Below are 72089 nucleotides of genomic sequence, written 5' to 3'. Positions count from 1 at the left end.
TGCATTGGCATTACGACTGAATCTGACACAGAGTCTTTTGAATCTATCTAAGTCTAGCTTTGAGTCAGAGATTGTGCCTCTTGGCCCTCCACATCGTATCATTCGTTTCAAGTTTTAAGTCTGTTGTACTTGGCAACCCCTGGGCTTTCTTTATGATATGCATTATCTTGCTTCTTCGCTGGCTTTTGAATAAACTGTGTCGACCCTGACGACGAAGGGATAGATTTCGATGGGGTCATCACCAAGAAAATGTGTTCCCTCGCCGAAAGGGAAGATGAAAGGCATGCTCAGCCTATTAATTGAAATAATAGTTTTCAAATGAACTTGAAAGATGAAGTAGACCTCCAAATGGTTCAAATTGGTTCAACACAGTCCCCAGAGGAGCATTGCGCCCGGTCAGACAGGCTCGAAGAGTTCATTAACATCCTGGCGTGGTCTCACAGAAGACACGTCTGGTGTTGATCCTGAGATAAAAGAAGTATCAAATTCCCCTGCTACCAGATGCTAAGCCAAAAAGCAAAAGCTCAGAAGGTCCAGCGCCACATACCATGTTCAAGTTTGCAGGAACACCCTTTCGCCAAGCACAAGTTAGAAAGTTCAAAATTGGCCTGGAGCGAGGCATGTCAACTGAAACACTCTGGACTCTGTGCTATCAAAAGCCATCTTATCTGGGGCTACAGCCAAACGTCATTGACCTCGGCAACAAATCAATACCTTGGTCAACATGGATCAATTCAGAGGCCTTTTCCCTGAGAGAAGCTCGTTGGGCTGAAAACCCCAAGGGTGGGCAGTTTCAAGCAAAAGTTAGAGCAGCCTGCTAGACTGAGAATCTATGAAGGTGGTTTAGGCAAAAGTAAAGGCAATATTTGAAAGCTCGCTAGACCGAAAACCCGAATGGGCGGTTCTAGGCAAAAGTTAGAGCGTAAAAGGTGAGGTAAAACACACGAGTGAACCTTGGCCTGAACTACGTTTTGACCTGATTCCCTAGCTTGGGATACGTATGCAGTTTCTCATTAAGACTCAGTCACAATCTATCAATTGGATCCATGGTTGACATTTGGTGCACATCAAAGGTCGAGGAGGATCGAAGATCAAGCTGCATGGGAGGAGTTTAAAGGGGGAAACCTTTCATTTTTCAGTTTTATTTCAAACTACTACTTCAATTTCAAAGCTAAGCAAAAGCCTTAAAAGAATTTAAGCATAAAAAACAGAACGAAATGCTGGCGACGCCTAATGGCTCACAGTTTATTCTAAGTTCAGCGAAGTCTGGTGTGAACAGTTGCAATAGCTTTGCAGTCATGTGCGCTAGTTTGAGGTTCACGCGCACTTGTTCATAGTTATGTGTTTTGGTCTCAACCCTGCGCACTTTTTCAATTCGCGCAACAATCGACAGCAGTCAGCTACTGCCTTTGAGTCCTATTCAAGGGGCTTTTGCCAAGTTTGGTAATACCGTGTAGACCTAATGTGACTGCACGGGGGTGTCGATTTCAGTCCGGGCCTATATGTGTTGTCATTTACGTCTTATGTCCGTCTTTGTGACATTTTTCTAAGTTTTTAATTCATACTCGTTTCGGGAAGCTTTTCTCGGTTCTATTTGTTCATGCAGATCTTTGTATCTATTTTGGCCTCGCAAGCGTCAGTTTCACCTGTCTAAGGGACTATTGTGAGTTTTGGCACTACTCTTAATGCCCAAAATTTCATTATTTTCTGTGTGTCTAAGAATCCGCATTGTATCCTTGAGATTTTTCTCTCTTTTCAGTCGAGCTAGGCGAGTTTGTGCATGTGTTCATGTCTGTGTGTCGACTCAGCTCGCTTGTCAATGCAAAACAGATATTAGCGGTCAGTTTTAGTCCATAAACTGGAAAAATGCAACTTTTATATTGCTACCCTAGCATCTGTTACCCACAAGCAATGGAATGTTGTGAAATAGTGAGGGCACGTCAGCCCAAGGCCAAGCAAAGCACATCTCTAGGGCTCATCTGCCCAAGCATCAAAGGAAGGGGCATGCAGGTCCACTGCCATTACTACATGTAAACTCGGCACGCCAGCCCACTCAACGTTTATCTGTCTGGGTGCGCATCTCAGAAGCAAAGCAAAAGACAGTAAAGTGCTGGAGCTCAGTGGTAGTCCTTAGGCATTGTTGTCCTCCTAAGAGTTGCCCTTAGCTTGTGTTTGAATTTTCAATTTGTGCATTCATATTGTATACATATCATCGCATATTGTGTGTATCAAAAGTTTAAAGCAGGAAAATTCTATGCTGGAATCGCTTCTGTGGGATAGTGCAAGTATGGGGGAATGCCACACGCCACTTTCCTTATCTCATTTGCCATGGCAACCGTCAAGCACACAACCTCGCTATCCTACTCTGCTAGCACTGCGAATGCACTTTGGGGGATCAAAAATCAACCCAATCCACAACGGCATGATCATTCTGCACACCGATCTGCCCATTCAAATCAACGACAGCCGGTCCAGTCCAAAACTCAACGGCTTGATCATTTCGCACACTGATCTGCCCTTTCAAATCGACGATAGCCGGTCCTGTCCAAAACTCAACGGCTCGATCATTATGCACACTGATCCGCTCGATCCAAATCAACGACAGCCGGTCCTGTCCATTTCTCAACGGCTCGATCATTCTGCACACTGATTTGCCTGTCTCAAATCAACGACAGCCGGTCCTGTCCAAATCTCAACAGCTTGATCATACTGCACACTGATCTGCCCTTTCAATCAACGATAGCCAGTCCTGTCCAAAACTCAATGGCTTAATCATTATGCACACCGATCTGCCATTTCAAATCAATGACAACCGGTCTTGTCCAAAACTCAACGGCTCGATCATTCTGCACACTGATCCGCCCAATCCAAATCAACGACAGCCGGTCCTGTCCATTTCTCAACGGCTCGATCATTCTGCACACTGATCTGCCTGTCTCAAATCAACGACAGCCCGTCCTGTCCAAATCTCAACGGCTTGATCATATTGTACACTGATCTGCCCTTTCAAATCAACAACAGCCGGTCCTGTCCAAAACTCATCGGCTTAATCATTCTGCACACCGATTTGCCCTTTCAAATCAACGACAGCCGGTCCTGTCCAAAACTCAATGGCTCGATCATTATGCACACTAATCCGCCCGATCCAAATCAACGACAGCCGGTCCTGTCAATTTCTCAACGGCTCGATCATTCTGCACACCGATCTGCCTGTCTCAAATCAACGACAGCCGGTCCTGTCCAAATCTCAACGGCTTGATCATACTGCACACGGATCTGCCCTTTCAAATCAACGACAGCCGGTCCTGTCCAAAACTCAACGGCTCGATCATTCTACACACTGATCCGCCCGATCCAAATCAACGACAGCCGGTCCTGTCCATTTCTCAACGGCTCGATCATTCTGCACACTGATCTGCCTGTCTCAAATCAACGACAGCCCGTCCTGTCCAAATCTCAACGGCTTGATCATACTGCACACTAATCTGCCCTTTCAAATCAACAACAGCCGATCCTGTCCAAAACTCATCGGTTTAATCATTCTGCACACCGATCTGCCCTTTCAAATCAACGACAGCCGGTCCTGTCCAAATCTCAATGGCTCGATCATTCTGCACACTAATCCGCCCGATCCAAATCAACGACAGCTAGTCCTGTCCATTTCTCAACGGCTCAATCATTCTGCACACTGATCTGCCTATCTCAAATCAACGACAGCCGGTTTTGTCCAAATCTCAACGGCTTGATCATACTGCACACTGATCTGCCCTTTCAAATCAACGACAGCCGGTCCTGTCCAAAACTCAATGGCTTAGTCATTATGCACACCGATCTGCCCTTTCAAATCAACGACAGCCGGTCCTGTCAAAAACTCAACGGCTCGATCATTCTGCCCACTGATCCGCCCGATCCAAATCAACGACAGCCAGTCCTGTCCATTTCTCAATGGCTCGATCATTCTGCACACTGATTTGCCTGTCTCAAATCAACGACAGCCGGTCCTGTCCAAATCTCAACGGCTCGATCATTCTGCACACTGATCTGCCCTTTCAAATCAATGACAGCCTGTCCTGTCCAAAACTCAACGGCTTAATCATTCTGCACACCGATCTGCCCTTTCAAATCACCGACAGCCGGTCTTGTCCAAAACTCAATGGCTCGATCATTCTGCACACTGATCCGCCTGATCCAAATCAACGACAGCCGGTCCTGTCCATTTCTCAATGGCTCGATAATTCTGTATACTGATCTGCCTGTCTCAAATCAACGACAGCCGGTCCTGTCCAAATCTCAACGGCTTGATCATTCTGCACACTGATCTGCCTATCTCAAATCAACGACAGCCGGTCCTGTCCAAATCTCAACGGCTTGATCATTCTGCACACTGATCTGCCCTTTCAAATCAACGACAGCCGGTCCTGTCAAAAACTCAACGGCTCGATCATTCTGCACACTGATCCGCCCGATCCAAATCAACAACAGCCGGTCCTGTCCATTTCTCAACGGCTCGATCATTCTGCACACTGATCTGCCTGTCTCAAATCAACGACAGCCGGTCCTGTCCAAAACTTAACGACTTGATCATTCTGCACACCGATCTGCCCTTTCAAATCAACGACAGCCGGTCCTGTCCAAAACTCAACGACTTGATCATTCTGCACACCAATCTGCCCTTTCAATTCAACAACAGCCGGTCTTGTCCAAATCTCAATGGCTTGATCATTCAGCACACTGATCTTCCCCTTTCAAATCAACGACAGCCGGTCTCGTCCAATTTCCAATGGCTTGATCATTCTACACAATGATCTTCTCGCCCATCCAAATCTACGATGGTCAGCCATATCGTCCATCTCAATCATTCTACGATGGTCAGCCATATCATGAGCGACGGTCAGCCATATCAATCATTCATTGATGGTCACCCATATCATTAACGACGGTCAGCCATATCGTCCATCTCAATCATTCAACGATGGTCAGCCATATCGTCCTACTCAACCTGATGGTCAGCCATATCATCAACGACGGTCAGCCATATCGTCCGACCCAATCAAACTGATGGTCAGCCATATCATCAACGACGGTCAGCCATATCATCAACGACGGTCAGCCATATCATCCGACTCAATCAACCTGATAGTCGGCCATATCATCAACGACGGTCAGCCATATCGTCTGACTCAGTCATTCCCGATGGTCAGCCATATCATCAACGACAATCAGCCATCGCCTGTCTCTGTCCATTCAGCGATGACAACCAGCCACGTCGCCTGTTTCTGCCCATTCAGCGACGACAACCATATCGCCTGTCTCTGTCCATTCAGCGATGACAACCTACCACGTCGCCTGTCTCTGCCCATGCAGCGACGACAATCACATCGCCTGTCTTTGTCCATTTAGCGATGACAACCTACCACGTCGCCTGTCTCTGCCCACTCAGCGACGACAACCATATCGCCTGTCTCTGTCCATTCAGCGATGATAACCTACCACGTCGCCTGTCTTTGCCCATTCAGCGACGATAATCACATCGCCTGTCTCTGTCCATTCAGCGATGACAACCAACCACGTCGCCTGTCTCTGCCCATTCAGCGATGACAATTAACCACATCGCTTGTCTCTGTGCATTCAGCGATGACAACCAGCCACGTCGCCTGTCTTTGCCCATTCAGTGACGACAATCAGCCATCGCCTGTCTCTGTCCATTCAGCGACGACAACCAGCCACGTCGCCTATCTCTGCCCATTCAGCGATGACAACCTACCACGTCGCCTGTCTCTGCCCATTCAGCGATGACAACCACATCGCCTGTCTCTGTCCATTCAGCGATGAAAACCAACCACATCGCCTGTCTCTGTCCATTCAGCGATGACAACCAGCCATATCGTCTGTGTTCGCCCCGATCAAAAATGATCAGGATGTCGTACGATGGTCTGCCCATTCGCAACTAGTTATTCCCCAAGAGAGTCTGCCTCGGCCTGCCCCAAACGACTACCTCTACTTCAGTCTAGCTTCACGTGCATCTTCCAGCATGCTTATTGCTCTGTCTCGGATGGTCTTTGATAAGGAGATTGGCTCTAATTCCCAACAGATGGAATTCAACTTGCCTGACACAACCTACCCGTGTTTGTTGGAATACTTTGTGCCGAGGATAGCTTGATCCCCAGCAACGACGGCCTGTCCCGTCCAAATCTGCAACGACAGCCTGTCCTGTCCAAATTCGATCAACAAGCGGCGATTCACTCGTCCACTTCTACTTCCATCCCCGGCAATGGACAGCCAGTCCATTCCACCGGTCAGGTTACTTAAGTTTACTTGTCTACTTTGCTAGTATGCTTTGCTCTGGATTGCCTTGAGGGGTGTCTAGAATTCTTTGACGTTACTTGTTCCAAGTCGATGGTGCTTCAAGTGCCGTCAAAGAGGGGCTACTATAGACACCCCAATCTGGGCTTTCAGATTAGTTTACTTACGGTTTTTGATTCCCCAATGATGAAATGGATCAAGAACACCCTGGGAATGATAGTGTATTTGAGCTTTGAGAGTTTGCAAAACCTTTGAACCTAACCTAGCCTAAGCCACTTCAAAAACCAAAAACCCTACTGGTCCGCGCCAGGGCGCACCCTCGCGCGATAGACTCACTCCATCGTGCGCCAAATTGGAGACAGAGCGCCAGGGCACACCATCGCACGACAGACTGACTCTGTCGCGCGACAGACTGACTCTGTCGCGCGACGATCCAACCTACCACCAACCTTTCTGAAGGAGGACAGTTGGCCACCAATGCAACTTCAGCCAGCCTCGTGGACTGGTTGAACTCCTCTCTTGGCACCAACCAGATTCACCATTCCTCCCAATAAATACCCCATTTGTTCATCCATTTTAAGGGTTCAAAAAAATTGAAGAAGGGTTACACACACCATCCTTTATTCTCACACCTCATCCAAGAACATAGCTTGTTCTTCCCCATTTTCTCACACTCAACAATCCTCAAACACCCCAATCAACTTCAAACATCAAAAGCTCAAATACTCTTTCAAACTCAAAACCGAAGGTATAGCTTACCTTTGTTCTACTTTCTATTCTGATCCCTGAAGGGGGCTGGCAGGGCCAAGGCTGGTAATCAATACCAATCTTGGTCCTAAAGCTGGCAAGGTTTCAAAAACTGTCATGGTAGGAACCAGCGTGCGATGGTCCCACTCTCTCGCGCGACACTCCGGTGCTGCACGCGATGGACCACATAGGGATTTATGTCCTACTGTTTTGTGCTTTATTTTGTGTATAGATCACTCTGTTGAGCATGTTAATAATCAGTTTATTGCTTTCTTTGGTTAGAAATTGTTAGCGGTAGTTCAGTATGCTTATCTGTTGTTTTGGAGTACCCCTGAGGTCTTTCTGGATATGTACTAGAACCCAGAAATGTGTAAACCAAGCACTGGTCTGGTTGCGCCAGGGCGCACCATCGCGCGCCAGACTGCCTCCATCGCGCGACAGAGCGCCAGGGCGCATCCTCGCGCGCCAGATTGGCTCCGTCGCGCGATAGTATGCCTCTGACCAGTGAGTGGCCTTGCACGGGTAGCTTAGTTTTAGGCCATTATTTTGTCCCCACACTGTTTATGGGGTGTTTTATTAATTTGTAGGGCTTTAAAACCTTTAAATTGTATATTTTGCTACCTATAAACTGCGTGATTTGTTCTGGGTGTGCACTGGTCCTTCCAGAGCCTAGATGGTTTGAGAATAAGAGCTGTGGGTTTGAGCTCACCGGCGCGCTCGTGTCTTGGAGTTGTGCGCGCAGGAATAAGCAGCATGCAGTGACTTGTTCAGTGCATACTGGTTTCTTCCTACGCACGTCACTCCTCCCAGTTTGTTTAAACTCCCACAGCAGTCTGTTCTCATCCTATACTAACTGTTCATCCATGCTATCATTCACATCTTACAAACATGTTACAGTTTTAAATCCTCGATTAACTGTTCCCCTTCCCTAATTGGCTAAAAATTGATTAATCAAACAGAATCGCAAACAAACATCTTTCGCAAATGCCTAAGTAGAGACCGATCTCCGGATTGGGCGAGAGGGGCGCCATAAAACCCTTCCACTCTCGTAACCTGGCTCCCGAACGCAGATATGGTTATGGCAGACTGGTTCATTAACTTTTTCAAAATCAAAACAGCATAACAAGTGCTTCGAAATATGGTTCCTTGGGTGTCGGACCTTCAAACCCGAGTGGCGACTCTGTATTTTCGCGAGCACTTATTGTCCAACTTAAAGCGCTCCCGCGAACCGACATTTTTCTCTCCTTGGGAAGGGAACGGAATCCCTTCCTAGGAAAGAAAAAGGGGCACGCATGCCCACAGTAACGAAATCGGTAACCAGAGGCGTGAATTTTTAAAAATTTCGCACAACGTAGGGAAAATTACCATCTACGGTTTTTTTCCCCCCCTCAAAATCACATTTATTGGGATTTATAATGGTGTTTGGCTATTTTTTTTTATATTTTTTGTATCTCCATCCCATATATTTCGTATTTTTGTGTTAACTTTGAGCAGTTTTGAAATTAATTTTGCATGAAGTAATTATGACGTACTACAAATCATGCAAATCTTTTAGTCCAAAGTGTCTCACGTGATAACAGATTATTTATCTACTAAATTATTACTCGAAAAACACATGACCTAAAATTCACCACCAGAATTTCTGAAACCATCAAAGCACTGAACAAATTTAGAATCTCTGAAACAATCAAATCGGTCAATAAATTTGATATTTTATATTGATTCTAAGGTCCAAAAAATGATATCTTTTACTCCTTTCCCTTCAATTATGCAAAGAAAACACATGCACTGCACATCAAAGATTTTGGCCAATTATCGACCACAACAGCGGTTATGTATCGGCCGATACCGTTTCATATCTCCGATGCGTGATTTTCATTCACAACCCAATATCGCCCACATCATATATTAGTACCCACCGAACCGATACATTTTGGCAGATATCGATGCATATCACTGATATTTCACACCATGATCCCAACATATTCTGGTTCAACGTAGAGACCCGTATTTTTATTTATTTATTATCATTTGAAATGTTTATTAATTGGCTAATTAGGAGAATACGGTTTATTTGGTGGTTATTTGAATTAGGGTTTGAAATGAGGAAATTGAGACTTTAGGGAGTGAGTGTGTGATTTAAAGATATGGGAGTATATATAGGGAGTGTATGTATTGTAGGAGATTAATTTTCATCTTTTCATCTCTCTCTCTACCGTCCCTCTCTCTCTCTCTCATCCGAAACTTCTCCCTCTCCTCTCCTCTCACTCAAAACTCCTCCAGGACCTCAAGGATCAACCACCCCTCGGCCCTCCAATCGCGTTCTCGAGCTCAAAATTTCGTGGGTCAAGCTTGGAGGGGAGTTCTTGGTCAATTTATGAGCTTTGGAAGTCTAGAAATCGCTTGGACTTCGATCAATCGCTTGGGTCTCGTTCAAATCACTTGAGGTAGGGATTTCTTACTCTCTCTATGTGTTTATGGGCTGATTATGTGCCTTGATCGTGCTTGGTTCATTATTTGTTGTTGGAGTTTCGTTGTTGAAAAGCTGAAAATCTGCAGAAAAACTCCGTGGTATTGATACCCTCAAAAGGGATATCGATACCCCACTCTCCTTTAGACCAGACCTGGCCAGGTATTGATATCTCGATCAGGGGTATCAATACCTCTCTTCTGTTCCGGACAGATTTGGTTCATTTGTTTCTTCTCGTGCCCGTTTGAACCCCGAACACTTCAAACACCTTTTGAATAGCTTCAAATCACTTCCAAACTTGATTGTTCGTACCTCAAAAGGTTCATTGACCAATCGATCATTTTGGGCCTTCGTCATAGCTTAGAAAGGTATAGAATTAAATAGTTAGGATACTCGTACATTATTTTATGCTTTTGGTTGATTAAAGTAGATGTTGTGGTACATTTTAATGATCGATATAGACTTGTTAAGCATTGTTAAATGACGTGATGATTGGTGAATTGAGAAATGTACTATGGATGTGTTATTGAGTACCGTAGGCTATAAAGTATATCGTAGGGTACATCGTTGGTCGATGGGGGTTTTCCTAGCGGTCCAGATGAGAATAGAGTAACTCGTATCCTCGTGCTTCATTTTATTGACCTTCCTAGGTTCTTTTGGCACCTAATCTATAAGATTCTCGTTTAGAACCTAGCGGATGATGTGTTGTAGAGTCATTTTTAGGTTCGGTATGTGACATAAGGCGTCGTGATAGACTTTGAGGGATAACGTGAACCTAAGGTATTTAATGATGTACAAAAGGACATGTTTTTGAGTTTATAATACATTGAATGATGATGAATGAAAGCATGTGACCTTGGAAAGTGTTGTCTCCTTGTAGTCGGATTGTTAATGCTTATGTGTTTATGTGAGTTGTGAATTTTGAATTGATCAAGGGTCCTGCAATGCAAGGTGTGGTAATGCAGAGACTCTAGAGGGCCTGTTACGCAAGGTGTGGTAAGGCGGAAACCCGGGTAGAAAGAGAGTTCACTGTCACGCATGGGGTGGTAACACAGTTGAATTTCTCATAAAATGAAGAATGTTGAAGTTGATGTCAGAAGTATACGTTGTTACTTGAACTGTTTGCTGCTTGAGATGATGACCGTTAAAGAAAGAGATAAACAACTAACTCTACTAAGGATTTGAAAAGAAAGGAACTTGTCTTTTTTTGAAAAAAGATTTTTATTAAAATCCTCCGGCTATTTTTGAGCGAATCAACGGTTTCCGGTATTCGTGTGCAGAATCAACGGACTCCGGCTATTCAAACTCGAATCAACGGGGCTTGACCCGTAGAGGTCGAGAGTATTTCTCAAAATTATTTTGAAAATCAAAAAGGAATGTTTTCTTTTATGAAAAGAGGCTTGATGGTAAATGGTAAAGGATGGGAAAGTCAAGTGTGGCATTCATTTGAGGAGACTTGAATTGGTTTGAGAAATTGTCGTTGTCATTTTGATTGATGTGTGTTTAACGCTACCTCTAGATTGATGTTTAAATGGCTAGGCATATCTATAAGACGTATTGAATTCCGTAGTCGTTGTTCGTCGGTTTATTGTGCCTTTTGTACTTTCGATCGTTCATTGAAAATCATTCACTCTTATTGCATGTTTCATCGCATTTACATATAGCTTGAGTATAGAAATTTCTATCGGGCTAGTGTAGCTCAACCTATCATTTTCAGGTATATCTCAAAGACCTTGACGCGAAGTGCATGGTGTGCATGCTTGATCTCATCTCTTTTGAAAGCCGCCGATAAGTGATTTCATCGTCTTTTGTATGATCTCTTGGAGAGATGAAATTGTAAATTTATTTGAAGTCTTTTAATTTCAGATATTATGTAACCTCAAAATTTTACTCTTTTAACTAGCTATGGAATTTGGGCCGTGGTGCCAATGTTGTAAATGTTTAAACTTGGGGAACTTGGTTTGTAAATAATCTTTTGAAAATTATCTTTTGGGTATTATATATATATTGTGCGATGATCATTTATTGAAATGGATTATTTATTTATGTTGAAAATTAAGGGCGTGACAAATTGGTATCAGAACAATTGATTAAGAATACTTTGAGACCGTGGGGAGACTTTTAGTCTCATGGGTTCAAAAAAAAATCGTTGCATGTATTTTCAAAACCATATGTGTGCTTGCATGAATGGGTCAGTACGTTGATGTGACATTGCATTTACATTGCGGTAGAATAGAGTAGAGTTGTTAACCCATGTTGGGAAGGTCGAAAACTTGCATCATATAGCGATACGATTAATGCTGATAACTTTCTTTCCTATGCCCTTATAGTAAGATGTCTTCGAGTCGTGAAGTTAGGAGGGGTGAGACCGGGAATCATGATCACCAAGGTCGTAGTGCATACGATGAGAATGAGGTGAATCAGCGTGTTAGAGATGAGGCAATGTTCCCTGAGATCGTTGAGTGTGTAAAGGGTGTTGAAATTCTGGAGAGCGCACAGAGGGGTGCGAATGTGGGGGAAACTAGATATCGAGTCGTTAGCGCGAGCTCATCTTCTGGGAGTGTTCAGAGTTCATGAGGAAAGAAACCGAGGGGACCAAGTCACTCTATTCAGGGCCTTAAGCCACCTTCTCACACCAGGACATTGGGAACTCTCCTCAAGCGTCAGATTGTGTGTCACCGTTGTGGTCAGACTGGTCACCGTTGTGGTCAGACTGGTCACATTCGAGCTCAATGTCCGTGGTGCCCAAGATCTTGTTTTACTTGCGGGAAGCTAGACCATTTCACGAGAAACTGTCCACAGATTGTTAACCGGCTACAACTTCCGAATACACAAAAGCAACCGACCGTTAGAGTGGGTACGTCGCTAGGGAATTTTCAAAAGCAAGAGAGGAAAAGGCAGAGGAAACCAAATCAGCTATCGCAAAACAAGGTTAATCTTGGACCGCCTACTTTATCCGGGAATTAGGGAGTTTCACAGCTTGATAGGCTTTGTTATGTCTGTCGCAAGCCTGGCCACTTTGCGAGGAATTGTTCCCCGGGATCCGGAGTACATGGAGAGTCAAGCTCAGTACAGCTGCATGAACGTACACCCAAACGACAACAGATGCAGTTTTGCCGCTAAGTTACCACCTACTACTACTCTTTAGTTCTCAGAAACATTTTGTTTGAGGTATCTTCTTTCCTTTATTGCTCGACTCATTCGTTAGTCATTCCAAATTGATGTGTTGTCTTGGGCCTCTTTAGTTTACATATATCGATGATTTATCTGATTTGGGAAGAGGTTGGTTGAGTCCATGCTAGTTGGTGATATTCGAACGTGATTCCGTGAGAGTCGTTTCCTTATTTATTTATTTTTCCGTTGGCCTAGCTAAAATCTAGTTGGAATTGTATCGTAATCTATTTTCCCATGAGTTTGTCGTACTGTTGACCTGTTACAGCTCTTGACATTTGAGTTATTTATCACCAGATCGTTCTTAGCATTTCTTGGGAACAATTGAATTCTTATGGCAAAGTGTCCTATGCCTCATTTGCTATCAATGACAATGAATGCTCCTCGTTTTCCATTCAAAGTCTTATTGTTAGTATTACCTTGTTTGAGATAAAGTTTTCGTGGTCAACTTAGATCCTCTTGTTGTGACTACTAGTTTCGTCGTTGGCTTGTAGTTGTTATCCTATGTAAGTTTCTTTTCCTGTTGCAACTTTAATCTAATAAGCCCAATCTGTGGTCTCATACTTTATGACATACAAATTCTTTGGTGTCGTTAAATTCAGACTTGTTGCTGCTATGGCCTGTACCCACCTTGTATCTGTTTGTTAGCCTAGACCTATTTAGTTGGTTTGAGTTTCCCTATTACAGCCACCAGTATATTCGTTGGGATGTATCATCCTGTACCAACGCTCGTGTCAGAATTTAAACCAAACCTTGCGGTGGCATATTTCTCAATATCTATTTGTTGGTTCCATTCATTTCAAAATCACTTGTGATAGTTGCCTTCAGTGCCATTCAACTCTATTGTGGTTCCTCAACTCGGAAGGCATATAATGGTTCATTCTGTAACGCTCAGTCTCAATTTGTTAGAAGTTTTGCTCATCTCTGGACAAATTTTTGATTTAGATCAATTAGTTTACGAGGGATTTGTCTCATTGCTTTGTGCTTGTCCTCTGTATCGAAATCTTTCATTTGACATAACGTTATTCGTTGACTCCGTTGATTTGTAAAGCGATAGGAAGGTTATGAGTGATCATTTCAATATTTCTCGAATTATCATAGAATGGTACCTTGAGTTCATTGCCTAATCATTTTAAAAAAAAATTCCTTCTGTTCTTTGAATTCCGGATACCTCGTTGTTGTTCCTTGAATTCTTGATTGACGTGGTTTGAGTTTTGAAGCTTGGTCATTTTATATGAGATAACAATCGAATTCTTCTTATGACTTAGAATGACCCAACTCGGAGCGAGAATTCGGTGAGACTTTTAGAAGAATTGGCACGTGTTCTAGGCTTGCTAGATTTAATATTAAGAGGTACGATGAAATATATTCACCAATGATATTTGAAAGCTCGAGAGAGAATGACCAAGCAAATCAAGGAAATTCGTCAGAGATTGCTAACCGCATGAGGTCAACCAAAGGATTACGTCAACTGTCATCGTCATCCATAGTCATTCGAGGGGAAATCGGGTGTTTCATAAAGTGTTACCGCGTTGGAGTTAGTCTCGTTTTGGGCGGAAATGGAAGCGTTCACCGCTAGAAAGATAGGGCGAGTGTCGAGTACCGTGTGTGTCTTTCGGATGCCCAGGCGACAACCGATGAAATCCAGTTAGAAGAGGCGCTTGATCACCGCCCCTTCTAGATGGAGGTCTCGGGAAGTCAATTGGACTATCGGGTACATTTAGGGGTAAGATCATTATGCGTGGATAGATAGTCGTATATAGAAATTTCGCAATAAAGGGAAGCTTAAAAATAGCGTACCGTTTAGAAGTGCCGCCAAAAACTTTTGAGTATTTGTGATACGTTGTAAATACGGATATTAAGTACGTACTAGCCGAATCATTGCACGAGTTAGAGAGGTCCAAACTTGAGTTAAAAGCCGACGTGTCCCATGGTGAGAATCCAATGCGTAGCCTAAATTTGCGTAGTCAAGTGTTGAGAAGCGAGCCAATGCCGTTAACATGAGAAAGGGGAGGCAAAGTTAGAAAGAAATAAATATTCGAGTTTGTTGTGGTTGATTGATATGAATATTTGACATAGATTTTGATAGTTATTGAATTATTATATGATGGATGGTGTTACGATTAGAGTATGTTGATGTGTTGCGTGTTTGGTTGAACTTGGTGTAGTAAATTTCGAGGATGAAATTTCTTTAAGGAGGGTAGGGTGTAGAGACCCGTATTTTTATTTATTTATTATCATTTGAAATGTTTATTAATTGGCTAATTAGGAGAATACGGTTTATTTGGTGGTTATTTGAATTAGGGTTTGAAATGAGGAAATTGAGACTTGAGGGAGTGAGTGTATGATTTAAAGATATGGGAGTATACATAGGGGGTGTATGTATTGTAGGAGATTAATTTTCATCTCTTCATCTCTCTCTCTACCGTCCCCCTCTCTCTCTCATCCGAAACTTCTCCCTCTCATCTCCTCTCACTCAAAACTCCTCCAAGACCTCAAGAACCTCAAGGATCAACCACCCCTCGGCCCTCCAATCGTGTTCTCGAGCTCAAAATTTTGTGGGTCAAGCTTGGAAGGGAGTTCTTGGTCAATTTCTGAGCTTTGGAAGTCTAGAAATCGCTTGGACTTCGATCAATTGCTTGGGTCTCGTTCAAATCACTTGAGGTAGGGATTTCTTACTCTCTCTATGTGTTTATGGGCTGATTATGTGCCTTGATCGTGCTTGGTTCATTGTTTGTTATTGGAGTTTCGTTGTTGAAAAGCTGAAAATCTGCAGAAAAACTGCGTGGTATTGATACCCTCAAAAGGGATATCAATACCCCACTATCCTTTGGACCAGACCCTGGCCAGGTATTGATATCTCGATCAGGGGTATCAATACCTCTCTTCTATTCCGGACAGATTTGGTTCATTTGTTTCTTCTCGTGCCCGTTTGAACCCCGAACACTTCAAACACCTTTTGAATAGCTTCAAATCACTTCCAAACTTGATTGTTCGTACCTCGAAAGGTTCATTGACCAATCGATCATTTTGGGCCCTCGTCGTAGCTTAGAAAGGTATAGAATTAAATAGTTAGGATACTCGTACATTATTTTATGCTTTTGGTTGATTAAAGTAGAAGTTGTGGTACGTCTTAATGATCGATATAGACTTGTTAAGCATTGTTAAATGACGTGATGATTGGTGAATTGAGAAATGTACTATGGATGCATTATTGAGTACCGTAGGTTATAAAGTATATCGTAGGGTACATCGTTGGTCGATGGGGGTTTTCCTAGCGGTCCAAATGAGAATAGAGTAACTCGTATCCTCGTGCTTCGTTTTATTGACCTTCCTAGGTTCTTTTGGCACCTAATCTATAAGATTCTCGTTTAGAACCTAGCGGATGATGTGTTGTAGAGTCATTTTTAGGTTCGGTACGTGACATAAGGCGTCGTGATAGACTTTGAGGGATAACGTGAACCTAAGGCATTTAATGATGTACAAAAGGACATGTTTTTAAGTTTATAATACATTGAATGATGATGAATGAAAGCATGTGACCTTGGAAAGTGTTGTCTCCTTGTAGTCGGATTGTTAATGCTTATGTGTTTATGTGAGTTGTGAATTTTGAATTGAGGGTCCTGCAATGCAAGGTGTGGTAATGCAGAGACTCTAGAGGGCCCGTTACGCAAGGTGTGGTAAGGCAGAAACCCGGGTAGAAAGAGAGTTCACTATCACGCATGGGGTGGTAACACAGTTGAATTTCTCATAAAATGAAGAATGTTGAAGTTGATGTCAGAAGTATACGTTGTTACTTGAACTGTTTGCTGCTTGAGATGATGACCGTTAAAGAAAGAGATAAACAACTGACTCTACTAAGGATTTGAAAAGAAAGGAACTTGTCTTTTTTTGAAAAAGGATTTTTCTTAAAATCCTCCGGCTATTCTTGAGCGAATCAACGGTTTTCGGTATTCGTGTGCAGAATCAACGGACTCCGGCTATTCAAACTCGAATCAACGGGGCTTGACCCGTAGAGGTCGAGAGTATTTCTCAAAATTATTTTGAAAATCAAAAAGGAATGTTTTCTTTTATGAAAAGAGGCTTGATGGTAAATGGTAAAGGATGGGAAAGTCAAGTGTGGCATTCATTTGAGGAGACTTGAATTGGTTTGAGAAATTGTCGTTGTCATTTTGATTGATGTATGTTTAACGCTACCTCTAGATTGATGTATAAATGGCTAGGCATATCTATAAGACGTATTGAATTCCGTAGTCGTTGTTCGTCGGTTTATTGTGCCTTTTGTACTTTCGATCGTTCATTGAAAATCATTCACTCTTATTGCATGTTTCATCGCATTTACATATAGCTTGATTACAGAAATTTCTACCGGGCTAGTGTAGCTCAACCTATCATTTTCAGGTATATCTCAAAGACCTTGACGCGAAGTGCATGGTGTGCATGCTTGATCTCATCTCTTTTGAAAGCCGCCGAGAACTGATTTTATCGTCGTTTGTATGATCTCTTGGAGAGATGAAATTGTAAATTTATTTGAAGTCTTTTAATTTCAGATATTATGTAACCTCAAAATTTTACTCTTTTAACTAGCTATGGAATTCGGGCCGTGGTGCCAATGTTGTAAATGTTTAAACTTGGGGAACTTAGTTTGTAAATAATCTTTTGAAAATTCTCTTTTGGGTATAATATATATATTGTGCGATGATCATTTATTGAAATGGATTATTTATTTATGTTGAAAATTAAGGGCGTGACATTCAAGATGCTAGGATGCTACTAGTGCCATGCATAGTTGTCAAATCGAGAATCGAAATGGTCATTTTTCGAATCGTGAATCACTTGGATTCGGCCATGACTTCTATAATGCATAGAAACCTATGCTTATCGATTAGGGAAACAACAATATATACTACAAATGAAAGATTTAGAACTAAATCAATAAAAACTTTCTTCTAAATGATGATTTGATAATAACGTGGAGTATTAGGTAAGCTGCTTCTATTGCAACTACCAAGAGATAATGATTCGTAAAGCCTACTTATGGTTCTTTTTGTACGAAAGAGTTATAAGTACAAAACAAACCCTTAGAAGGTCTATAGGGTTGTTATATTCCATTTATCTTCCTCATTTTCGATTCACTCTCGTAATAAATCTCATTTTCTTATTATCTATCCATATAACATAGACAAAAGATGACATATAACAATACTAAAGACTTTAAAAAAATATTTGAACCTTTTTCAAACGACAAAAGATGCAAAACAAGAGTAAAAAATAAATTTTAAAAGTTTTAAGTGAATCGAACGATTCACTGATTCTGATCACCGATTTGCTTACAATTCACAGCTATTTCCGATTCGGCAGCTTATTCGTATCGATTACCCACCGAATCGTATCGAATCGTAAAATACGAATTGTGAATCGTACGATTCTGACAACTATGGTGCCATGCTCAATCACATCTACCATTAAGCTAACCAAACCGCTGATAACTTAGCTTGACTGGGAGCTAAACAACTTGAAGATCAAGTTGTCATGGATCAAATTGTTGGAAAAATATGCTTATTATTTGTGATAAAACCAATAATATGAGTGCAGTAAAATCTGAATTCAAAACCTGGAAATTGATGGAAATAAATTGGTGATCAAGGCAAGTGTTTATGTGTGACACTATGTACTTAAGACAGATTTCGCCCCCGCTACGGTGCTCACAGTTTGCATTGGACGACTATCTCACAGCACTACTTGATCGGAATCCTCCCAAAGCAGCACTTCAATTGGAGGGGCTGACGAACCATCTTGTGTTTGTAACTCTCTCATATTAATGGACTTGAATGAAGGAAAAATCAACCTTTAAAAATGAATGAGGGAAATAATATTTATAGCCCAACTCGTAACTCATCGAAAAGCCAGCAAGGAAAGAGACACATCTGTCCGTGAAGGAAGCGTCCGTCACGGCAAACAAGTGCCAATTAAAAGATGCAACTCTAAAATAAATCAATTTTCATTCACACTTAAAATAAAATATTATATCCTATAAAAATTTTCAACAATTCCCCACATGAATGAAATTGACTCGATAACCAATGCAAACGATAGAGAGAGTACAAGTGGAAATTTCCTGCATAGGATAGGTAGCTTTTGGCTTTGAACCTTCCCTTGTGAAAAACTATCGGATTTACTTGTTAACCAGTGGACGCGATGCCTTGAACTGTTCAGCGTTTTGTGTAAACCAAGACAATAGAATTCACGCAGAATCTTTCCGAACATAATTGGTTCTTACGGTTGTGCCCATTTTGGCCCTGGAACACCGACTGGTTTCAGAGAGTACTTTAGAGAATTCAGCCTTAGAAAATTCTCACAAAGCGGCCCCTTCACACTCACATAGGTGATCTCTTATTAAGGGTATCCTGCTATACCCCACTTGGATTTACTAAGGTATAAGAATCATTAAAAGTTAAACTTAACCTAAAACGCTGCAGGTATCACTGTTTCACCACAGGAATGAGTTGGAGAGATTCTCCTCAGTAATACTCTTAAGTCTCATACAACTCGGTTGTCCTGTTGAACCTAGATCTTGGGATCTTTAGTCAGCTAGGTTAGGTTGCCGTTATAGAGACTTTTAAATAATAGGCTTTAATCTCATTCCCCTCGATGATCATTTGTTCTCTAGTCAAAACTCCAAATTCAACGGATCTGTAACAAATTTTTTGACGTTTCATACTCAAGTGAGAACAAATGTTTAACGGTTTGATGTCTTTAATATTGAGACTTACCGTTTCACATGGTCTTCTATGCCTTGCTAACAACTGATGGCCATCACATTATAACTCTGGCATAGAATTGGACCCCTGTTGGAATATCCTCTAAGAGATGGCACAACCATCTGCTTATTAGCTTCTTTATCTAATACAATGAGTTGATCAGACTCCATCGTAGACCTTACTATACACGCATAAGGATTTCCAAATCATTATTGCACTCCAATTGTATAATTAAATCCACCTTTAGATTCTAAAACTTTAAATTGCACTCCAATCGTGTCCCTCACCAAAGACCACTTGTCAAATGTGGACACACTATTCCACTTAGAACTTACCAGACATGTAAGTTCAAACTCCAAAATTAATTCCAAACTAGAATTTCAATTGCTTCTGAACCGTCACTGTTTCCCACTGTTACGGTTGAGAGTTTCCTTGACTCTCACATAGCAAGGGTGGTGACTAATTGAGATTATGCCAACGGTTAAAACAAACCATTACCTGTCGGAACAAAAGGACCAATTTCGAATTCTCGTCACAATTCGAGATCCTGGCCAAGTGAATTTGGCCATACACAACCATTCGAAGCTTTAGCCACTTGTCACGTTCATAGATAATCAGTTAATCACTATCAGTGATAGATTATGAATTGAGTGGAGACGACAATGCAAATGACAAAGTCACAGTATATAATATCAATATATTGGGTGCAATTGATGCACGAAACTGAAAGCAAACACTCGTAATCTTACCCACTGACCCTATTCATTTAATTTGGGTCTATGTGCATGAAATACTCCAGAACTTAAATTGTTACCATTGCCCACCGGTAATTTTACAACCGACAAGTGTAACCATTTCTTACACGTCTGAAAGGTCACATCCCTTAGTTCGAACCTAAGAGTCACATCTTCTGCCAGTGCAACTGTTCATTAGGTTTAGACACCAAGTCGTCACACTTAAAAACATGGAACCATAATTGTATATCACAATCCATACCGATCACAACTATCGATCGGTATATTTATGAAACATTATGTCCTTAAATAGGCTGAAACCTTAGCACTGCTCCAACGACAAAAAACTACCCCACTCGATCCAAAGCAACGTTTTGTACATAACGCTCATACAAAAAGAGTGCTGAGTGAAAACTCCAAATACTTCCAACACACACCGCTAATGCTGTCTTTCCAAATACTGACAACAAAAACTTACTATCAGACATAAGACTGGAGCATGGATGAACATGTCATGGAAGGAATACAAAGATATCAAAGTTTGGAACTTTGTAACCGGTTTCAAATGTCAAAGTACACATGAAGAGTCATTAACCAACCATTACGATTCTTACAACAAGTGGAACCTATTCCCATTTCTTACACTTTTTGTGTATGTATGTGTATGCATTCTGATCGGGAAATTTTGCATAATCAATGTTGGAATTGATCTATTGGCTAATGGATTGCCAACTGAGAAATTGGATAACTAGCACTAAGGCCGTCTATTTCTCTGTATGATGCCAATCGGTATCAAGTATTTTATTTGTTATTGTTGTGATTGTCTTCTTCGATCAGCATGTTCATAAGTGTTTTAAAAATTGGACATCTGGATTTATATGACAAAAGAATGGGTTAAGAATACTTTATGCCTAAGCTTACAATTTTGAGATTTGATTGAGCGGTTGAAGCACCGTTTCAGCGTGCTGCTCTGCACCGTTTGGGTTAAGTAGGCTTTGATTCTTGGAAATTGATTAGGTTCATTCCTTTATTCAATAGTGAAATAAGGAAAACAGGTTTTAGACGGGAAAATCTAATTCACCTATTGCATTCAATTTGCGTCAGGAATTTTGGAATGGGGTGTTTCGGCACTGGTTTGGTGAATAGTTGTGTTTTCTATTGCAATAGGTGTCATGACTTGTTGCAAGAGACACAATGCTTGATTAATAATTTTTATGTGTTCATAGAAGTAAAAGTAGTACTCCCTCCATCCCTTTTTAAATGTCCTACTTCGTAACTCCAACTTATTGAAAAAATATCATCATTATACCTTTCACATCAATTTTTTCCTCCACTTTCCCTCATTACACTTTTTACTCACTAACTTTTCAAAATGGAATCTACTTTTAGGGACAAAATAGTCAATGTACCAACTTTTATCCACTAACTTTACCAAATGGACACTTATTAAGAGACAGCCCAAAATGGAATATTGGACTATAATAAAGAGACGGAGAGAGTACTGTTTTACCGATGCCGTTTCTATAGCTCGTCTCGATATAGCCGTGACTTTGCATGAGTTTGCGGAATTTGGATTTATATATTCTATTAACATTTCTATGAATGGCTGGCTGGCCCGACGCAATAATAAAGTTGCTCCATTGTGATTTGGAGGTTTTGGATTCTAGTCGCAGAAGCAGCATCTCTGCTTGCAAGCCGGAGTAAGGCTGCATACATCAACTCTTTCCCAGACCCCACAATGACGGGAGCCTCGTTCACTGGATTTGTCCTTTATTCTTTAACATTTCAATCAGTTTTACCATTGAGTTTGAGGAACTAATGTGCTTCATCTTTTTGGAATCCTTGTTTCTATATGATTCCAGCGGTATATTAAGTGTCTCCTTTGGATTTATGGTTGGAGATGAAGTAGAAGTCCAATATCTCGATTATCTTTTGGCCGGTGCTCTTCGAATACATGTGGGCAAGTATGTTTTGGCAAAGATGGTGTTTTTACATTAACAAAATTGCATTTGCAGTTCCTATTATTGGTTCTTCAGAAATGTTGTAAAGGAAAAGACCGAAGTCGGTTTTGTCCTCTCCTCTTAGTGCCATGTGACATGGAGAGAGAAATTGCATGTGTTGCAACTGGATGCGGAGATTTATGGCTGCCTAATCACGACGGAATCATATTTTGAGCATTTGCTGAGCATTCTAGTATCCGGTAACTTTAATGGTTGGGTGCTACGCGACGCGTCGGTTGGCAACCAAAGGATTTGTTGCCTGCTCTACATTGTTTTACAATAAGTTTAAACTACGAGGTGTGACTCTTGGGGTTAAACCAAAAGGTGTGACCATAAAGTTAACATCAAAAGATTCTTTTAGTTCAAACTAAGGGATGTGGCTATTGTGATTGAACCAACACGTGTGACTGTTGAGTTTATACCAAGAGACGTGACCTTGGTGAATAAGTCATGCGACTATTGGTGAATAAGTCACATATTTTTTTGACTTTCAAAGTAGTCACTTGGGCCAAATCTATTGGAAACGCCAAACGTGTAAACTCATATTTTGGATTTTGTGAAATTCAGTTTCAATAGACCTAATGGATTGGGTCACTACGTTTGATTTGGCATGGAAAGATTTGGAATATTAAAGTTTCACAATCTTGAGAGTTTGATAGTTCTCAAACAAGTACACCCCACACGATACTTTTTAAATAAAGTGAAATCGGTTTATATGCTACTAAGAGTATCCGGTGAATCTAAAAGGATACAAATGGTGCATGGTGCACTTCACACAAAATCGTATATTTTGAGTAAAGAGTTACTCAATTTTGAGTGAGTTACTCAATATGAGGGTTGTTTGATTTTTCCTTCATTCAAGTCCATTAATATGAGAGTTACAAACACAAGATGGTTCGCCAGGCCCTCCAATTGAAGTACTGCTTTGGGGGGATTCCGATCAAGTAGTGCTGGAAGACAGTTGTCTAATGCAAACCGTGAGCACCGTAGCGGGGGCGAAATCTGTCTTAAGTATAGAGTTTCACACACAAACACTCGCCTTGATCACCAATTTATTTCCATCAATTTCCAGGTTTTGAATTCCGATTTTATTGCACTCATATTATTGGTTTTATCACAAATAGTAAGCATATTTTTCCAACACAAATTCCCCCTCAGCCAAAGAGTTAGTGATTGCTAACTGTTTGAGAGTCCAGCAGATTAGAACCTAGGACCTTTTGTTAGGTGTTTCTAGTTTATGCTACTGAAGTGGTGTTATGAGTCTGTTCCTCTAGTTTACTTTATGGATTTCCGAATTACCCAATAAAAAAAAGAAAAAGAATCTTTCGAGTTCATACAGTTTCTACTTTTCACATATAAAGGGTGATAAACCAGATACAGTCCTAGGGATAGAAACAAGAGGATCAAGCGATTCAGACAACTCAAAATTTGTATCTTCATTAGAAGCTTATTGATGAATAAAGTAGACGGCTACCAAATTTCAAGTAATTGCCAATTTAGCTCGAAAATAAGCTAAAGGAACAGAAGATCATACCTTGAGAAAGGTTAAGTGAGCTCAAAAGAAGAGTAAAAGAAAGCATGGAGAGGGCTACGGGCTACCAATTTCCTCATTATCCTTCCCCTAAATTTGTTGCCTAGCTTTCAGTCTCCTATGAAGGTAATGGTATACTTTTATATAGGCCATAGAGTCTATGTATAGGGTGCTTACATAATGATAGATAGCAATCTATACACATGCGCAGAAAATAATTTCACATTCCTTTCAAAAAAATAATAATTTCACATTGGATATTGATGAATGCAGTGACTCTTCTCAGACAACCACACGTGGGTAGGATGTAAGAGCATCCAGTTAAAAGTCTTTTTGAGCTCATGAACATCAACGACTAAGCTTATATAGAATGCACACAGAAAATATAGTTCAAATCAAATTATACCGGTTACTATTACCAATAGAGAAACCACCATCGCTCTGGTATGTAGAAGTAGTCAACTCTCAGAATTATTATCAGACTGGAGTTCTGCTCGCGTTTGCTGCATGAGTATTTTTTCAACAGCATCCACAAAGCTTGAAATATTTTTTCGGATTTGTGCATCCAGTGAGTTTGCCACTTCCTGGTAATGATAGGAAAATGGGAAAACAGGAAAAACAAACATCTAACACACCACTAATGAGAAATAAAGTCGTCAACGCCTTTGAGGTTATATATTCTAGATTGAATGAAACAACTGATACAACAAGAAATGAACTACTGTTCAGATTAATGATGAAATACTGACAAAGAAAAACATGAATAACATTTTTTTTGTTTTTTTGATCAGCCATGAATAACATTCAACTGGTATATGTTTTTTTTTTTTTTCCCTTTTTTTGTCCGGTAAGAACATTCAACTGATATATGTTGCTGAACTTTATATGAGGAGCAAATCTACAAACACACCTTTAAAACACAACTCTGGACACAACCGTGTCTAGAACCGTATGATGCACATGGATTCACATACATCTAATGGTTCCAGACACAATTGTGTCCGGACTTGTGTTTCAAAGGTGCATGTATCCATCGAGTAATTGTTATGAGAATAAGGTGTACTTCTGTTCAGCAATTTAAGGATGATCCAAAATAAGGGGTGGAAACTACAAGAACACTTTTATCCATTCAAAGAAACTAAATGGATGATACTACCCACTTCAACTTTGCAGAGAAAACTCAATGAAATTTCCTTTGAATACTGACTTGAGCTCTTGAGTGATATCAGCTTGAGAGCGTTATTTGATACTGGCCAACCTTGAGACATCTTAATGAAAGCATCAACTCCTCCCACCATATGAGCAACTATTATCTAATCACTGTCTATATACTCAAAGGAGTGCCTGCACAACTATCACGTGCTCATGAGTCATGAATGATATTCTCGAAAATCAATGATATTATTCTACGGTATAGAACAGGCAATTATATCAGCTATTCCAAGTGAACTTGCTTGAAATTCGAACTTTCGTGGGCTTTAAAACATCAAAATTCTGGTATGAGAAAAACAACACCAGAAAAAACTCAATCACGCATATCGAGTTCTGCAAATTTTGTGTCAATTCTACTTGTCATCATTTTAACCAACAAACCTAGTGGTCCGTTCCTAAGGTACAAATGAGGTTGAAAATGCTCCCAAGGATGTGATCAAGTTGTGCTCATTTCCTCGAACCTTCACTTGCATCCCATGCAAATTCATTACTGCTTCTCTTTTTTGTCATGAGGAGCATTCAAGGAAGGAGCGTGGGTTTTATAGCTGCTCAATAAATTTTGATAATTTTCCTACTACCACGGTATCTAATAAGTGAAATCAAACTACCTGTAGAAATGTTTCAGAATCCATCCAAGCACATACAGTTCTCTTTGTTGTTTAAACCCTTGCTCGTGAACTTTGAAAAACAACAAATAAATGCCGAGTCGAGAACTCTCCTTACCGAAGCATTAGCAAACAATTAACAAAACTGTAAATAAATTATGTTACTATGTTCAATCAATTCTCGGTAAACTGCTTTATCCCATCATCATGCTAACAATAGCAATAAACTAGTACTATTACTACTAGTTAATTAACAAGGGAGTAAAAATATGCTCCATGCACCAAAATCCATCACGGCAGATGATATGCGAAGACCAAAGCACGGGAATAGATCTCGCTCTCTTTTCTGTTACTTCACGGAATTAATATATAGCACATAAATAGAAGTCTTCCGCAAGTTACAACACATATTTACTGGTTCACCGTTCATGCTAATCAATTTCAATCATATCTTTAATCGACCCATGCATATATGACAGAATGTTTGAGATAATTTTATTCCAAGATGTATAGATTCAGAAAACCTAATGCTCTGATACCAACTGTAAATCTATATCTGTATTGAAACTATTATGCGAAAAACAGATATAACAAGAATCTTGAATTCAACACATCTCAAGAACAATAAATAACATATCTTTGTTGGCCATCGAGATTAGAAGGAACAAACCCCTTAATTAGAAATATCTTAATTCTTAGCTCACCTTCTTCTTCTCTCTGTCTCTACTTTTCTAGAATAACCCAGTACTGTAATTGATGGAAAAACTGTCAGAATAAGGGATAGGTATTCTACCTTTTATAGAGGAGAGAAGAGGGCTTTAAAGATAATTATTAAAAGACACCTAATCCATCAAGGTCTTTTTTATTATCAAGATTTTTCCTTCGTCTAAAATTCTAATTAGTTATCGTAATGAACCATATCACTTCATTGGCTTATCTGATAGTGGAGTCTCACATGCACAAAACATGGAGGCTAGTGGGCCACACTAATAGGAAAAAACTAACAATTTATGTTGTAATTCACTGGGATTGATTTCTTGTCAATCCTTGGGCAGGAATAGCATATGATTGTCGTGGGGTAGGGTGCCAAACTAGTTGGAATATTACGCACATGTTGTGATGCTATATTTTCTTGCCCTAAATCTTGATGTACTCCATCATTGTGATCAATAAAATTCCTTTTTTCGCCATTCAAAAAAAAGAGAATTTTGCGTAATTCTCCACGACCACGCGTAATTCTATGCGGCCAAGAGTAATTTTTTGCCGCCAAGAGTAATTCTACCCGGCCAAGAATAATTTTTCGCCGCCAAGAGTAATTCTATGCGATCAAGAGCAATTCTTTGCAGCCACGTGTAATTCTTTGCGGCTAAGAGTAATTCTTCATTTACCATATACGTAAGTGAAGTAAAAACCAGGATGTATTGTCACTGCACTCTTCCAACAGCAAAGAAAGATGAATTGAAACTTTTCTACAAAAGCAAAATATGCACCAACCACCTATTTTCTACAAAATATTCAAACTTTTCAGCACTAACAAAATACCACTAGCATCATTGATAATTAACACAAAAATCGATCAATACGTGCTCCTACGCGTAGGATTATCTTCAAACTGGAAAAAAGGGTTTCAATAAAGGGAACGACATAACTATTCAAACCATATGCATTTGATTCAAGCGGCAATAGATTACGAAGCACGTCCCACGTCTCTTTCTTCAGGTTATAGGAAAAAGGTCTACCAGGAATAACTAACAAGAGTACAAAACCTCTTTCACTCTCTCCCTTCAGTTCACACAACACACTTTAAATCCATGGGTGTAGTAGTTTCTCCTTCTTTCCATCTCAGGGAATGCAGCTATTAAAGGCCTAAGATTGACCCGACACTTGACAACCCAACCCGCTGTAATCCCTTTCTAGCTCAAGGATTCTTAATCCGCTAGGGCATTACGAACGAGACTGAATAAGTATAAATCTGCAACCACATTCTCCAAAGTACAAAATTTTGTATCGAGAAAGAATTTTAGGCGATTGAGGGTTTGGCATTGCTATTACCTCCTCGATATCAACGTCAAATCTCATCAGAAAATCGTCATCAGTTAACCAATGGATAGCTCCATTCCAAAAGACACTATGACCGCTATATTCTTGGTCTGGGAAACCTTTTTTTCTCAAACCTAATGTTAGAATTTCACTCCTTAATAACAGATTTCAGAGCTTTTGGTACTCAACTTTCTCTATCTCATCCAATCTCCTTCCTTTATTTTCATGTCCTTCTTAGCTCGTATGATGTTTACTAATGAACAAACCATCTATTAAGCTGAAGAATAAAACAAGTAGAGCTAAATAATGAATAGTAGAATTCTAAGCACAACTATAATCATAGATAAAGTGACAATGATATCTGCTCAATAAGAGCTAACGAAAGAGTTGAGTGCACCATCATTCACAGTCGGACAATTATACTCACTCCGTTCCCAAATGAGAGTCCCTCTTTGGAATTCCAACTTTTTTAGGGAACATGTAATCGTTACACCTACTTTCCACCATTACCCCTATATTCTACCTATTTTGCACCATTTGTATTCAAATAAGGACACTTTTGGAATTTTATCAAATTGCCACTTCTATTTTTGGTAAGGCACAATCATTTTGGAACATCCCAAAATGGAATAAGGGACTCTCAATTTGGAACGGTGGGAGTATTTGAGTTAAGAGTGACATGGCCTGATAAAAGGCTCAGCTCTGAAGAAGTAAAATTATAGTAACCACCTCACGCATATATGCAGGGTCGGCCCAGGGGTAAGTCCAGCAAGCCCTCGGGCTTGGGCAACCAAAATAAAAAAGTATTTAAGTTTAGTACAAACCAATTGCTTGGTTGAGCGGCCACTGCTTGCTGCAAGGGTCTAGGCCCAGGCACTCCATCCAAGCTTTTTTTTTTTTTTCTCTATTTTCTACCTCTTTTTGTTTTCCGACCGCAGACCCCCGCAATATTCGGAAAATAATAATACTAAATTACTTTGTTGAAATTTTTTTATTTAACTGAATACTTAGCACAAGAATAGATAATGTAGACAATGAGATATCATTATGATACCAAAAGATCAATGTTCAAGAAAAACCCTACTGCTACAAAATATTCAACTTTTCAACACCAAGAAATAGCATAATTGAAAGGAGGAAGCTATGGTACACAGGGTATACCATATGTTTAAATTATGACAATTTGTGATTTTCATTATGCCGATTTTTGGTTTTGTAATGCATATTTATGATTCTAGTTACGACTTGTACATTAAAATTTACCTGTTGAACAAGTTATCAGCAGGTTACCCATAATTAAAAAATATTGTTGTTATGTAACCATAATTATTCGTACCGAAATCCATAATACTTGTACCCTAACCAAATATATGCGTACAATATCAAAAATTAAATAATATTATCCACAAATGTTATAACAACATCATAAATTGGCATTATCTTACCACAATGAATCGTACCAAATTTTTTTTTACTCGTGTAATATTCCATAACAAAATCAAAATATGTCGTACCAGAATCAACAATTGTTATAATCAAGCCAAAAATATTTATAAAATGCCACAAATTTTATAAAATAACCACAATTATTATGACAACACCTAAAATTGTCATTTTTTTAACACAAGGTGTCATATCAAAAGAAAACATATTTAAATACCACAAATTATATAACAAACCATAATTATTATGACAATACCATAAATTGACGTTTTCTTACCACAATGTGTCGTACCAAAGGAAATTAATTAAAATATTCCGTAATAACACATGTCTAAAATACCAGAAATTCAGTAATATAACCAAATTTGTTATGACAACACCATAAATTGACGTTTTCATACCCACAACACGTCGTTTAAAAAAATTCAATCAGAATATTCAATTAACGATAGTTATAATCAACAAAATATCATACCACAAATTCAGTAATATAACCAAATTTGTTATAACAACACCATAAATTGGCGTTTTCATACCCACAACGTGTCATATAAAAAAAATTCAATTGAATGCTCAGTTAACGATAGTTATTATTAGCAAAATACCATACTGTAAATTCAATAATATAATCAAATTTATTATGACAACACCATAAATTGGCGTTTTCATACCCACAACATGTCGTATAAAAAAAATTCAATCGGAATATTCAGTAAACGATAGTTATAATTGGCAAAATACAATACCACTAATTATTTTCAATTCCCACCACATTATTTTTTTAAATTTTTAAATTTTCACCATATTATCTTAATTTTCGATTCCCTCCATACTATTTTTTCAAATTCTTATTTGTCCCTACACAATACCTCAATAATTTAAACTAAAAATGAAGTTCTCGCACAAAATTTTCATCCAAGAAATTCACCAAAAAGTAAGTACTGTACCCAAATTTTTGAATACAACCACAATTTCCTCTCAAAATATTGTCTAAATCAAATTCTTTCTCTACAAAATTTAATTCAAAAAATAAAAATTCCTTTGTGGAAAAATGAGAGGTCACTAAAACAATAATTATCATACTGTCTCAAATGCATACACTTTCGACACTAAAATGGAGTACAAAAAAATAAGTGTGAATATTAAAAAATAGAGTGTGAAAATTACTCCCCTTTTTGTAATTGGTAAAATTAATTATATTAATACCCAATCTTATTAATATTCAGGGCAGTGCACTTAACAATTGGCACTATATATTTGACACATGGATCGGTGTCAAACCTTCACCCTATGTATACCAATCAAAATTTAATGGTGGTCCTTGGAACTAGGTCGTGGAAGTAAAATCTAAATAATTTTATAAATTTATTGTCATTGTACTTTCTTTCAAAAAAAATTATTGTAGTCGACATATTGATTTACACCAATGACATAGGCTTAATATGATCTACAAGTGTAGGCCCAGCACTAGGACAGAGGCATTTGAGGTCTCTATCTTCTCAAATTTTTAGCCTGAAAATAAAGCCCCTACATACAAGAAAATATTATATAATTAATTAATAGCCTTTAGAATTACAAATGCTTAATTGTGTACCATAGTGCTAAAGTTTGGAGTTTGGACATTTATCTAAAAGATCTGGGGTTCATGTCTTACACCCTTCGTTCCTATTTTTTTTTAAAAGAATGTTGTTATTTTTTAGGATAAATTACATAGTTAGTCCTTAAAGTCTCATACTTCAACAAATCTCGTCGTTCAATTTCAATATAACACTAAAATATAATAATGCACCATCTGAGCCCTACGTAATGTGTTTTTTTTTTTTTTTAATTTTATCAAAATCGTCTATCTTTTACATAATATTAATTAGGTCATTCGTACCAAGAATGAAGTTGATGGCTTATAGCTAGACACTTAATTGGATGGAAAATATCATTCTATTATTCAATTTGCGTGCCGATGATAGAGCTTTCTAAACCTGATTGAGACAAAAATTTATGTAGGTGACTTAATCAATAAACATAAAAAAATCAAAGGATTTGATCGTCATTATTGTGTCACAGTCGCATGACTACGTTACATTCAACTACAACAGAGGACTAGGTTTCATACCAAATACTATAAATTGACTGTACAGTCTAAATGTCGTTAGTGAGTGTATTTTTAAAATGATCGATCAGGGCTGTTAGGATGTTAAGTTATACAATATTTAATTTGTGATATTTTAGACATGTATCTTGCTCGGGTATAATAATTATTGATTGTGCTACGATATATTTTGGTCTTGTATCTAGTATCTTTTGATCGATTTCTTTTGGTACGACACATTGTGGTAAGAAAGTGTTAATTTTTTTCTTGTCCTTATACACCACCACAGAATGGTGTTTCTGAACGCAAACATCGGCACATCACTGAGACTGCCATTGCCTTGCTTCATCACTCCCATGTTCCTCTTAAATACTGGTTCGATCCTCTCAGTTTTCCATTCACCAGTTAAATTTTGCCTGCATTGTCGCAAAATGTTGTTATTAGAGTTCTAAGAACAACAAAAGATTTGTACATGCACGCGATAAATCTAATTAAAGAGATGGTAGAAACACGATAAAAAATTTGAACGTTAAATTAGAAGGGGAAAAATCTCTGTTTGACTATAGCAATAATCGATAGATGTAGATACGAAAAGAAATTCAAAATTAAGACTTACATTTTGGGAGAGGTGTGAAAACGAACTTATTAGTAGGAGATAAGACTTACATTTTAGGGAAATTAACAATCCCAAACAAAATCCTCTGTTGGCCAATAATCAAGTAATATAGATTATGCTAATCTGTTTTGAAAACCAACTTAACGATTTAATCTTATATCCAATCAGGTAAAGCCACTTGGTGCTCTTACAGCTTCCGTCACAAGTACACCCTTTTACTACTTAATATGAAGTATAGATTCGCAAAGTTTATATTGCTTGAAAAAAAGTAACTATTGTTTATGAAAGAGTAATACACATGCATCCATAGAGCCAATGCCAGTTAGGAAAGCACAGTAGAAAAATGTAGAACCAAAAACCCAAACACTAAAGGGACAACAAGAATACTTAGGCATTTGGAAATTGAAATCAAGTAGTTGTCCTAATGTGATCATGAGGAATGGGTTCTGCAAGTGTGACTTGTGTTTTGATAGAGCCACAGAAACTTGTTGCATAGTGGGTCGGCACTGCGGGTTGGGGTGCAAGCATGCAAGTGCTATCTTTACAGCAAGAACCACTACTTCCTCCTCCTGATTCCTTGGTAGTGGGAGCCGTTTGTCCAATACATCCTTCAACAGAATACCATAAGAAGATGGTGGTGACGAATCCAAAGATGATGAAGAAAGAGAAGACATGAGATCCCCTGGATGCCTCCCCATTACAACTTCCAGTGTTAAAACTCTAAAGCTGTAGATGTCTAACTTTTCATTCACCTCCGTTCTGCCCAAAGAAAGGAAGGGTACAACAAACAGGGAAAAAAAATACAGAAAAATTGTAGAGGCGGCTTAAGAATTAGCATATTCAACATAAAAACACGACACTATATTGGTAGCTAAGATGACTTGTGCAAGTACCTGGAGCAGCATATCCCAAGGTGCCTACAAAGGAAGTCCAATTTGATGAGTGCAGGTTTAGAAGTCTCGCAGTTCCGAAATCAGATAGATAAGCAACATCTTCTAAGTTTAAAAGAACATTCTTGCTCAATATATCACGATGAATGACCCGGGGTGAACATCCATGGTGTGAACAGTAACCCAAAAGCCTTATGATATGCCGATGTCGTATCTCTGTCAATGCATGAATCTCACTCATAAAACTTACCAGATTAGCCAACTCGGCATCTTGGGAAGGAGGGTACTTTTTTACAACGACAACTTGACCACTTGGCAGCTCAGCTCTATAAACAGTGCCATATCCACCTGCTGCAATGCAATGCTTGTCATTGAAATCCTCCATCGCTTGGATTATGTTTTCATACACCAATTTTCCATCGAAGCTCCAAATCTCAAACAAATCTTTATTACTTGCTCTGTTTGGCTCAATTTCGTTGTCTCTCATTTTGTTGCGGTGGATCAGGAAAGTCATAGCAACAATAAGAAATAAAACACCCAACAAAGGAACTACAACTTGAAGCACAATTTTTTTATGATTTCTCCCTTTATCTCCATTGTTCTGCTTTAGTGAGCATGGCATCAAACTAGTTTTATTGCCACATAGTCTATCATTGTTTCAATATGCTTGAAATGAAGCATCTTCAAATGCTTTTGTGTTGGGCAGAGGACCCTCCAAGTGATTGTAAGATATGTCAACCGACGTTAAACTTGACATCCCGTTGAAAGAGGAAGGGATTGAACCAGACAAGAAGTTGTGGGAGAGATTTAGTATCTCTAACCTTTTCAAGCTTCCAATCCCTGATGGTATCTCACCTGTCAATAAATTATTTCCAACATCGAGATTTTCAAGATACTGCAATTTTCCTAATTCAAAAGGAATACCCTCCCTGAGAAGATTTCTGCTCAATTTCAAGTTCAAAAGATTCACACAGTCACCCAACTTCTTTTGAATAGGTCCAGTAAGATTGTTTCCAGACAAGTCTAGATGCTGAAGACTAGACAGTCTTCCAATTTCTGGTGGAATATCGCGTGAAAGTTTGTTATTGCTAAGAGTAAGATTGAACAAAAAAACCAACTTTCCCAAATTCTTTGGTACTGCACCAACTAGATGATTTGAAGAGAGGTCGAGCAACCGTAACTGAGTTGCTCTTCCAATGGCAGGTGGAATGTTTCCGGAAAGGTCATTGTTGGAGATCTTTAGGCTAGTCAGATTGGGAAACTGATCCCATTTGTGCCAAAGATCGCCATAGAAATTATTGTGACTGAGATCTAGATAATCAAGGTTTGGGAATGCCTCAAAAACTTCTGATAAATGCCCCGTCAATTGGTTTTGATCAAACATAGCACGACGTAACTCACTGCAATTTCTCAAGCTATTCGGGATACGACCAGTTAAATAGTTATTTGTTACGGCAAGTCGTATGAGGGATCCATGAACGAACATATACGGCGATAGATGACCGGTGAGCTTGTTGGAGCTTATAGTAAGAGTCTGTAGATATCTAAGATTGTCTAGTTCTTGAGGGATAGATCCAGGGAGAGAGTCCTTGAAAAGGTACAATGCTGTGAGGTTTGTCAAGTTCCCTATTGAAGCGGGGATTGATCCCGTGAGATTATTCATTGACAATTCAAGATCAATGAGAGATCTTAGCAATCCTACTTCTTGAGGGATAGATCCAGAGAGAGAGTTCTCGTGAAGGTACAACATTGTCAGGTTTGTCAAGTTCCCTCACTACAAGAAAAATTACATTGGGTGACGAATGAATATCGTCACAAATTGTTTGTTTTTCGTCACAAATAATATAGGTGACGAAAAAAAATTTGTCGACTAAAGGTTGTCGAGGATTCCTACCTGGTGACGAAATCTATTTTTCGTCACCTATAGTGTCTTTTGATGACAAAATACTTCGTCATCAAAAAGTGAATAATTGGTGACGAAATTTTTTTTCTCGCTTATTGTGCTTTTTGATGACGAAATTTTTTGTCATAAATTATTCCTTTTGGCAACGAAAAAATTCGTCACTGATGAGTCTCATCGGTGACGAAAATTTTCGTTGCAAAAGACGTTTTCATATGGGAAAAAAATCCTTCTTTCTTGCTCCTGCTAGGTTTCGAACCCGAGTATCTTGAGTTTTTCGCGCAAGCTCTAACCAACTGCACCACACACACTTTTCAATAAATATTTGAAATATCTAATATATAACATATATGTTTAACATTAAAATATATTTTGAATGCAATTTTGAACCTTTAAACATTAAAATTAGTAATTTTGATAAACATGAAAGTTGTAGGCAATTGAGTTATTGTTCAAACATAATTTGAATTATCTCAATCGGAGTTTTTAGTAAAGAGTTATGTCCGAAATACATTTAGTGACAAAGCGCAATTCATAAATTTCGTCACGAAAGGTACCCATTTGATGACGAAATATATTTTTCGTCCCTGAAAGCGTTAAAATGGTGCCGAAATTATTTTTCGTCACCAAAGTTAAGCATTTGGTGACGAAAAAAATATTTCGTTACTAAATTGGTCTCATTTAGCGACGAAATATATTTTTTGTCACCAAATAATTATCTTTGGCGACAAAAAATAATTTCGTCACCTTTTTTAAGCTTTTGGTGACGAAAAATGTATTTTGTCGCCAAATGGGTACTTTTTGTGACGAAAATATTTTTTTCGTCGCTAAACAGGTATAATTGGTGACAAAATTATTTCGTCACGGAAGATGTCAAAACGGTGACGAATTTATTTTTTCGTCGCCAAATATACTCATTTAGTGACAAAATTAAATTTCGTCGCCACTTTTTCATCACCAATTTTGATTTTTCTTGTAGTGCCTATTGAAGTGGGGATTGATCCCTTGAGGTTATTCGTGTACAATGTAAGGGCAATGAGAGATCTTAGCAATCCTACTTCTTGAGGGATAGATCCATTGAGAGAGTTCTCGTTAAGGATCAATGTTGTGAGGTTTGTCAAGTTCCCTATTAAAGTGGGGATTGATTCCGTGAGATTGTTCCTTGACAATACAAGGTCAGTGAGAGATCTTATCAATCCTACTTCTTGAGCGATAGATCCAGAGAGAGAGTTCTCGTGAAGGTACAACGTTGTCAGGTTCGTCAAATTCCCTATTGAAGCGGGGATTAATCCCTTGAGGTTATTCGTGTACAATGTAAGGGCAATGAGAGATCTTAGCAATCCTACTTCTTGAGGGATAGATTCATTGAGAGAGTTCTCGTTAAGGATCAATGTTGTAAGGTTTGTCAAGTTCCCTATTAAAGCGGGGATTGATCCCGTGAGATTGTTCCTTGACAATACAAGGTCAGTGAGAGATCTTAGCGAGCCTACTTCTTGAGGGATAGATCCAGAGAGAGAGTTCTCGTAAAGGATCAATCTTGTGAGGTTTCTCAAGTTCCCTATTGAAGCGGGGATTGATCCCGTGAGGTTATTCGTGTACAATGCAAGGGCAGTGAGAGATCTTAGCATCCCAATATTTTTCGGAATTGTTCCCGAAAGATGATTGATGGATGCATTAAGAGATGCGAGTCTAGAAAGGCTGCCAATCTGGGAGGGAATGGTCCCATATATTAAGTTGTTGGACAGATCAAGTTTCACTAGATGTGGTAACGAAGAGAAGTTAAGACCGGAAAGCGTACCTCTCAAACCAATACTGTCAAGGGTTAAATTGGTTACTTTACTGGCATCGTTGCAACCAATTCCGACCCAAGTGCAATGACTAGTTTCATTCCACGATGAAAGGAGAGATTGGCTTTGATTGTCAAGGCTAGCTTTCCACTTCAAGAGAGCGACTACTTCGCTTTGTCTTGCAACTGTATTAGTTGCGGGAGAAGCACGAGCAACGGCGGAATCAGATGAAGAGACAAATGGAATTAGGATGATAACAAAGACAAAGATGATTATGGAGTGAACTGCTTGGAAATTGGGTGCTCTTTTAGGTTGGGATGCCATGGTTGGTTTCTTGCGACAATTACTTAAGCTAGGAGTGGTAGTTGTTGTACTAATTAATATCTACGACTTATGTACGCTTCCATTTTGTGGGAAAATGTGGCTCCATAGCAACCCCCGTACGTAACGACCGAAATTTCTTCTTCATGACTCATTAGTCAAGTCGTCTAGCTCTCTTTTTTCCTTTTCTTTTCTTCTAATTAATTTCCTGCTCATCCATTCACCCCACACAAAAATCACAAGTCAAGTTCGCCGGTCCCATAAACACGTTAGATAAAGTTTCAAAAATCATGCAAGATACTATATATGCCAATAAACATGGAATCAACTTACCATGCGTGGAGGGGTAGATTAGACGTTGGGCGCCCGGGTCACTTTTGTTTTTCCTAACTCAAGGAAGTACTGATAGTCTTAATATCTACAACACATGTTTTCGATTTGTGGAAATTCTGCAGTTGTCTGGGCCAGAAGGAGGATGTGACTGATGAGAATAATTAGTAGAAGTGGTCGAAATTGATTGATATCAAGGGGCATGTGCAGCCAATTAACGTACGTGGAATATTATATCAAGTTACTACACGGCATTTGAGAAGAACTGGGAGCTTTCAGCCAATTATGATCACCATAAATGTTCTAAGCCCCCGTAGACTTGACTATATGTGGTATCTATTTTGGTCACCCCTCCTCTTCCCTTGGAGGCCTCTGGGAGGCAAGAAGAGAGGCCCAAGATTATTCAAATGCTTTTAACGGCTATTAGGTAGCCTGTTGCAATTCACAACAACGTGTAGCGCAACCCATAATCTATAAAAAAATTAAGGTATTATTAACTTTTGTCGATACAAACCAATAATCTATAAAATAAAAATTAATTTTTTAATTTTAATTTCTTTAATTTGTCGATACGAACCAATAATCTATATTAACTTTTTAAATTTCTTTTGTCGATATGAACCAATAATCTATAAAAAAACAAATTGAGGAAATATTAACTTTTGCAAAAAAATCATGCAGATAAAAAAAGGTGATGTTATATTATTAAGATAAAACGAAAGTGATCCTGCGACATTGCTCCCTCCATCCCATATTGCTTGCCCATTTTAGGAACCGTCCATTTTGCACGCAAAAATAACATATTTATGAGTTTTTTTTTTTAAAAAAATTTCTTGTCAATGAGATCTTTAAATTGCTGCAAAAATTTTGAAAGAAAATTCGTGCTAATACATTACTTTTTCTGAAGTACACGGTTTCAAAAAATGTGAGCAATTTGGGACAAATGGATTATTAGCTTTTACATGTCTGACTTGCTTCTCAAATATTTAACTTTCTCCTTGTATTGGAAACAACGCCACCTCATTGAGGGCAAATGGTCTAGCCAAAACCCAAAGCATCTGTCCAATAAATTTTCCCCATCTATATATCTCTCTTCACTCATTAGTCTAAAAAATCTTACTCAAACCCAAACCAAACCATGTTTTGGGGATTTTAGAACTATAATTATTTTATGTCCCCACCACTGTTCGGTAATTTCCCGCGGTTGCTTCAGATCAATCATGGACAAAAATGCCCTTTTGAGATGCCCCAAATTGCACGCAAATTGGACTTAATTGTGTCATGTTATATATATGTAATTGGCTGTCTATTATATGGACTTTTATTGCATGGAAAATGAAAGGTCTTCAAGTCTTCCGCTGTTACTGTGAAAGAAGAGTGATCATCTCCAAAAAGTGTAACGGTTTAAGGTGTTATGCATTCCAGTGTAAGCTGGATCAGCACTAGAGTGAGGAGCTGGCTCCCCACCTAGCTGGACAGTCTGATCTTATTTTTTGATGCTTATCAATACAGTTAAATTTCTTCCCCGGCCTGTTGTTTTCTTCAAACTTTGGGCCCTTTTGCCATTCCATGACACTCTCCACTAGCTAATTAATTGTCATGAGATGACTTGAATTAGTCTTTTAAAGGCTACCCTCTCCTGTACGTACCAATCGAAAACGACATAGACAATTCGATTGGCAAAGAAACAAAAAAGATTATTCTTGTTGAATTTACAACTAATTAAGATCAACAACAATAACTGTTATAGTTGTTTCGATCTCAAGTGCATTAAAAATTTAGGCAATGCAGATTTTGGATAATTAACTTTTTTTTTAACAAATTCTCATACTGTACCAAATTCCCACAAATAAACTCTCTCTGTTCGACATCTCCTTTTGTTTTTTGGGGAACCATATAATATCATTGGAATGCTGTTAACCCATTCTTGAAAATAGACTTGAATAATATCATAAAGCAGATCAAGGCTTTAACCACAGCTTTTAAACAAGTCAACATTTTTATTCTTTTAAATTGATTGATAAAGGAAACAAAACTCACACAGAATGATACGTTGCTGAAAATTTTCATGGCATGGAGCAGTAATATTTATAGGAACACGATTCATCACATATGCAAATCGCGAGCTTGAGATAAATATAATGCGTACAATGAAATTTCCATCACACATTAGGTCTTCCAAACTTTCTAATCTGTTCTCAATAACAACTTATCATGCATGGACGGGTAGACTTGACGTTGGGCTTTGCCCGGGTCACTTTGTTTTCTCCCCACTCAAGGAAGTACTGTAGTTGTCTGGACCATCAGAAGATGACTGATGAGAATAATTTGCAGAACTCGCCAAAATTTATCGATATCTACAGGCATGTGCAGCCAATTAAGATGGAATATATCATCAAATTACTACACGGCCATTGGGAAGAACTGGGAGCTTTCTGTCAATTATCACCATCAATTTTCTGGGCGCCAATGGATTTGACTACGGTGGCTATTTTTTTTTATTTTTTATAACCAGATGTCTGGGATATCTTGCTCGCACCTCGACTAATTCTGAGGCCCTGAAGGTAACGACCAGGCATAACCCCCAATGGCCCAAGGACTATGGTGGCTATTGGTTGCCTTCTCTTCCCTTGGAGGACTCTGGGAGGCAAGAAGAGATGGCAAAAATTATTCAAATGGTTTTAACAGCTATTATTACTAATAAAGCTACATCTAGATAGTAAATTTTCTCTCCAATTATTACTCTTATTTCTCTATCTATTTCTCCATTCCTATTATCTCAAAAACCTCCCTCAAACCGAATCAGGTTCTACTCGTTTACAAACTAGCCGAATTCGAACTCGAGTTTTAGACTCGTTTGGTACGTAAACGAGTCGAGTTCGAACGTCACAAATCCCGGATCGGCTCGAACATTAAATTTTCATCGTATGGAGGAGTGAGTATTTATAGGAACATGGTTAAATATCCATCACATATGTAATTAAATCCAGAGCTTAATGTTGAGATAAACTGAATACATGCGTACAATGAAATGAAATTTCCATCACACATTAAGGCTTCCCAAAAAGTTCTAATCAGTTCTCAATATCTACTTGTCGTGCGTGGTGCATGGGGTAGACTTGTCACTTTTCTAGTAGGATGGTAGGTGCAGCAGACAATGACCACAAGGGAGGAACAAGTGTTACCATTGGGCTACAAGCCCGTTGGAAAACAGACCGAAACCACTCCACAAATTCCATAACTTCAATTCTCTGTTCTTATCGTTGTGTTTCTGCTAGTTTTTTTCTTATGAAAGAGTACGAACATGGTTGTGTTTGCTGGGCAGTTCCACCGAGTGGTGTGCGCGGACAAAGGTTTTAAATAACGGTTTTGGGGCACGTAATAGTAACGTTTGAGGTGTAACGGTATCAGGAGTATCAAAAGATACGTATTGGGAATCGGTTGTCGTGATCGTGAATTTTTAAAAATCATTTTTGAGGGAAAAAAAAAAATTTAAGTGCCAAAATCACCCCTAACAGTTGAGGATCGGCCATAATAGTGAATCGGAAACGGACTGTTACATAATGGGAACCGGCTGATAAGCATGCGATTTTCTCTCCCATCGGTATATCGGGGTGTGAAGGCATCAAGAAGCCCAAAACCATTATGCAATTTTAAATCCTTAGTGTAGAACTGTGTAAACCATTGTATCCTGAGAGATTATTGTTTATCTTTTTCTATTTAATTAGATCTTTCATGTGGTTTCACGATTATAAGCCGTCTAGTAACTCAGATATTCAACATTGATGTTGCAAGTTTTGAAGTTTCGTAGATGTATAGAACTTAGAGATGTATTGATCGATACTGATTTTCCTAAAACTTAATCTTAAAAGACCGGACTAAATCCAAATGCTTGGAGGGAACAATTAGCTAAAGAATGCACGAGGAGTCTTGTGTCTACCATCGAACAAGGATTATTGTATAGCGGAGTATATGAAATCCAGCCTTATTAGTCTATGTGCGACTTGAGGACTCGGTCACTGCATGCCAACAAACAATATGTGCACCATACACCCAAAAAAAAAAAAAAAAATTACGGAACATTACAAAAATAGGAAACTTGTTCCGAAAATCAACCACAACACAGTAAATAGAATCCAATGAAATCCAGAAAAAGCATGGAGAGGTATGGCAGCTTCATAGATCACCACAAGCCTCAGCCTTTACTAAGTGCTGTTACAAAGCATGATGAATCACCTCTGAGTATCTATCCCCACCAATAACGACTTCAGCGTATGGATCTCCACTTCCATTGGGTAAGCTCTTCAGACCAGTACTGCTAATTTTGCTCCCTTAGCCCTCTAAAAGTTTAATTTGATAGGAGTTGAAAAGAGATGGTACAAGGATTTGCCTCCAAAAGATTAATTATGATCACTTAGCCCTCCAAAAGATTAATTTGACTGGAGTTGGTAAGCGATGAGATAAGGAGACACAAACTTTCAGATGCAAGGAATTGCCAACCTTCAGCCTTCGATCACTAATTAAGTGCAGCTTCAACCATATCCGTAAATTAGCTCCATCAATATCAGCTTCAATAGAGAGCCCAACCACAACCAACCAATCCCAGATATGAAGCAACAGCTGGCAACCACACAACCCACCCATTGCCACCTAAAGCAAAAGAACAATATCTGTTACCCAGCTTGAACAATATCATTTACTCTAAACATGATATCTTCCATTAAAAAGTTTCAACCACCCTTACTTCTTGTCAAGCAAAAAGCAACCCTTACTTCTTGTCATGCAAAAAGCAACCCTAGATTGGAGAGAAGAGGGGAAAGAGAAACCCAAACAAACCTGAGAAATTTTTCGGTGCCCCTGAAATTTTTTACAACAAACGTAGACACATCTGATTACCGAGGGGGCAACAAATTTGATGACGTTTGTGTGATATATTTGAAAGAGTGTAGGTATATCCTTAAAAGTTGGTAAACACACATGAGCTATTGGAATTCAATCTCAACCATTACAACAACTTATCTTTTGTTAAAGCAGGAAAAATGTAGAAGTATCAAAGGAAATTAACCTATATTCGACATCCTCAAACACACATTTTACAACTTTATAGCTTAGTCTCTCCGATTCTTTCATGAAGAAAATGTGAACTCAACAACTCTAGTGCCAAAGCACATCTCAACTTAAAAAGAAAAGGAAAAAAGGAAAAAAAAGATATTAGATCGAAAAAGATCACTATGAATATATGGTCTGCTAAGTTAACAGAGGAAGGAAAAGATACTTATAGAATCATTGTTGCAAGTGATGACGGTGGTTTCAATGGGCACACTTTCTTGGTTTTGCATTTTGGGGATCGCATCGGCAAGGGGTTGATACTTTGATGTTCTCTACAATCCAATTCTTCGATCCTCTCAGTTTTCCATTCACCTGTTAAATTTTGCCTGCATTGTCGCAAAATGTTGTTAGAGTTCTAAGGACAACAAAAGATTTGTACATGCACGCGATAAAATCTAATTAAAGAGATGGTAGAAACACTATAAAATTTGAACGTTAAATTAGAAGAGGAAAAATCTCTGCTTGACTATAGCAATAATCGATAGATGTAGATACGAAAAGAATTTCAAAATTAAGACTTACATTTTAGGAGAGGTGTGAAAACGAACTTATTAGTAGGAGATAAGACTTACATTTTAGGGAAATTAACAATCCCAAACAAAATTCTCTGTTGGCCAATAATAAAGTAATATAGAATATGCTAATCTGTTTTGAAATCCAACTTAACGATTTAATCTTATATCCAATCAGGTAAAGCCACTTGGTGCTCTTACAGCTTTCCTCACAAGTACACCCTTTTAGTACTTAATATGAAGTATAGATTCGCAAAGTTTATATTGCTTGAAAAAAAGTAACTATTGTTTATGAAAGAGTAACACACATGCAACCATAGAGCCAATGCCAGTTAGAAAAGCACAGTAGAAAAATGTAGAACCAAAAACCCAAACAGTAAAGGGATAACAAGAATACTTAGGCAATTGGAAAATTGACATCAAGTAGTTGTCCTAATGTGATCATGAGGAATGGGTTCTGCAAGTGCGACTTGTGTTTTGATAGAGCCACAGAAACTTGTTGCATAGTGGGTCGGCACTGCAGGTTGGGGTGCAAGCATGCAAGTGCTATCTTTACAGCAAGAACCACTGCTTCCTCCTCCTGATTCCTTGGTAGTGGGAGCCGTTTGTCCAATACATCCTTCAACAGAATACCATAGGAAGATGGTGGTGACGAATCCAAAGATGATGAAGAAAGAGAAGACATGAGATCCCCTGGATGCCTCCCCATTACAACTTCCAGTGTTAAAACTCCAAAGCTGTAGACGTCTAACTTTTCATTCACCTCCATTGTGTAAGCAAGTTCTGCCCAAAGAAAGGAAGGGTACAACAAACAGGGAAAAAAACTACTAAAAAATTGTAGAGGAGGCTTAGGAATTAGCAAATTCAACATAAAAACACGACACTATATTGGTAGCTAAGATTAATTGTGTAAGTACCTGGAGCAGCATATCCCAAGGTGCCTGCAAAGGAAGTCCAATTTGATGACTGCAGGTTTAGAAGTCTTGCAGTTCCGAAATCAGATAGGTAAGCGACATCTTCTAAGTTTAGCAGAACATTCTTGCTTGATATATCACGATGAATGACCGGGGGTGAACATCCATGGTGCATATATGACAAAGCATCTGCCAAACCTTTAACAACATTTATCCTCTTATCCCAATCCAAACTTAGTGCTTCTTCCTCACAGCTTAGCTTCTTGTCCAAGGACCCCCCTTCCAAGAACTCATAAACCAAAAATGAGTGTCGTGGATGTGAACAGTAACCCAAAAGCCTTATGATATGCCGATGTCGTATCTCTGTCAATGCATGAATCTCACTCATAAAACTTACCAGATTAGCCAACTCGCCATCTTGGGAAGGAGGGTACTTTTTTACAGCGACAACTTGACCACTTGGCAGCTCAGCTCTATAAACAGTGCCATATCCACCTGCTGCAATGCAATGCTTATCATTGAAATCCTCCGTCGCTTGGATTATGTTTTCATACACCAATTTTCCATCGAAGCTCCAAATCTCAAACAAATCTTTATTACTTGCTCTGTTTGGCTCAATTTCGTTGTCTCTCATTTTGTTGCGATGGATCAAGAAAGTCATAGCAACAATAAGAAATAAAATACCCAACAAAGGAACTACAACTGGAAGCACAATTTTTTTATGATTTCTCCCTTTATCTCCATTGTTCTGCTTCAGTGAGCATGGTATCAAACTAGTTTTATTGCCACATAGTCTATCATTGTTTCGATATGCTTTAAATGAAGCATCTTCAAATGCTTTTGTGTTGGGCAGAGGACCCTCCAAGTGATTGTAAGATATGTCAACCGACGTTAAACTTGACATCCTGTTGAAAGAGGAAGGGATTGAACCAGACAAGAAGTTGTGGGAGAGATTTAGTATCTCTAACCTTTTCAAGCTCCCAATCCCTGATGGTATCTCACCTGTTAATAAATTATTTCCAAGATCGAGATTTTCAAGAGACTGCAATTTTCCTAATTCAAAAGGAATACTCTCCTTGAGAAGATTTCTGCTCAATTTCAAGTTCAGAAGATTCACACAGTCACCCAACTTCTTTTGAATAGGTCCACTAAGATTGTTTCCAGACAAGTCTAGATGCTGTAGACTAGACAGGCTTCCAATTTCTGGTGGAATATCGCGTGAAAGTTTGTTATTGCTAAGAGTAAGATTGAACAATAAAACCAACTTTCCCAAATTCTTTGGTACCGCACCAACTAGATGATTTGAAGAGAGGTCGAGTAACCGTAACTGAGTTGCTCTTCCAATTCCAGGTGGAATGTTTCCTGAAAGGTCATTGTTGGAGATCTTTAGGCTAGTCAGATTGGGAAACTGATCCCATTTGTGCCAAAGATCGCCATAGAAATTATTGTGACTGAGATCTAGATAATCCAGGTTTGGGAATGCCTCAAAAACTTCTGATAAATGCCCCATCAATTGGTTTTGAGCAAACCTAACACGACGTAACTCACTGCAATTTCTCAAGCTATTCGGGATACGACCAGTTAAATAGTTATTTCCTATTAAAAGTATTATGAGGGATCCATGAGCGAACATATACGGCGATAGATGACCGGTGAACTTGTTGTAGCCTATAGCAAGAGTCAGTAAATATCTAAGATTGTCTAGTTCTTGAGGGATAGATCCAGAGAGAGAGTTCTCGAAAAGGGTCAACTTTGTCAGGTTTGTCAAGTTCCCTATTGAAGCAGGGATTGATCCCGTTAGATTATTCATTGACAATGCAAGATCAGTGAGAGATCTTAGCAATCCTACTTCTTGAGGGATAGATCCAGAGAGAGAGTTCTCGTGAAGGTACAACGTTGTCAGGTTTGTCAAGTTCCCAATTGAAGCAGGGATTGCTCCCGTTAGATTATTCGTTGATAATGCAAGATCAGTGAGAGATCTTAGCAATCCTACTTCTTGAGGGATAGATCCACAGAGAGAGTTCTCGTAAAGGTACAACAATGTCACGTTTGTCAAGTTCCCTATTGAAGTGGGGATTCATCCCGTGAGGTTATTCTTGTACAATGAAACGCCAGTGAGAGATCTTAGCAATCCTACTTCTTGAGGGATAGATCCACAGAGAGAGTTCTCGTAAAGGTACAACGTTGTCAGGTTTGTCAAGTTCCCTATTGAAGTGGGGATTGATCCCGTGAGGTTATTCTTGTACAATGAAACGCCAGTGAGAGATCTTAGCAATCCTACTTCTTGAGGGATAGATCCAGAGAGAGAGTTCTCGTGAAGGTACAACGTTGTCAGGTTTGTCAAGTTCCCTATTGAAGCAGGGATTGATCCCGTTAGATTATTCGTTGACAATGCAAGATCAATGAGAGATCTTAGCAATCCTACTTCTTGAGGGATAGATCCACAGAGAGAGTTCTCGTAAAGGTACAACGTTGTCAGGTTTGTCAAGTTCCCTATTGAAGTGGGGATTGATCCCGTGAGGTTATTCTTGTACAATGAAACGCCAGTGAGAGATCTTAGCAATCCTACTTCTTGAGGGATAGATCCACAGAGAGAGTTCTCGTAAAGGTACAACGTTGTCAGGTTTGTCAAGTTCCCTATTGAAGTGGGGATTGATCCTGTGAGATTATTCGTTGACAATTCAAGATCAATGAGAGATCTTAGCTTTCCTACTTCTTGAGGGATAGATCCAGAGAAAGAGTTGTCGTAAAGGATCAATGTTGTGAGGTTTGTCAAGTTCCCTATTGAAGCGGGGATTGATCCCGTGAGGTTATTCGTGTATAATGCAAGTTCAACGAGCGATCTTAGCATCCCAATATCTGTCGGAATTGTTCCCGAAAGATGATTGATGGACACATTAAGAGATGCGAGCCTGGAAAGGCTGCCAATCTGAGAGGGAATGGTCCCATATATTAAGTTGTTGGACAGATCAAGTTTCACTAGATGTGGTAACGAAGAGAAGTTAAGAACGGAAAGCGTACCTCTCAAACCAATACTGTCAATGGTTAAATTGGTTACTTTATTGGCGTTGTTGCAACCAATTCCGGCCCAAGTGCAATGACTAGTTTCATTCCATGATGAAAGGAGAGACTGGCTTTGATTGTCAAGGCTAGCTTTCCACTTCAAGAGAGCGACTGCTTCGCTCTGTTTTGCAACTGTTTTAGTTGCGGGTGGAGCACGAGCAACGGCGGAATCGGATGAAGAGACAAATGGAATTAGGATGATAACAAAGACAAAGATGATTATGGAGTGAACTGCTTGGAAATTGGGTGCTCTTTTAGGTTTGGATGCCATGGTTGGTTTCTTACGACAATTAATTAAGCTAGGAGTGGCAGTTGTTGCATAGAAGGATCGATGAAAGCTTTAATTAAATGGGAGCCTTGTTGATAAGGACACACTACAGGGCTCAACGTGTAATTAGTCCACCTAAACTTTTCATAGTGGTTCCAGTCCTTATATGGACACACGTTCCAAAAATACCCAGTATACACGTGTTTCTGTCACCGTCGCTGTCGTCATCATTGTAATGGAGTCTCTGCATGTGTTTACATTGTGATATTACTATCTCTTACTTTATCATTTGTTGTAAAATACAACCAGAAAATATTTTCGATAAGATAACATTATCTCTTTATTCAGTTTGTGAGATACCAACACTATTTATCTAAGATACTGATAAATCTTGCTTTATTTTTGCCGATACACTATATTTTTGGCAAATAGAGTTGTCCTTTACTTTATTTGTGAATTGAATTGGCTGAGATACTATTATCTCATTTGTTTTAACAGAAAAAATGACAGATAACATGTTAAATATTGTGTAATGAAGTATTTGCATATGTTTACATTGTGATATTACTATCTCTTACTTTATCCCTTGTTGTAAAATACAATCAGAAAATATTTTCGATGAGATAACATTATCTCTTTATTAAGTTTGTGAGATACCAACACTATTTATCTGAGATACTGTTATCTCTTGCTTCATTTTAGCTTATACACTATATTTCTGGCAGATAGAGTTATCTCTTAGCCTATTTGTGAATTGAATTGGCTGAGATACTATTATCTCATCTGTTTTAACAAGAAAAATGACAAAAAACATGTTAAATATTGTGAAATGGAGTTTTCACATGTGTTTACATCGTTATCTTAACAAAAACAGTCTCAGTATCTACCAAAACAAAGAAATAGATATAATGCTATCTCAGCAAATAAACAAAAATAGAAAGAAATAATAGTATCTCAGTAAATACAGTTCACTGTGATACACATTTCTCAGCAACAATAATTTTTGTATTTACCAGAATAAAGCAATAGATAATGTTATCTCAACAAAAAACAATTTCAGTATCTACCAGAATAAAGCAGCAATAGATAACGCTATCTCAGCAAATAAACTCTATAAATACAAAAATAGAAGAACACAGCAAAAATCGAAGTGGGCCCTCATGTACGCCAGCTCGCCGTCCGGCCCTTCCACGTCGGATTTCCCGGGCAAAACCCCGGCCCCCATCGAAACTGCCCTCAGCAATTCCATTATCTGCAAGTCCTCCTCCGTGGCCTCCCTCTTCACCCCGTACCCGGACTTCTTCCCTTTGCAGTACATGTTCCACAGGGGCTCCTGCAGCAACTCTGTCCTGTCCCGTTCCGGCCGCTTCTCGCACTCGAGCGCGATCCTACCATCCCCACGCTCATTTCCCGTTGCAGAGCGTTGGTCTGCATCGCCAGCTCTACCACCAGCGTCGGCAGCGTCCGCGGGTTTTCCTGGACGAACAGGTTGACCCTTCTCTTTCGGTAACATTGAAAAACTAAAAAATAAAACATTATATAGTACACCTAGTCAGGGCATTTTCGTCTAAAAATGGATTGTAGACCTAATAAATGTACAGTAATGGACCTTCACCACTATTACACATTAGGTTGGACTAAACACCCAAAAACACCTTCAAAACGGATCCTAGCCCAATTTACCGTAATTAAATGTACCTCCTTTGTATGGGGGGGGGGACTATTTATAGGAACATGTACTAATTAATATCTACGACTTGTCGTACGCTTCCATTTTGTGGAAAAATTTGGCTCCATAGCAACCCCCATACGTAACGATCGAAATTTCTTCTTCATGACTCATTAGTCAAGTCGTCTAGCTCTCTTTTTTCCTTTTCTTTTCTTCTAATTAATTTCCTGCTCATCCATTCGCCCCACACAAAAATCACAAGTCAAGTTCGCCGGTCCCATAAACACGTCAGATAAAGTTTCAAAAATCATGCAAGATACTATATATGCCAATAAACATGGAATCAACTTACCATGCGTGGAGGGGTAGATTAGACGTTGGGCGCCCGGGTCACTTTTGTTTTTCCTAACTCAAGGAAGTACTGATAGTCTTAATATCTACAACACGTGTTTTCGATTTGTGGAAATTCTGCAGTTGTCTGGGCCCGAACGAGGATGACTGATGAGAATAATTAGTAGAAGTGGTCGAAATTGATCGATATCAAGGGGCATGTGCAGCCAATTAACATGGAATATTATATCAAATTACTACACGGCATTCGAGAAGAACTGGGAGCTTTCAACCAATTATGATCACCATAAATGTTCTAAGCCCCCATATGGTATCTATTTTGGTCTCCCCTCCTCATCCCTTGGAGGCCTCTGGGAGGCAAGAAGAGAGGCCCAAGATTATTCAAATGCTTTTAACAGCTATTAGGTTGCCTATTGCAATTCACAACAACGTGTAGCGCAACACATAATCTATAAAAAATTGAGGTATTATTAACTTTTGTCGGTACGAACTAATAATCTATAAAATAAAATTTAATTTTTTAATTTTAATTTCTTTAATCTGTCGATACGAACCAATAATCTATATTAACTTTTTAAATTTCTTTTGTCGATATGAACCAATAATCTATAAAATAAAAAAAAATTGAGGCATTATTAACTTTTGCAAAAAAATCATGCAGATATGGGAAGATCAATTGGCAGGGGTATTGCTTGATTCCAAGATCTCCGAGGGCGAAGAAGGCGGCAAAGATTTGGTCTTGTTCAACGAAATTTGCTCCGGTGAACACAGAGAGAGAGAGAGAGAGGAGTAGCCCTGCCATAAGAAAAGAGAGAGGTTTGTTGTCATGTCTATGCCGTCGAAAGTAAAATTAGGAAAGTTCTGTCGTTTTGATTTTGATAACTGATGTAGTGATGTAGGATGAAGAGAATTCTTTTAGAAAAAGTGGGAGGAGAGAGACGATGTCAGCTCAAAAGGCAAGGGTATAAGGGTAAGACACTAATAAAATTCGTGGCATTAACAAAGCCACTCGTGGCATTATCAGTGCCTAGATAAAAAAAAGGTGATGTTATATTATTAAGATAAAAAGAAAGTGATCCTACGACATTGCTCCCTTCATCCCATATTGCTCGCCTTTTTTAGGAACCGTCTATTTTGCACACAAAAATAACATATTTATGAGTTTTTTTAAAAAAAAAAATTGCATCAATTTTTTCTTGAGATCTTTAAATTGCTGCAAAAATTTTGAAAGAAAATTCGTGCTAATACATTATTTTTTCTAAAATACATGGTTTCAAAAAAATGTGAACAATTTAGGACAAATGGAGTATTAGCTTTTACATGTCTGACTTGCTTCTCAAATATTTACTCCACTTTCTCCTTGCATTGGAAACAACGCCACTTCATTGAGGGCAAATGGTCTAGCGAAAACCCAAAACTTCTGTCCAATAAATTTTCTCCATTTATATATCTCTCTCCACTCATTAGTCTAAAAAATCTCACTCAAAACCCAAACCAAACCATGTTTTGGGGATTTTAGAACTATAATTATTTTATGTTTCCACCATTGTCCGGTAATTTCCCGCGGTTGTTTCAGATCAATCATGGACAAAAATGCCCTTTTGAGATGCCCCAAATTGCACACAAATTGGACATAATTGTGTCATGGTATATGTAATTGGCTGTCTATTATATGGACTTTTATTGCATGGAAAATGAAAAGTCTTCAAGTCTTCGGCTGTTACTGTGAAAGAGGAGTGATCATCTCCAAAAAGGAAATTCATTAAGGTGTTATGCATTCCAGTGTGAGCTAGATCAGCTGCAGCACTAGAGTGAATAGCTGGCTCCCCACCCATTTGGACAGTCTAATCTTAATCGAGTATGCATAGTCGTAGCGTCCATGCTTCCCGAGACTCCAATTTATATTGTCTAATAACAAGGGTTAAGAATATGCTTATTTTTTTATGCTTATCAATACAGTTAAATTTGTTCCCCGGCCTGTTGTTTTCTTGAAACTTTGGGCCCTTTTGCCAGACTCTCCACAGGCTAATTAATTGTCATGGGACGACTTGACTTAAGGCTACCCCCTCCTGTACGTACCTATCGAAAACGACATATGGAGGAAACAAAAAAGATTATTCTTGTTGAATTTACAAGAATAATATTTATAGGAAACAAAACTAACACAGAATGATACGTTGCTGAAAATTTTCATGGTATGGAGCAGTAATATTTATAGGAACACGATTCATCACATATGCAAATCGCAAGCTTGAGATAAATATAATGCGTACAATCAAATTTCCATCACACATTAGGTCTTCCAAGCTTTTTAATCTGTTCTCAATAACAACTTATCGTGCATGGACGGGTAGACTTGACGTTGCGCTCTGCCTGGGTCACTTTGTTTTCTCCCCACTCAAGGAAGTACTGCAATTGTCTGACCATCAGACGATGACTGATGAGAATAATTTGCAGAACTAGCCAAAATTGATCGATATCAATGGGCATGTGCAGCCAATTAAGATGAAATATATCATCAAATTACTACACAGCAATTGGGAAGAATTGGGAGCTTTCTGTCAATTACCACCATCAATTTTCTGGGCCCCAATGGATTTGACTATGGTGGCTATTTTTTTTTTTTATAACCGGATGTCTGGGATATCTTGCTCGTACCTCGACTAATTCCGAGCCCCTAAAGATAACGACCATGCATAACCCCCAATGGCCCAAGGACTATGGTGGCTATTGGTTGCCTTCTCTTCCCTTGGAGGACTCTGGGAGGCAAGAAGAGATGACAAAACTTATTCAAATGCTTTTAACGGCTATTATTACTAATAAAGCTACATCTACATAGTAAATTTTCTCTCCAATTATTACTCTTATTTCTCTATCTATTTCTCCATTCTTATTATCTCAAAAACCTCCCACCAAATCAAGTTCTACTCGTTTACAAACTAGCCGAATTCGAACTCGAGTTTTAGACTCGTTTGGTACGTAAACAAGTCGAGTTCGAACGTCACAAATCCCGGATCGGCTCGAATGGTATGTAAACAAGTTGAGTTCGAACGTCACAAATCCCGGATCGGCTCGAACATAAAATTTTCATCGTATGGAGGAGTGAGTATTTATAGGAACATGGTTAAATATTCATCACATATGTAATTAATTAAATCCAGAGCTTAATTTTGAGATAAATTGAATACATGCGTACAATGAAATGAAATTTCCATCACACATTAAGGCTTCCAAAAAAGTTCTAATCAGTTCTCAGTATCTACTTGTCGTGCGTGGTGCATGGGGTAGACTTGTCACTTTTCTAGTAGGATGGTAGGTGCAGCAGACAATGACCACAAGGGAAACAGACCGAAACCACTCCACAAATTAAGGCAACAAGCCCGTTGGAAAACAGACCGAAACCACTCCACAAATTCCATAACTTCAATTCTCTGTTCTTGTCGTTGTGTTTCTGCTAGTTTTTTTCTTATGAAAGAGTACGAACATGGTTGTGTTTGCTGGGCAGTTCCACCGAGTGGTGTGCGCGGACAAAGGTTTTAAATAACGGTTTTGGGGCACGTAATAGTAACGTTTGAGGTGTAACGGTATCAGGAGTATCAAAAGATACGTATTGGGAATTGGTTGTCGTGATCGTGAATTTTTAAAAATCATTTTTGAGGGAAAAAAAAATTTAAGTGCCAAAATCACCCCTAATAGTTGAGTATCGGCCATAATAGTGAATCGGAAACGGACAGTTACATAATGGGAACCGGCCGATAAGCATGCGATTTTCTCTCCCATCGGTATATCGGGGTGTGAAGGCATCAAGAAGCCCAAAACCACTATGCAATTTTAAATCCTTAGTGTAGAATTGTGTAAACCATTGTATCCTGAGAGATTATTGTTTATCATTTTCTATTTAATTGGATCTTTCATGTGGCTTCAGGATTATAAGCCGTCTAGTAACTCAGATATTCGACAATGATGTTGCAAGTTTTGAAGTTTCGTAGATGTATAGAACTTAGAGATGTATTGATCGATACTGATTTTCCTAAAACTTAATCTTAAAAGACCGGACTAAATCCAAATGCTTGGAGGGAACAATTAGCTAAAGAATGCACGAGGAGTCTTGTGTCTACCATCGAACAAGGATTATTGTATAGCGGAGTATATGAAATCCAGCCTTATTAGTCTATGTGCGACTTGAGGACTCGGTCACTGCATGCCAACAAACAATAAATAACAGCTTCATAGATCAACCACAACAATAGGAACATTACAACAATAGGAACATTACAAAAATAGGAAACTTGTTCCGAAAATCAACCACAACACAGTAAATAGAATCCAATGAAATCCAGAAAAAGCATGGAGAGGTATGGCAGCTTCATAGATCACCACAAGCCTCAGCCTTTACTAAGTGCTGTTACAAAGCATGATGAATCACCTTTGAGTATCTATCCCCACCAATAACGACTTCAGCGTATGGATCTCCACTTCCATTGGGTAAGCTCTTCAGACCAGTACTGCTAATTTTGCTCCCTTAGCCCTCTAAAAGTTTAATTATGATCACTTAGCCCTCCAAAAGATTAATTTGACTGGAGTTGGTAAGCGATGAGATAAGGAGACACAAACTTTCAGATGCAAGGAATTGCCAACCTTCAGCCTTCGATCACTAATTAAGTGCAGCTTCAACCATATCCGTAAATTAGCTCCATCAATAACAGCTTCAATAGAGAGCCCCACCACAACCAACCAATCCCAGATATGAAGCAACAGCTAGCAACCACACAACCCACCCATTGCCACCTAAAGCAAAAGAACAATATCTGTTACCCAGCTTGAAAAATATCATTTACTCTAAACATGATATCTTCCATTAAAAAGTTTCAACCACCCTTACTTCTTGTCAAGCAAAAAGCAACCCTTACTTCTTGTCACGCAAAAAGCAACCCTAGATTGGAGAGAAGAGGGGAAAGAGAAATCCAAACAAACCTGAGAAATTTTTCGGTGCCCCTGAAATTTTTTACAACAAACGTAGACACATCTGATTACCGAGGGGGCAACAAATTTGATAGAGCCACAGAAACTTGTTGCATAGTGGGTCGGCACTGCGGGTTGGGGTGCAAGCATGCAAGTGCTATCTTTACAGCAAGAACCACTGCTTCCTCCTCCTGATTCCTTGGTAGTGGGAGCCGTTTGTCCAATACGTCCTTGAACAGAATACCATAAGAAGATGGTGGTGACGAATCCAAAGATGATGAAGAAAGAGAAGACATGAGATCCCCTGGATGCCTCCCCATTACAACTTCCAGTGTTAAAACTCCAAAGCTGTAGACGTCTAACTTTTCATTCACCTCCATTGTGTAAGCAAGTTCTGCCCAAAGAAAGGAAGGGTACAACAAACAGGGAAAAAAACTACTAAAAAATTGTAGAGGAGGCTTAGGAATTAGCATATTCAACATAAAAACACAACACTATATTGGTAGCTAAGATGAATTGTGTAAGTACCTGGAGCAGCATATCCCAAGGTGCCTGCAAAGGAAGTCCAATTTGATGACTGCAGGTTTAGAAGTCTTGCAGTTCCGAAATCAAATAGGTAAGCGACATCTTCTAAGTTTAGCAGAACATTCTTGCTCGATATATCACGATGAATGACCAGGGGTGAACATCCATGGTGCATATATGACAAAGCATCTGCCAAACCTTTAACAACATTTATCCTCTTATCCCAATCCAAACTTAGTGCTTCTTCCTCACAGCTTAGTTTCTTGTCCAAGGACCCCCCTTCCAAGAACTCATAAACCAAAAATGAGTGTCGTGGATGTGAACAGTAACCCAAAAGCCTTATGATATGCCGATGTCTTATCTCTGTCAATGCATGAATCTCACTCATAAAACTTACCAGGTTAGCCAACTCGCCATCTTGGGAAGGAGGGTACTTTTTTACAGCGACAACTTGACCACTTGGCAGCTCAGCTCTATAAACAGTGCCATATCCACCTGCTGCAATGCAATGCTTGTCATTGAAATCCTCCGTCGCTCGGATTATGTTTTCATACACCAATTTTCCATCGAAGCTCCAAATCTCAAACAAATCTTTATTACTTGCTCTGTTTGGCTCAATTTCGTTGTCTCTCATTTTGTTGCGGTGGATCAGGAAAGTCATAGCAAAATAAGAAATAAAATACCCAACAAAGGAACTACAACTAGAATCACAATTTTTTTATGATTTCTCCCTTTATCTCCATTGTTCTGCTTCAATGAGCATGGCATCAAACTAGTTTTATTGCCACATAGTGTATCATTGTTTCGATATGCTTGAAATGAAGCATCTTCAAATGCTTTTGTGTTGGGCAGAGGACCCTCCAAGTGATTGTAAGATATGTCAACCGACGTTAAACTTGACATCCCGTTTAAAGAGGAAGGGATTGAACCAGACAAGAAGTTGTGGGAGAGATTTAGTATCTCTAACCTTTTCAAGCTCCCAATCCCAGATGGTATCTCACCTGTTAATAAATTATTTCCAAGATCGAGATTTTCAAGAGACTGCAATTTTCCTAATTCAAAAGGAATACTCTCCCTGAGAAGATTTCTGCTCAATTTCAAGTTCAAAAGATTCACACAATCACCCAACTTCTTTTGAATAGGTCCACTAAGATTGTTTCCAGACAAGTCTAGATGCTGAAGACTAGAAAGGCTTCCAATTTCTGGAGGAATATCGCATGAAAGTTTGTTATTGCTAAGAGTAAGATTGAACAATAAAACCAACTTTCCCAAATTCTTTGGTACCGCACCAACTAGATGATTTGAAGAGAGGTCGAGTAACCGTAACTGAGTTGCTCTTCCAATGCCAGGTGGAATGTTTCCGGAAAGGTCATTGTTGGAGATCTTTAGGCTAGTCAGATTGGGAAACTAATCCCATTTGTGCCAAAGATCGCCATAGAAATTATTGTGACTGAGATCTAGATAATCAAGGTTTGGGAATGCCTCAAAAACTTCTGATAAATGCCCCGTCAATTGGTTTTGATCAAACCTAACACGAAGTAACTCACTGCAATTTCTCAAGCTATTCGGGATACGACCAGTTAAATAGTTATTTGCTACAACAAGTCATTTCAGGGATCCATGAACGAACATATACGGCGATAGATGACCGGTGAGCTTGTTGAAGCCCATAGCAAGAGTCTGTAGATATCTAAGATTGTCTAGTTCTTGAGGGATAGATCCAGAGAGAGAGTTCTCGTCAAGGGTCAACCATATCAGGTTTGTCAAGTTCCCTATTGAAGCAGGGATGGGAATCTGTCTTAGAGTCTAGGAAGGATGCGAGGAGAGCGGCAAGGACCGCGGCTCAAGTAAATGAACCGGATGTGGAGGATGTAACGTGGGTAGAGTTTGAGACAATTTTTGAGGAGCAATATTTTCCTGAAACCAGTCGTGATCAATTGAGAGAACAATTTGAAAAGTTAGAGCAAGGAAGTATGACTGCCTCAGAGTATGCACAGAAGTTCCAATCTTTATCTCGTTTTGCGCCAGAGTTGGTGGCGACGGAAGAGAGGAAATGTAGGCGCTTTGAGGAAGGGCTACATAATACCGTGAGGAGGATGGTAATGGTGCAACGCAAGACTAAATTTGCTGAGGTAGTTGAGTGTGCAAGGAGTATTGAGATTCCAAAGGAAGCGCAAAGGAATAGGGGGGTTTGGGAACCGCAACAATCAACCGTGAACACGAGTTCTTCATCGGGGAGCTTTGGAAGCCAAGGGAGGAAAAGGGCAAGGGAACCATCTCAGACACCGCAGGGTAGTTCGTCGCATTTTAGGCCGCCGCCGCCTTCTTTGGGGACTCGGGGTGCTCTATCTAGACCTTCGTCCGTGTGTTACAAGTGTAATCAACCTGGACATGTTCGTGCTCAGTGTCCACACCTCGAGAAGGCTTGTTTCGTTTGTGGTACAACGGATCATTTTGCAAGGAACTGTCCTCAGGGGTCGGGAGCGCGTAGTGAATCAGGTTCCGTGCAGCAGACGGGAACAGGGCACAATGCGGGCCGACAGTTCAGGGGCACTTTGAGGCAGCAGCAGCCTTACTTTCGTCATACTACGTCAGCTCAGAGTTCCGGGGTTGACAAGGGAGCGAGTTCTTCCGTGCCTGCTCAGGGTTCTGGTTAAAGAGGGGGTTTTATGCAGGGTCAGGGTACCCAGGGGCGAGTTTTCAACATCACTTTTGCTATCCCACCTACCACTTCTCAGGCTCCGGAAACTTCTGTTGTGAGGGGTACTTTTCTTTTATTCAACTCATTTGCTAAAGTACTCTTTGATTCTAGAGCATCGCATTCTTTCATTGCTGCATCATTTGTGTGTGCCTTGGAATTGGAAACGGAGATTATTAGTCCTCCTTTGTTTGTCGAGACACCTTTAGTGGGTAGAACGCCTCTTGATTGTATTTGTCGAGATTGTGAGTTGAATATTCGTGATCGTCGTTTCGTATTCGACTTCATTGTTCTGGGAATGTCGGGATTCGATCTTATTCTGGGAATGGATTGGTTATCCACATTCCATGCTACCATCGATTGTTTCAAGCGTCGAGTTCGTATTTGTCCTCCCGAAGGTCCTTGTTTCGAATTCTTTGGGGAGCGTCAGGAACCGTTGGAACCGTATTTATGTGGGTCTCGTGAGCTAGAATCAGTTTATTCCTTGTTGGCAAGCTTGACGTTAGATGAGGATGCCTTTATACGTGGGGAGTTACCCTTAGTGGTTTGCGACTTTCCGGATGTGTTTCCGGAAGAGTTACCTGGTTTACCTCCCGAGAGAGAAGTCGAGTTCGCGATAGACTTACTTCCCGGTACCGCTCCTATTTCCGTACCTCCATATCGTTTCGCGCCCGCCGAATTGAGAGAGCTAAAGACTCAGTTACAAGAACTGGAGAACCTAGGATTCATTCGTCCAAGTACGTCTCCGTGGGGAGCACCAGCTTTTTTCGCGAAAAAGAAGGATGGTTCACTCCGTTTATGCATTGATTATCGTAAGCTCAATCGCGTAACCGTTAAGAACAAGTATCCCATGCCTAGAATCGACGACCTATTTGATCAACTCCGAGGTGCCACTTGCTTTTCCAAAATCGATTTGAGATCCGGTTATCACCAATTGAGGGTTCGTAGAGAAGATATCCCTAAAACTGCTTTCCACACTCGCTATGGTCATTATGAATTCGTTGTGATGCCATTCGGTTTGACGAACGCTCCAGCTACTTTCATGGACCTAATGAATCGGATCTTTCGTGCTTATCTTGATCGTTTTGTCGTCGTCTTCGTAGATGACATTTTGATCTATTCGCCTACGGAGGAGGAACACCAAGCCCATCTCACCATCGTTCTTGAACTTTTGAGAGAGCACCAGCTATACGCTAAACTTAGTAAGTGTGAGTTTTGGTTATCCGAAGTCAAATTCTTGGGTCACATGGTTTCGAAAGGTGGGGTGTCTGTTGATCCAGTAAAGATAGAGTCGGTTTTGAATTGGCAACGACCGAAGAACGTGTTTGAAATCCGTAGTTTCTTGGGTTTGGCTGGATACTACCGTCGTTTTGTCCTCGACTTTTCTCGTTTAGCGGCACCGATGACTAGATTGACACGTAAGGGGACCCAATTCGTTTGGAGTGACTCGTGTGAGGCAGCCTTTGAGGAGTTAAAGAAACGATTGACTACTGCACCTGTTTTGATTGTACCCGAGCGTGGAGTTGGCTACTCCGTGTATTGTGATGCGTCTAAGGAAGGGTTAGGATGCGTGCTGATGCAGGCGGGGCGAGTGGTAGCGTATGGGTCACGACAGTTGAAAACACGAGCGGAATTACCCGACACACGATCTAGAACTTGCAGCCGTCGTGTTTGCTTTGAAAAGTTGGCGCCATTACTTGTACGGTGAGAAGTTTGAAGTCTTTTCCGATCTTAAAAGTTTGAAATACTTATTCTCTCAAAGGGAACTTAACCTTCGTCAACGCCGTTGGATGGAGCATTTGGAGGATTATGACTTCGAATTACAATACCACCCAGGGAAAATGAACATTGTGGCTGACGCATTGAGTAGAAAACCGACACATCTAGCGAGCCTAGCGATTCATGAGTGGAAAACAATAAATAATTTGGGCTCCTATGCCATACACTTTGAGGAAGTTCGGGAAGGGGTCACGTTATGCAACTTAACGGTGCAATCGACTTTATCGACGAGAGTGATTGAGGCTCAGCAACATGATGAGGAAGCAGAGGAACTCCGCACTAGATTCCTTAGTGGAAACGCTCAAGAAGGGTGGATGATTCACGCCGACCGAGGCTTACGCTATCAAGGAAAGTTGTTCGTACCCGTTTCGTGTCGGGAGGAAATTTTGCGAGAATTTCATCATTCTCCGTTAGCTGTTCATCCAGGAGGGACGAAAATGTATCACGACTTGCGTAGGCAATTTTGGTGGTCCGAAATGAAGAGGGACGTTGTGATTTTCGTGTCCAAGTGTCTCACGTGCCAGCAAGTGAAAGCGGAACATCAACGACCCGTGGGGGAGTTACAACCATTGCCTGTAGCCGAGTGGAAATGGGAAAATGTGACCATGGATTTCGTTACAGGTTTACCGAGATCGCCGAGGGGGCATGACGCTATTTGGGTGATCGTGGACCGTTTGACTAAAACTGCTCATTTCTTATCTATTCAAGTCACCGATTCTGTGGATACGCTTAGCCGTTTGTATATTCGGGAGATTATCCGACTTCATGGGATTCCCGTATCCATCGTGTCCGATTGAGATCCGAGGTTTACCGCGCATTTTTGGCAGAGTTTGCAAGCTGCTTTAGGCACTAATTTGTTATTTAGTACCGCGTATCCCCCTCAAACCGATGGGCAATCTGAGAGAACGATTCAGATTTTGGAAGATATGCTTCGGGCTTGTGTGATGGACTTTCGGGGTAGTTGGGAGGATCATTTGCCATTAGTCGAGTTTGCGTACAACAATAGCTATCAATCTAGTATCGAAATGGCACCGTACGAGGCTTTGTATGGAAGACCGTGTCGATCGCCTGTGTGTTGGACCGAATTGGGAGAGGCTACGCTTGTAGGACCGGATATGGTTAAGGAGACCTCCGAGAGCTTGAAAATAATTCGTCAGCGCCTTAAGAAAGCTCAAGAGAAAACGACTGAACAAGTTCAGGTGATTCGCCAAAGATTGTTAACCGCGCAAAGTAGACAAAAGAATTATGCCGATCGTCGTCGTCGCCCGTTGTCATTTGAAGAAGGGGATCATGTATTCCTCAAAGTATCGCCGCGTAGAGGTTTGTCTCGTTTCGGGAAAAAGGGAAAGCTATCGCCGCGTTACATCGGGCCGTTCGACATCATTGAGAAAATTGGGGAGGTTGCATATTGTTTGGCTTTGCCACCGAGGTTATCGGGTATACATGACGTGTTTCACGTGTCTATGCTGAGGAAGTACGAACCGGATCCGTCGCATGTATTGGAGTGGTCCGAACTCGAGTTAGAGGCTGATGCGTCTTATGGGGAAGAACCGGTCCGTATCCTAGATTCGCGCGATCAAGTGTTGAGGGGTAAGACGATACCGTTAGTACGAGTCTTATGGAAGAGTCAGGGTAGCGAGGAATCGACGTGGGAAAGGGAAGATGAGGTTAGAGAGAAATATCCACATTTATTCCCGGAGTAACCCAAAGTGAGTACTTAAGATTGAAGTATTTTGATGTTTAACATGTTGCACAATATTGGTGATTGAGGTTTTGCATGCGTAGGTGATATGTGTGTTAGCTAGTTTTGGCATGGAAAATTTCGAGGACGAAATTTCTTTAAGGAGGGTAGAATGTAGAGACCCGTAAATTTTCTTATTTAATTTTAATGTTTATAATTGAGAAAAAATGGTGAAAATGTCGTAAATGTGGATATGGAGGTTAAATGTGAAAGAAGTTGAAAATATTGGGTGCTAGTGTAATTGTGCATGTGTGAGTCGTGTATATCTCCTGGGGGATTTTTTTTACTTTTTCCCATTTCTTTTCATCTCTCCCAGCTCTCTCTCGATCTCTCTCACACTCTCACCCAATCACTCAAAAACCCATACCAATCAACTCCCAAACCATTTTCTATTTGCATTTTGGGACTTGTATCTCGTTGGATAAGGCTTGGTTCGGAGTATTTTCGCTTGATTTGAATTCCGGAAGCTAGGGCTTGCACAATCTTCTTGATTTCGGTTTGGATACTCGAGTTAGGAAATTCTACCTTTCTTTATATGTTGTTTGAGTGTTTTTATGTATTATTCGAGCTTGTATTGGTTGTCGTTGAGTTTGAATAAAAATCTGTTGTGACTGTAAGAATCATCTGTTTTTCCTTGATTCCTACCGGTAGGCCCGTCCTTTCTACCGGTAGAACGTTGTTGTGTTGCCAGAAAATTAGCTTCCTACCGGTAGAACTTTTCTCCTACCGGTAGCCTATCTCAAATTTTTCCTCGTGCAAAATGATGGCCTTTCTGATCAGTTTTTGTACCGATAGGACTTGATCCCTACCGGTAGAACCTTGGAAATTTTCTTAACTCCTACCGGTACCTCCCGTACCCTACCGGTAGGTCACCAGTCAACATGTCAGAATCTTCCGTGCACTGAAGTTCCATTTCTTTTCAAAGTTTTAAGTTATTCCATGGGTTGTATGATTATTATATACATAAATAATAAGAGTTGGACAATCATGCATGTCTTTTCGTCAATGGTACACGAAATATATTTATAATGTGGTCAAATTTGTGAAACTGTAAAACGATAAGTACGAGCTTCTTGCACGATGTTGGTACGGACGGTACATTTGAGAATGTGAATGACGCGCGAATACTCAGGGCCCATTGACGGGTGGATGCCTGACAGGGGATATTAGGGTCCCATAATTAGTCTGGCAGGAGCTAATGCTCAAAATAATTACTCAAGGCCTAACCTTCAAGGTGGGTGCTTGGCAGGGGATATCAGGGTCCCAAAATTAGCCTGGCAGGAGCTTGCTCAGACACACAAACGACACGACATGAATTGAACGGATATGATTTATGGGTTGAATAAAAGAAAAATTGGAGATTTTGGGACACTTGTTCATGAAAATTGTGCTTCCTCCATTGTCTTGTGATCTTTTATTATTCGTTCATTCATCTCGCTCATTTGCATATAGAGTTTGCGTAGACTTTTTTACTGGGCTAGTGTAGCTCAAGCCTTATATTATTTTCAGGTGCTAACCCGGAACCATAGCTTGCATTGCTTGGCGTGCTTGGAATGTGGACATTATTTTTGAAAGCTAACCGAAGGAGTTACTTATTCATCTTTGTAAATTTATTTTGAAAGATGTATATGTAACTTAGATTGTAATTCTTTTGACTTGGAAGTGTAACTAAGGGAATGAGAACACAGTAATCTTTTGGGTACCGTACGGATATTTGTGAGTATTTTTATTATGTAAATCATTTATAATTATGTATAATTTCGAGGACGTGACAAGAACGAGGATGATTGATGAGAATAATTAGTAAAAGTGGTCGAAATTGATCGCTATCAGGGGCATGTGCAGCCAATTAACATGGAATATTATGTCAAATTACTACACAGCATTTGAGAAGAACTGGGAGCTTTCAGCCAATTATGATCACCATAAATGTTCTAAGCCCCATAGACTTGACTATATATGGTATCTATTTTGGTCACCCCTCCTCCTCCCTTGGAGGCCTCTGGGAGGCAAGAAGAGAGGCCGAAGATTATTCAAATGCTTTTAACAGCTATTAGGTAGCCTGTTGCAATTCACAACAACATGTAGCACAACACATAATCTATAAAAAATTGAGGTATTATTAACTTTTGTTGGTACGAACCAATAATCTATAAAAAAAAATTTAATTTTTTAATTTTAATTTCTTTAATTTGTCGATACGAACCAATAATCTATATTAACTTTTTTAATTTCTTTTGTCGATATGAACCAATAATCTATAAAAAAAAAAAAATTGAGGCATTATTAACTTTTGCAAAACAATCATGCAGATAAAAAAAGGTGATGTTTATTATTAAGATAAAAAGAAAGTGATTCTGCGACATTGCTCCCTCCATCCCATATTGCTTGCCCATTTTAGGAACCGTCCATTTTGCACGCAAAAATAACATATTTATGAGTTTTTTTTAAAAAAAATTGCATCAATTTTTTCTTGTCAATGAGATCTTTAAATTGCTACAAAAAAATTTCAAGAAAATTCATGCTAATACATTACTTTTTCTAAAATACACGGTTTCAAAAAATGTGAGCAATTTGGGACAAATGGATTATTAGCTTTTACATGTTTGACTTGCTTCTCAAATATTTAACTTTCTCCTTGTATAGGAAACAACGCCACCTCATTGAGGGCAAATGGTCTAGCCAAAATCCAAAACTTCTGTCAAATAAATTTTTCCCATCTACATATCTCTCTCCACTCATTAGTTTAAAAAATCTCACTCAAAACCCAAACCAAACCATGTTTTGGGGATTTTAGAACTATAATTATTTTATGTCCCCACCACTGTCCGACAATTTCCCGCAGTTGTTTCAGATCAATCATGGACAAAAATGCCCTTTTGAGATGCCCCAAATTGCACGCAAATTGGACTTAATTGTGTCATGTTATATGTAATTGGCTGTCTATTATATGGACTTTTATTGCATAGAAAATGAAAGGTCTTCAAGTCTTCGGCTGTTACTGTGAAAGAGGAGTGATCATCTCCAAAAAGGAAATTCATTAAGGTGTTATGCATTCCAGTGTGAGCTAGATCAGCTACAGCACTAGAGTAAGTAGCTGGCTCCCCACCTAGCTGGACAGTCTGATCTTAATCGAGTATGCATAGTCGTAGCGTCCATGCTTCCCGAGACTCCAATTTATGTTGGCTAATAACAAGGGTTAAGAATATGCTTATTTTTTGATGCTTATCAATACAGTTAAATTTGTTCCCCGGCCTGTTGTTTTCTTGAAGCTTTTGGCCCTTTTGCCATTCCATGACACTCTCCACTAGCTAATTAATTGTCATGGGACGACTTGAATTAGTCTTTTTAAGGCTACCCCCTTCTGTACGTACCAATTGAAAACGACATACGGAGCAGAGAGGACTAGTCTGCTTCCAAATAGACAATTTGATTGGCAAAGAAACAAAAAAGATTATTCTTGTTGAATTTACAACTAATTAAGATCAACAACAATAACTGTTATAGTTGTTTCGATCTCAAGTACATTAAAAATTTAAGTAATGCAGATTTTCGATAATTAACTTTTTTTTTAACAAATTCTCTCATACAAAATTCCCACAAATAAACTGTCTGTCTCTGTTCGACATCTCATTTTGTTTTTTGTGGAACCATATAAAATCATTTGAATGCTGTTAACCCATTCTTGAAAATAGACTTGAATAATATCACAAAGCAGATCAAGGCTTTAACCACAGCTTTTAAACAAGTCAACATTTTTTTATTTTTTTTAATTGATTGATAAAGGAAACAAAACTCACACAGAATGATACGTTGCAGAAAATTTTCATGGTATGGAGCAGTAATATTTATAGGAACACGATTCATCACATATGCAAATCGCGAGCTTGAGATAAATATAATGCGTACAATGTAATTTCCATCACACATTAGGTCTTCCAAACTTTCTAGTCTGTTCTCAATAACAACTTATCGTGCATGGACAGGTAGACTTGACGTTGGGCTCTGCCCGGGTCACTTTGTTTTCTCCCCACTCAAGGAAGTACTGCAGTTGTCTGGACCATCAGAAGATGACTGATGAGAATAATTTGCAGAACTCGCCAAAATTGATCGAAATCAACGGGCATGTGCAACCAATTAAGATGGAATATATCATCAAATTACTACACAGCAATTGGGAAGAATTTGGAGCTTTCTGTCAATTATCACCATCAATTTTCTGGGCCCCAATGGATTTGACTATGGTGGCTATTTTATTTTTTTTATAACCGGATGTCTGGGATATCTTGCTCGCACCTCGACTAATTCCGAGACCCTGAAGGTAATGACCAGGCATAACCCCCAATGGCCCAAGGACTATGGTGGCTGTTGGTTGCCTTCTCTTCCCTTGGAGGACTCTGGGAGGCAAGAAGAGATGGCAAAAATTATTCAAATGCTTTTAACAGCTATTATTACTAATAAAGCTACGTCTACATAGTAAATTTTCTCTCCAATTATTACTCTTATTTCTTCATTCTTATTATCTCAAAAACCTCCCTCAAACCGAATCAGGTTCTACTCGTTTACAAACTAGCTGCATTCGAACTCGAGTTTTAGACTCGTTTGGTACGTAAACGAGTCGAGTTCGAACGTCACAAATCCCGGATCGGCTCGAACATTAAATTTTCATCGTATGGAGGAGTGAGTATTTATAGGAACATGGTTAAATATTCATCACATAAGTAATTAAATCCAGAGCTTAATTTTGAGATAAATTGAATACATGCGTACAATGAAATGAAATTTCCATCACGCATTAAGGCTTCCAAAAAAGTTCTAATCAGTTCTCAATATCTACTTGTCGTGCGTGGTGCATGGGGTAGACTTGTCACTTTTCTAGTAGGATGGTAGGTGCAGCAGACAATGACCACAAGGGAGGAACAAGTGTTACCATTGGGCTACAAGCCCGTTGGAAAACAGACCGAAACCACTCCACAAATTCCATAACTTCAATTCTCTGTTCTTATCGTTGTGTTTCTGCTAGTTTTTCTCTTATGAAAGAGTACGAACATGGTTGTGTTTGCTGGGCAGTTCCACCGAGTGGTGTGCGAGGACAAAGGTTTTAAATAACGGTTTTGGGGCACGTAATAGTAACGTTTGAGGTGCAACGGCATCAGGAGTATCGAAAGATACGTATTGGGAATCGGTTGTCGTGATCGTGAATTTTTAAAAATCATTTTTGAGGGAAAAAAATTTTAAGTGCCAAAATCACCCATAATAGTTGAGTATCGGCCGTAATAGTGAATCGGAAACGGACCGTTACGTAATGGGAACCGGCCGATACGCATGCGATTTTCTCTCCCACCGGTATATCGGGGTGTGAAGGCATCAAGAAGCCCAAAACCGTTATGCAATTTTAAATCCTTAGTGTAGAACTGTGTAAACCATTGTATCCTGAGAGACAAACGCCGGTTGTAACCTCAACCACCGTTCTTTTAAAATTAATGCTTTGTCTTACTTTATTGTGTTTGGACCAAATGTTATTTTGTAATGGGCTATTTTATTTTGTTTTGTAATTGAGCTCACTTAATCGGCTAGGCCCATGTTGCTTGTGCAAGGAAACCCTAATGTTTAAAGTCATTTGGAATGAGAGAAGGGCAAGTAGTAGCCCCATTTTGCTGCCCTCTTTTCGTTTTCTTTTCTGCTGCTATCCAGAGAGCAGCCTCTCTCATCCCGTTTTCTGCCGTGAATAGGCAGCCCCCATTACACCCATTTTTCAACAATAGTTCTTAGGGAAAAGCCAACATACTAGAGGCAGCAAATCTATTTTAAGGCCACTGTGTGTAACACGGGCCTCGGATGGGATATTTTCGATTTTCCATTAACGATTCAATCTGTCATGTTGTTCCAAATTTTGAAGTTTCATAGATGTATAGAACTTAGAGATGTATTCATCGAGAGTCTCAACCAAATTGAAATGCTTGGACGGAACAAATAGCTAAAAGGCAGGACTATATCAAGATGTATTCATACTGACTTTCCTAATAATCTTAAAAGACAGGACTAAATCAAAATGCTTGGAGGGAACAAATAGCTAAAGAATATGAAAAACCCTAGATCGCTTGACCTTAAGTTAGTGGAGGAATTTAAGGAATTTTTGGATGGAATTCGTAAGCTGAGATATTAGTTTCTGGTCTTCGGAGGTTTTTTCTCATCCAACCTTTGGCTGGATGTTTTGTTTTGTTTTTGTTTCATTTTTTTCTCGTTCTGTTGAGAAGCATTTTGCCTCTCTTATTTTTCCATGATGTACCCTTTCGAGCTTGATAAAATTTCGTTTGCCGAGAGCAAAAAAAAAAATAACCCTAGATCTCTTGGACCTTACAGAATACAAAATGAGTCTTGTGTCTACCATCGAAAAAGGATTATATTGTATAGCGCAGGATACAAAATCCAGCCTTAATAGTCGATGTGCAACTTGAGGACTTGGTCACTGCATGCCAATAAACTATATGTTTCACACATAGTGCATTTACACAAATTTTTTCTTACTTTTGATGACTCCGTACGCGCACTTCATCTAATCCCTACAACTGATCAATCCCATCATCTACTATCAAGTTGACCCGTTAAAATAGAAATGACCATGTATCATTTAAGAACATACTTGAAGTGGATATAAGACTAAAGAGGACAGTGGAATAATATTCATCCAACTATGCCTTCATCAAATGTGTGAAGAGTAAACTCAATTTCATATATAAACTCACTTGTTTACTAGCTTGGAAGTCTCAACCAAATCCCTTTCTGTTACCTTCAATTTCGATTATTCGATGTAAATGAGAAGAACAGTAACCAACAAAAATCCTAGGGAAACTATTGTTTTGGAACCCATGTCGCTCAATTACTAGATGACTAGTGACTAGTCTTTCAAATTACACAAAGATTGAATGAGATTTAAGTACAATTTTGATGCCCCCGACGGATCATCCCAACCATATTTCGAAATCTCAGTATCTGGCGCTATAACAATATCGGTTGCGATGTCATGGTTTCGGGGCATATAATTACTGGCGTAACGGAATCGGTAACCAAAGGCGTGAATTTTTAAAAATTTCGCACAACATAGGGAAAATTGCCATCTATGTTTTTTTCTTCCCTTCAAAATCAGATTTATTGGGATATATAATGGTGTTTGGCTTCTTCTTCTTTTTTTGTATCTCCATCCCATATATTTCGTATTTTTGTGTTAATTTTGAGCAGTTTTGAAATTAATTTTGCATGAAGTAATTATGACGTACTACAAACCACGCAAATCTGTAAGAGCATCCGCAATGGGAATAATCAAAATCAATAACCAAATTGTGCCACGTCAGCATTTGATTATCCATTTAGTTCATAATCAAACTTAACAAAATTTACCTCCACATTGATTATTTTTGCATCCCTATAAGAAAACCCCCCCAAAATACGCAATGCACCTATATCCAATTGCAAACGAGTTTTAATCACGCATCCGACCACACCAAATTATTCATCTCGATGAGACGATTCTAATGTGAAGTGTTTTTTAATATTTTAGTTTTGATTTTGATTATTGAGTTTAGTTATTGGGTTTTGGTTATTGGTAAAAGTTGTTAAGTTTGGTTATGGAATGGATGAAATTTGATTATTTGCTAAAAGACTTGTAACTTTGCTTATTACAATGTGAAATGTTTTTTTAGCATGTTAAGTTTGTTTATCCATACCAATTTGCTTATTACAATGTGGATGCTCTTAGTCCAAAGCGTTTCACGTGACAACAGATTATCCATCTACTAAATTACTACTGAAAAAACACATGACCTAAAATTCACCACCAGAATCTCTAAAACCATCAAAGCACTAAACAAAAGAATCTCTGAAACAATCAAATCAGTCAATAAAGTTGATATTTTATATTGATTCTAAGGTCCAAAAAATGATATCTTTTACTCCTTTTCCTTCAATTATGCAAAGAAAACACATGCACTGCACATCAAAAAATTTGGCCAAATATCGACCACAACAGCCATTATGTATCGGCCGACATCGTTACATATCACCAATGTGTGATTTTCATTCACAACGCAATATCGGCCACATCAGATATCAGTACCCACCGAACCGATACATTTCGGCTGATACCGATACATATCACTGATATTTCACACCATGATCCCAACATATTCTGGTTGAAGATGCTAGGATGCTACTAGTGCCATGCATAGTTGTCAAATCGAGAATCGAAATTGTCATTTTTCAAATCGTGAATCGAATCGAATCGTGAATCACTCTGATTCGGCCATGACTTCTATAATGCATAGAAACCTATGCTTATTGATTAGGGTAACAACAATATATACTACAAATGAAAGATTTAGGCCTAAATCAATAAAAACTTTCTTCTAAATGATGATTTGATAATAACGTGGAGTATTAGGTAAGTTGCTTCTATTGCAACTACCAAGAGATAATGATTCGTAAAGCCTACTTATAGTTTTTTTGTAACCCTTAGAAGGTCTATAGGGTTGTTATATTCCATTTATCTTCCTCATTTTCGATTCTCTCGTAATAAATCTCCTTTTCTTGTTATCTATCCATATAACGTAGACAAAAGATGACATATAACAATACTAAAGACCTTAAAAAAATATTTGAACCATTTTCAAACAACAAAAGACGTAAAACAAGAGTAAAAAATGAATTTTAGAAGTTTTAAGTGAATCGAACGATTCACCGATTCGCTTACGATTCACAGCTATTTCCGATTCGGCAGCCTATTCGTATCGATTACCCACCGAATCGTATCGAATCGTACGATACGAATTGTGAATCGTATGATTCTGACAACTATGGTGCCATGCTCAATCACATCTACCGTTAAGCTAACCAAACCGCTGATAACTTAGCTTGACTGGGAGCTGAACAACTTGAAGATCAAGTTGTCATGGATCAAATTCCCCCTCAGCCAAAGAGTTAGTGATTGCTAACTGTTTGAGAGCCAGCAGATTAGAACCTAGGCCCTTTTGTTAGGTGTTTCTAGTTTATGCTACTGAAGTGGTGTTATGACTCTGTTCCTCTAGTTTACTTTATGGATTTCCGAATTACCCAAAAAAAAAAAAAAAAAGAATCTTCCGAGTTCATACAGTGTACTTTTCAGATATAAAAGGTGATGAACCAGATACAGTTCAAGGGATAGAAACAAGAGGATCAAGCAATTCAGACAACTCAAAATTTGTATCTTCATTAGAAGCTTATTGATGAATAAAGTACACGGCTACCAAATTTCAAGTAATTGCCAATTTAGCTCGAAAATAAGGTAAAGGAACAGAATATCATACCTTGAGAAAGGTTATGTGAGCTCAAAAAGAAGAGAAAGAAAGTATGGATAGGGCTACAGGCTACCAATTTCCTCATTATCCTTCCCCTAAATTTGTTGCCTAGCTTTCAGTCTCTCATGAAGGTAATGGTATACTTTTATATAGGCCATAGAGTCTATGTATAGGGTGCTTAAATAATGATAGATAGCAATCGATAAACACACACACACAGGCACACACATAAACTAAATGCATGGGCAGGCATGAAAAAATTACCATTTGTGGAAACTTGCCTATTATTGAACTGGTACAAGCATAAAATAAAAGTCTTCAGGCTGTTAATCAGGGCCTATTTCTGAGGAGGAGACGACAAGGCGGACGTCTAAGGCTTCCAAAATTCACACAAAAAATAGGTCCCTTTCAGTGTAAATCAAAATACGTGTTACAGCTAAATCAGTTCTGAAGTTCAGTGCCCTGAGTCTGGGGTTCGAGATCTCTAAATACCCGGTCTTGTTTTGCGCATCGCTTTATAATGGTTCGAGATGTTAAAAGATGATGTCTGGTCTAGTGTTTATGGCAGCTATGCCTATGTACCAAGTCTCTGGGTTCAATAAAATATAATACCGTCTTGTTCGTACTATCTACTCGTTCATACTTCTAATTTTGGTTTTGATATTTATAAAATGAGGAATTGACGTAGATGTGATTCTAAATATAGAATAGTTGAAATAAACGTGTTAATAATTACGTAAGATTTGATTCTGAAGATAGAAAAGTTGACATAAACAGGTTAATGATTATGGAACGCTATACATGTAAGTTAAAAAAGAACATTAAATGACTGTGAGGTATGCATCTAAATACAAACAATCAATAAGTATAGAATAATCTTAAAAAAATATTGTGCAACTCCTATATAAATAAGTGTACAAGGGAGGGTCTTTACGGGGGTGGCTTAACCTATTTGTCAACTCTTATAAAGAAATGGAAACTAATAGTTAACGAATGATTGGAACTTTCCTTATTAAACTAATTTCACATTCCTTTCAAAAAAATAATAATTTCAAATTGGATATTGATGAATGCAGTGACTCTTCTCAGACAACCACACGTGGGTAGGATGTACGAGCATCCAGTTAAAAGTCTTTATGAGCTCATGAACATCAACGACTAACCTTATATAGAATGCACACAGAAAATATAGTTCAAATTATACCGGTTACTATTACCAATAGAGAAACCACCATTGCTCTGGTATGTAGAAGTAGTCAACTCTCAGAATTATTATCAGACTGGAGTTCTGCTAGCGTTTGCTGCATGAGTATTTTTTCAACAGCATCCACAAAGCTTGAAATATTTTGTCGGATTTGCGCATCCAATGAGTTTGCCAGTTCCTGGTAATGGTAGGAAAATGGGAAAACAGGAAAAACAAACATCTAAAACACCACCAATGAGAAATAAAGTCATCAACGCCTTTGAGGTTATATATTCTAGATTGAAATGAAACAAATGATACAACAAGAAATGAACTACAGTTCAGATTTATGATGAAATACTGACATATGGCAGCTCAACCAAACCCGACAAAGAAAAACATGAATGACATTTTTTTTTTTTTTTGATCGGCCATGAATAACATTCAACTGATATATGTTTTTTTTTTCCTTTTTTTGTCCAGTAAGAACGTTCAACTGATACATGTTGCTGAACTTTATATGAGGAGCAAATCTACAAACACACCTTTAAAACACAACTCCGGACAAAACCGTGTCTGGAACCGTAAGATGCACATGGATTCACATACATCTAACAGTTCCAGACACAGTTGTGTTCAGAGTTGTGTTTCAAAGGTGTATTCATCGAGTAATTGATATGAGAATAAGGTGTACTTCTGTTCAGCAATTCAAGGATGATCCAAAATAAGGGGTGGAAACTACAAGAATACTTTTATCCATTCAAAGAAACTAAATGGATGATACTACCCACCTCAACTTTGCAGAGAAAGCTCAATGAAATTTCCTTCGAATACTGACTTGAGCTCTTGAGTGATATCAGCTTGAGAGCGTTGTTTGATACTGGCCAACCTTGAGACATCTTAATGAAAGCATCAACTCCTCCCACCATATGAGCAACTATTATCTCATCCCTGTCTATATACTCGAAGGAGTGCCTGCAACACGTGCTCATGAGTCATGAATGATATTCTTGAAAATCAATGATATTATTCTACGGTA

The 72089-nt window shown here is 39.1% G+C and overlaps 6 protein-coding genes and 1 pseudogene across 7 annotated transcripts in view; all 7 read right to left on the bottom strand.

Annotated features, from left to right (window-relative positions):
- Positions 1-25148: 25148 nt before the first annotated feature.
- On the bottom strand, positions 25149-33123 carry LOC131317093 (MDIS1-interacting receptor like kinase 2-like). Its single transcript, XM_058346671.1, has 5 exons — positions 32573-33123; positions 32107-32478; positions 31383-31519; positions 27587-27708; positions 25149-25211 (listed from the first exon to the last, which is right to left on the bottom strand). The coding sequence occupies exons 1-5, from the start codon at positions 33121-33123 to the stop codon at positions 25149-25151; spliced, it is 1245 nt and encodes a 414-aa protein (XP_058202654.1).
- On the bottom strand, positions 33120-36661 carry LOC131318159 (probable leucine-rich repeat receptor-like protein kinase At1g35710). The gene is made up of 2 exons (XM_058347963.1): positions 35492-36661; positions 33120-34379 (listed from the first exon to the last, which is right to left on the bottom strand). Exons 1-2 carry the CDS (start codon positions 36618-36620, stop codon positions 33268-33270), a joined length of 2241 nt encoding a protein of 746 aa, XP_058203946.1. The 5' UTR covers positions 36621-36661; the 3' UTR covers positions 33120-33267.
- Positions 36662-41029: 4368 nt separating this feature from the next.
- LOC131318157 (probable leucine-rich repeat receptor-like protein kinase At1g35710) lies at positions 41030-46865 on the bottom strand (annotated as a pseudogene).
- Positions 46866-47796: 931 nt separating this feature from the next.
- LOC131318162 (protein MIZU-KUSSEI 1-like) lies at positions 47797-48507 on the bottom strand. Its single transcript, XM_058347967.1, has one exon. It carries the CDS (start codon positions 48324-48326, stop codon positions 47925-47927), a length of 402 nt encoding a protein of 133 aa, XP_058203950.1. The 5' UTR covers positions 48327-48507; the 3' UTR covers positions 47797-47924.
- Positions 48508-53812: 5305 nt separating this feature from the next.
- LOC131318161 (MDIS1-interacting receptor like kinase 2-like) lies at positions 53813-54976 on the bottom strand. Its single transcript, XM_058347966.1, has 2 exons — positions 54324-54976; positions 53813-54189 (listed from the first exon to the last, which is right to left on the bottom strand). The coding sequence occupies exons 1-2, from the start codon at positions 54952-54954 to the stop codon at positions 53864-53866; spliced, it is 957 nt and encodes a 318-aa protein (XP_058203949.1). The 5' UTR covers positions 54955-54976; the 3' UTR covers positions 53813-53863.
- Position 54977: 1 nt separating this feature from the next.
- On the bottom strand, positions 54978-55693 carry LOC131317092 (MDIS1-interacting receptor like kinase 2-like). The gene is made up of 2 exons (XM_058346669.1): positions 55642-55693; positions 54978-55522 (listed from the first exon to the last, which is right to left on the bottom strand). Exons 1-2 carry the CDS (start codon positions 55691-55693, stop codon positions 54978-54980), a joined length of 597 nt encoding a protein of 198 aa, XP_058202652.1.
- A 15183-nt stretch (positions 55694-70876) lies between these two features.
- LOC131318160 (uncharacterized) overlaps positions 70877-72089 on the bottom strand; it is an 8174-nt gene continuing 6961 nt past the window's right edge. The window contains exons 11-12 of one of the 2 annotated variants that reach the window (XM_058347964.1): positions 71842-72025; positions 70877-71249 (exon numbers count right to left, since the gene is read on the bottom strand). In XM_058347964.1, the coding sequence (XP_058203947.1) occupies positions 71124-71249; positions 71842-72025 (310 nt within the window). In that variant the 3' untranslated portion in view covers positions 70877-71123. The remainder of the gene's footprint in view (positions 71250-71841; positions 72026-72089) is intronic. The other variant, XM_058347965.1, reaches the window with a different exon arrangement.

The sequence above is a fragment of the Rhododendron vialii genome, chromosome 2a (assembly GCF_030253575.1).
Source record: "Rhododendron vialii isolate Sample 1 chromosome 2a, ASM3025357v1".
In the NCBI taxonomy this organism is placed as follows: Eukaryota; Viridiplantae; Streptophyta; class Magnoliopsida; order Ericales; family Ericaceae; genus Rhododendron; species Rhododendron vialii.
This window is presented reverse-complemented; position numbering and strand designations above follow the sequence as displayed.

What these genes read in the sequence shown, in the direction of transcription:
- LOC131318162 (XM_058347967.1), bottom strand. Translation starts at nt 48,326, where the DNA reads ATGTTACCGAAAGAGAAGGGTCAACCTGTTCGTCCAGGAAAACCCGCG.
- LOC131317092 (XM_058346669.1), bottom strand. Translation starts at nt 55,693, where the DNA reads ATGACCTTTCCGGAAACATTCCACCTGGCATTGGAAGAGCAACTCAGT. An exon ending in GGAAGAGCAACTCAGTTACG is followed by an intron (nt 55,523 to 55,641) that starts GTTACTCGACCT and finishes ATATTCCTCCAG; the next exon opens with AAATTGGAAGCCTTTCTAGT.
- LOC131318161 (XM_058347966.1), bottom strand. Translation starts at nt 54,954, where the DNA reads ATGAGAGACAACGAAATTGAGCCAAACAGAGCAAGTAATAAAGATTTG. An exon ending in CTTGGGATATGCTGCTCCAG is followed by an intron (nt 54,190 to 54,323) that starts GTACTTACACAA and finishes TTCTTTGGGCAG; the next exon opens with AACTTGCTTACACAATGGAG.
- LOC131317093 (XM_058346671.1), bottom strand. Translation starts at nt 33,123, where the DNA reads ATGACTTTCCTGATCCACCGCAACAAAATGAGAGACAACGAAATTGAG. An exon ending in TTCAATTTCCAAATGCCTAA is followed by an intron (nt 31,520 to 32,106) that starts GTATTCTTGTTG and finishes GCGACAATGCAG; the next exon opens with GCAAAATTTAACTGGTGAAT. An exon ending in TTGACGTTGATATCGAGGAG is followed by an intron (nt 25,212 to 27,586) that starts GTAATAGCAATG and finishes TTCTCATACCAG; the next exon opens with AATTTTGATGTTTTAAAGCC.
- LOC131318159 (XM_058347963.1), bottom strand. Translation starts at nt 36,620, where the DNA reads ATGGCATCCCAACCTAAAAGAGCACCCAATTTCCAAGCAGTTCACTCC. An exon ending in ATCAATCCCCACTTCAATAG is followed by an intron (nt 34,380 to 35,491) that starts GCACTACAAGAA and finishes TCTTGTAGTGAG; the next exon opens with GGAACTTGACAAACCTGACA.